This window comes from Rousettus aegyptiacus, unplaced genomic scaffold (assembly GCF_014176215.1).
Source record: "Rousettus aegyptiacus isolate mRouAeg1 unplaced genomic scaffold, mRouAeg1.p scaffold_m13_p_12, whole genome shotgun sequence".
Lineage (NCBI taxonomy): Eukaryota > Metazoa > Chordata > Mammalia > Chiroptera > Pteropodidae > Rousettus > Rousettus aegyptiacus.
The window spans coordinates 2392617-2460260 of NW_023416287.1; the positions used below are offsets into that span (position 1 = coordinate 2392617).

General features: G+C 54.1%; 5 protein-coding genes and 1 pseudogene across 9 annotated transcripts; 4 read left to right on the plus strand and 2 right to left on the minus strand.

Moving 5' to 3' along the window:
- Positions 1 to 6749: 6749 nt before the first annotated feature.
- On the plus strand, positions 6750 to 6866 carry LOC118610437 (annotated as a pseudogene).
- A 901-nt stretch (positions 6867 to 7767) lies between these two features.
- On the plus strand, positions 7768 to 16471 carry PRELID3B (PRELI domain containing 3B). 2 transcript variants are annotated; one of them, XM_016124943.2, is made up of 7 exons: positions 7768 to 7894; positions 11482 to 11650; positions 12554 to 12643; positions 13115 to 13185; positions 13310 to 13412; positions 14734 to 14883; positions 15935 to 16471. In XM_016124943.2, exons 1-6 carry the CDS (start codon positions 7863 to 7865, stop codon positions 14851 to 14853), a joined length of 585 nt encoding a protein of 194 aa, XP_015980429.2. In that variant the 5' UTR covers positions 7768 to 7862; the 3' UTR covers positions 14854 to 14883; positions 15935 to 16471. The 2 variants fall into 2 exon arrangements, with proteins under 2 accessions (XP_015980429.2, XP_015980428.2); XM_016124942.2 differs by having other exon boundaries at positions 14734 to 16471.
- Positions 16472 to 17416: 945 nt separating this feature from the next.
- On the plus strand, positions 17417 to 20955 carry ATP5F1E (ATP synthase F1 subunit epsilon). Its single transcript, XM_016124939.2, has 3 exons — positions 17417 to 17551; positions 19285 to 19411; positions 20807 to 20955. The coding sequence occupies exons 1-2, from the start codon at positions 17520 to 17522 to the stop codon at positions 19406 to 19408; spliced, it is 156 nt and encodes a 51-aa protein (XP_015980425.1). The 5' UTR covers positions 17417 to 17519; the 3' UTR covers positions 19409 to 19411; positions 20807 to 20955.
- Positions 20956 to 21075: 120 nt separating this feature from the next.
- On the minus strand, positions 21076 to 29281 carry TUBB1 (tubulin beta 1 class VI). Its single transcript, XM_016124938.2, has 4 exons — positions 28421 to 29281; positions 26152 to 26260; positions 25588 to 25698; positions 21076 to 25472 (listed from the first exon to the last, which is right to left on the minus strand). The coding sequence occupies exons 1-4, from the start codon at positions 28475 to 28477 to the stop codon at positions 24406 to 24408; spliced, it is 1344 nt and encodes a 447-aa protein (XP_015980424.2). The 5' UTR covers positions 28478 to 29281; the 3' UTR covers positions 21076 to 24405.
- Positions 29282 to 36429: 7148 nt separating this feature from the next.
- CTSZ (cathepsin Z) lies at positions 36430 to 44641 on the plus strand. The gene is made up of 6 exons (XM_016124935.2): positions 36430 to 36672; positions 37078 to 37241; positions 40784 to 40963; positions 42609 to 42759; positions 43065 to 43227; positions 44063 to 44641. Exons 1-6 carry the CDS (start codon positions 36530 to 36532, stop codon positions 44171 to 44173), a joined length of 912 nt encoding a protein of 303 aa, XP_015980421.2. The 5' UTR covers positions 36430 to 36529; the 3' UTR covers positions 44174 to 44641.
- Positions 44642 to 44701: 60 nt separating this feature from the next.
- Positions 44702 to 55232, minus strand: NELFCD (negative elongation factor complex member C/D). Of its 4 annotated transcripts, none has more exons than XM_016124932.2 (15): positions 55109 to 55232; positions 52296 to 52408; positions 51942 to 52051; positions 51085 to 51194; positions 49929 to 50036; positions 49285 to 49437; positions 48933 to 49063; positions 48206 to 48371; positions 47808 to 47942; positions 47232 to 47371; positions 46400 to 46514; positions 45854 to 45949; positions 45632 to 45772; positions 45205 to 45334; positions 44702 to 45117 (listed from the first exon to the last, which is right to left on the minus strand). In XM_016124932.2, exons 1-15 carry the CDS (start codon positions 55193 to 55195, stop codon positions 45083 to 45085), a joined length of 1770 nt encoding a protein of 589 aa, XP_015980418.1. In that variant the 5' UTR covers positions 55196 to 55232; the 3' UTR covers positions 44702 to 45082. The 4 variants fall into 4 exon arrangements, with proteins under 4 accessions (XP_015980418.1, XP_015980419.1, XP_015980420.1 ...); XM_016124933.2 differs by having other exon boundaries at positions 52296 to 52411; positions 55109 to 55229; XM_016124934.2 differs by lacking the exon at positions 55109 to 55232 and adding an exon at positions 52725 to 52748.
- Positions 55233 to 67644: the final 12412 nt, after the last annotated feature.

The window sequence follows — 67644 nt, forward strand, 5'->3', positions numbered from 1 at the left end:
CACCTGCTGGAGGTCCGGGAGCTGGGAAGAAAGGTCGGCGTGGGCCTCACACTCCATCTGATGTGGGAGCCGGCGAGCACTGGAACACCTGCGCCGTCATGTGATGCGACGCACAGTGCACGACAGGGGCGTCCCCTATCGGAGCCAGCGCTTCGCTCCGCGGTCCTCGCCCTGGAGAAAACGCCTCTTCCCTCTCCGCCCCGCTGCTTACGGCGCACGCATTGGTCCGACGTTTCGCCGATGAAAAATGGAAGGGCGAGAAGCGGGGCGGGTTCGGCGCGTGCGCGGGGCCGGCCGGTCCCCTTCCCACCCACCGCCCGGCGCCTGTCTGTCGGGGCCACGCACTGAGCGCCGCCTCACCCCGGACAAGCGCCTCGCACCCCTTCCCCGGCCTCGGGCGCGGCCCCTCCCGAAGGCCTGCCGGCGCGGCGCTGCGGCGGGCGGAGCTTGTGTCCACGCTGGGCCCCGCTTTCCGCCTGGGATGCCGAGACCCGGTGCCGTGTTCCTCTCACGAACGGGCTGAGCCGACCGGGAGGGGCGTCAGGGCCACGCGCGACGCGACGGACCCCGGGGGTCCGCCCGCGCGCTGCCGCGCCCCTGGTGCGCCCCGCAGCACCGCGCCAGCTTCCGTCCCGGGGCCTGAGTCTGAACGATGCGATAATGCACGTGTTTTATTAAAGGGCCGTGTCAGTCCTCACAAGATGACTCGTGGACAGCAAACAACTTTTACCCACCCTTCCATCCTTTCGTGCTGCTTTATAACACGTTTTCTTAAATGTACACAAAAAAGTCACACTCCTACAGAGCGGACCTCTTAGGAAGACCATAGTAAAGCAAAAAGCTGACTCCACGCCAAATTCTGCGAATAGATTCCGACGAACATTACCGCACGTTCGGAGCATCGTAACGCACGCACCTGCTCGCAGGGAGGAGGAGAGTAAGCCGGCAGGTCGCACTCTGTGATTTCGACAACCACGCCTGCCGGGGCCGGCCTGCCACCCAGATCCCAGGAGACCAGGCGAGCACGTGACACAAGTTTCACGCCGCTGCGGCACCGCCACCCCGCCCCCCGCCCCCCACGCCGAAATCAGCGACGAGAATAAGGCTGAGAAGCCATCTCCCGGCGTCCGTCCCGGCTGGGAACAGGAATGATAGCCTCTCCTCCTTTCTCTACACGACGTCACACTGGGAAGTGAGAGGATCTACGTGTTGAGCTCTGAGCTGCTTTGGAAAAAGATGAGATATTCATCAATCCCAGAACACTCCAGGGGGGTCACGATTGAATGGTGTGGGCCCCGGGGCGGGGGTGGAGGGGGTGGGGGGGGGTTTGAAAGAGGTGACGACGGTTTGTTCCTTTGAAACCGTAGTCAGCCGAGTCGCCTTCAGGAAGTGGAGTGCGAATACGGTTGTTCTCTCCTTCCGAGTCACACTGTTGGCTACTGAAATGTTATATCCGAAAGGTCAGCAGGATAGAGTCGAGCCAGAGGTGACCAACAGAAAGGAGCTGTCTGAATCCGTCCCAGGCCAGTACACGCTTGCATTCGCCACTCCCTGTGTCCAAGGTCCCCTGGGGATGGGCTACTTGGAAGGGGAGCCCCCTGTGTGCCTAGCCTGTTTCTGGATGGGTCCATTTGCCTACAGCTAAAAGGAGAAGTCCTCCAAGCTCCATAGACAGGAAGAACCAGGTCCTGTCCCCTTTTGTGAACCTAATGATGCCGTTCACGGATTGTCACCTCCTCTCCCTCGATGGCCTGAGAGGCGAGCAGTTGATTTGATGTGTCTGTCCGCAGCAGCTAACAAACGGCAGGTCACCCAGTCTGGGTGACTTCAGATAAGAAAAGTCCTTTACGAGGAAAGAGAAAAAATGAAAACGCGGCTCATGCGCGTGTTCCTGTGAGGGCCGCTGAGAGCCCTCCTCGGTCCCCGGACACTTGGCTGCGGGCCAGTGGAGCCTCTTTGCTCCTTTCCATCCCCTGGTGTGGTAATAGGGACCAGAGTACGTCAAATGTGACATAAGGGATCGCGAGATCTGTTCCTCTCAAGGCCCGTGGGCAGTGACGTCTCTATTACCCAGGCGAGAATTTCTGGCCGGGTCTCACACCTTTGTGCCTGAGAGTCTTTCATGGCAAAAGCTCTTAGCGTGGAAAAGAGCGAAGCTGATTCCTATAGGGACTGCCGGATTATAGGAAAACTGCTAATAAGATGTACTGAGTTAGCGCTGAGAAATTACCCTTAATTTCTCAGGATGAGGAATTACCGAAATAGTCAAAATCCTCCCAAGAAAAGAGATTCATTTTTTATGACAAGAATTCAGGGATAACTGGGTTAGATACTTATAGAAAGAGAAAATGGTGGCGGGAGCGAGGGATCACGTAGATAGAAAGTTCTAGACAGTTACTCGAAATCTTCAGTCGTTGGTGGGAACAAAATCAAATTTGACCTGAGATGCCTGTTAAATTAGAAGTCGTGTGAGAGTCCTGGAACGTGGTTGGGGGGGGTCCCCTCCCCAGAGACGAGCAGGTGGGCTCCAGGCTGTGGTCCAGGCAGGAGCCTCGGTGCCCCGCACCCCACTTCCTGCTCTCAGAACCAGTGAAGTCCCACAGGCGGGAGAGACCATGGGATGCTGACATCTCAGACTCGAGTTGTGCAGAGGCCACTTTCGCCTGGCTCCTTCGGTGGCCACGTGGACTCTGGCTGTCCATTTTGTAAGGGCCGTCCGGGGCACACGTGGAAAGGTGAGGGCATGCATGGACTTGCCAGCAGGGTCTCCTAGAAATGCCTCAAACGCCCCCTCCTTCCCTTCTGCCTGTGCCCTGGCTGCCTCTCACGCTCAGTACTTACTGCCTCTTCTTCCTAACTGATCTTCCTATGAAGCCCCAGCTCTTGGGCTGTAAGAAACTCTCATTTTTAGTATATACTTGGTGCCCAATAAGCCCAGTGAATTCACTTAAAACCAACACCAAAATTTCATAGTAAATAATGGAAAACAAAAACTGCAGCTGAAATTTTATCCTGAAAAAAGAAATAGAAAATGATGATAGTTTATTTATACACACATACACATATAAATACACATATGCATACATATTATGGCATATATTTTATACATTATGAGATACACACACACACACAACTTAGGTTAAAATCCTTATTATATCAAATCGAGTGCTAGTTTTTGCCATAATTTTCCCCACCAAGCTGTTAAACACACTACACAATATGTTTGAATCTCACAGCCAATCACAGCGATGGAGATCTTTGCAGAATGTTCAGGGACTTGGTCAGCCTCCCGTGGGCCTCCCCCAATGCCTAACCATTCCAATCCTTGCCTCGCGACATGCTTCTTCCTCCTCAATTTCCTCTTCTCAGTTGTGAACTGAGTTCTCCGTGAAGTCGTCTACCCATGGTTTCCTGGGTGATGGAGGAGGTCTTGAGGATCACCATCACCCTCCTCAAAACCTGAAAAACTCCTACACCTTTTCCAAGAGTTTCCGTTTCACTCTCCTACCATTTGGGGTGTATTTTTAGCCATGAACAACCAGTGAGAGACCCACCAGCAGACCCTTGGGCTCGACAAGTGGGTACCGAGTTTGTGTTTGGTTCTGTAGCGAAGATTTTTATGTTTTGATGATTCTGTGTGGCCACATGACAGCAATGACTCAAAAATGAAGCGTTATATGGGGAGATCCGCCCCCCCATGCCTCTAACATAAAGGTTGCTGCGGTCTGGATGTGCCCCTCAAAATTCAAATGCTGAAATCTCACTGCCCAGTGACAGAACTAGGAGGCGGGGCCTCTGGGAGGTGCTGACGTCATGGAAGAGGGGTCCTCACCGATGGGATCAGGGCCCCTTCTGCCCTGTGAGGACATGGCAAGAAGATGGCCACCTCACCAGGTTGGTGCCCTGATCTCAGACTTCCAGCCTCCAGAACTGTGAGAAATACCTTTCTGTTATTTATAAGCCACCCAGTCTGTGATATTTTATTATAGCAACCCAACAGACTAAAAGAGGAGCCATGACTTTGTACTTTCAATTGTCGTTGTGGACACACACACACACACACACACACACACACTACGATAATAAGGTCTACATAAAATGCCTACAGGAGCTCAGAGCAGAAACAAAGCGCTGAGCTGAGCTAGGGCAAAGCCAAGTCCGTGAGGCACCAGGCAGGGGGGTGGAAGGGATATTTGCTCAGTCTCAAGATGTAAGACTCTTCAGGGCAAATCGAGGGGCAGTAGTGCATTCTCAGCAGAGTACACCAGGCGCAAAGGTCAAGGGCGTGGAAGTGCGGCCTGCGGAGGAGCAGTGAGTAATGGACGTCGCTGAAGGGTTCAGCTGAACTGGGGAACGGGAAGGACCGAAGATCAAGGCCAGACTCTTAGCTCTGGCTTAGGGCTTCCACACTGTGACACCACTGATATTTGAAGTTGGGTACATCTTTGTTGGGGGCGGACTGCCTCTGTCCTGTGCACTGTAGGGTGCTTAGCAGCATCACTGGCCTCTACCCACTAAATGCCAGTGGCGCCCCGCTCCTAGAAGTGACAGTCAAGAAGGTCTCCAGACATTGCCCAACGTCCTCTGGAGGAAATCGCCCTGGTGTAACGAAAGCTCTGTAAGCTTAGGGATGGGTGATCAGAGGCTGTTTGTTGAATGAATAAATGAAGGGAATAAAGGAAAAAAGATTGGAAAGGAGAAAGGAGTCCAAAAGAAATACAGAGAGGATTAATGCAAATAAAAGACATTTTGAAGAGGAAGGGAAGAAAGTTGAAGAAGTTCACCATGAAGTCAGGGATAAAGGTCAAGAGTACCTTGGAGGGGACTCCTAAGAGAGACACACCCACTACAGGAGTCTAGGAAAGGTGGTAGAAACCTTATTGTTTTACTTTAATAGTTATGTATTTAGCGTATATATATATATATATATATATATATATATATAAATACTGATTTTTCTGTTGACAGTAGTTATAGTGTTTCATTTCGAGTTTATTTGTAAAAAAGCTAATATAAAAACGAAGTAATAATGGAACAGGTGGTATGAAAATAGGGCAAATTGTGACGATGACGCGTGAGTGACGGAGGTTTGGAAACAGAAGGAGCTGGGGCCGGCTGAAGTGGGAGCACGCGACTTCATCCGCGCCCCCCACCAGCGGGCTCTGCGCCCCACTAACGCGGGGCGCGCGGGCAGCGCCAATGCTCACCACCCAGGATTCCCATTCTGTTGATTTTAGAGAACGTTATCCTGTCCAGTTCAAGATTTCCGCATCGGTTTTGTTTTTTTGAAGTTGTGAAAATGACACGGCCCCTACCTCCCACCCGTACTACATCAGCCCATTTTACTACTGCGTCTGGAGTGCCGGGGGGTAGAGCATGGAAGGATGGAGATCTAAGACCCGACGATTTTCTCCCTGTGGCCCCAAGGTGGAAACAACAGCACCTTGGATTTGGAGAGCAAGACCTTTACTCGTGTCTTGTCTCATAGAGACTCATTTAGAAACACCCAAAGCAATCAACTGAATGGTTTTTAGATACCTAAGCATTGTATCACTGATGGTACCTCTCACAGAAACAGGAGTCATTACCAGGTCATTAATTTGAAATTAAGTAGGTGACTGGTTTTTATGGCACTCGCCCCAGGGATGACACGCAAGCCCCAGGTCCCTAGCTCTTCCCTGGGGGGTGAGGGTGGGGGCGGGAGGGAAAATGCAGATGCGATTCCTACCAGCAAGGACCTTCACGTCGGGCTGCGAAACCAAAACACAGTCAAGGAAAAGCCAGAAGATACTTGCAGTGAGGGTTTGGTGTTTAGAGCAGAGAGACCCACGACTGCCTGGCAGCCCCTTTGCATAAGATGGCGGGGCAGAGCGTCTTTCTGGAGCACAGGGAAGGGTTTGGTGCAGGGCCGAGATCGGGGCTGGTGTGCGAAGGAGTGGACCGGCAGCGCCGCCGGTTTCATGGAGGCACAGGCTGTTCTGTGCTGACGGTTCCCGAACCAGTGTTTTAACGCTCAGCACCATCAACTTGGCATCTTAATCAAGGCTGAGCACTCTCAGCAACCCTTAAAGCGTTACCTCTCCAAGAATTCACTCCAAGTACCGTAGGGTTTTTTTTTTTCAAGTCCTAGGTACCACAATTTGTACTTAGCAACTACCCAACCATATTATTTCCTTCCTGTCTAATGTAATTTTTGTTTTTCTATATAAGGGATTTTAGCTATTTTAAAAAAATTATCCTCCCTCCTAAATTAACCTGGCTATTTGTTTTTAACAATTAATGAGCTAAGAAAGAGAATGAAGCAGTGCTCTAGCTAGCTTCTAAACCACCGGCCATCATTTTAAATGTCAAATGTTCCTGTTCGGGGGTACAAGGTTGTGGATTCTGAGGGGAGCAGAGGAGGAAGGGCTTATTCTGAAGGCTGGGCCGAGCAGTTTGTCCCCCAAACAAGACTCATCTGTGGATGAAACCACCTGCCATTGCCTCCCGCCCCCTCGACTTCTCGGCAATTCATTCATTCATGCGAAAATAACTATTATGTAGGTACCTGAGAATCATTAAACAAGTCTAGCAAGAGCCTCACCTTCAGAGGATTCCAGTCTAGTGGAAGTTAACTGATAAACTAGATGATTTTAGTCATTTATTCCACAAATAACTATTTCATTGATCAATAAATAATCATTGAACCCTTACTCAGTGAGGTACCAAGAATCGTCATTAAGCAAGACAGGCAAGATCTTTCCCTTCAAGTCTACGGCCATGCCACCCTGAACCCGCCATCTCATCTGATCCTGGAAGCTAAGCAGGGTCGGGCCTGGTTAGTACTTGGACAGGAGACCATCTAGGAATACCAGGTGCTGTAGGCATTAAAAAACAACAACTTTGCCTTCAAGGGCTTACATTACAGTGGAGGTTAAACAAATAAACAAGATGATCTCTTAGACTTGCTAAGTGTGAGAAAAGTGCATCAAGATGTTGTCATGGGAGAACAGGAGTTAGAGGATCTGCTGAAGTGTGAAGGAAGGAAGGCCTCTTTGGGGGGTGCTGTCTGAGCCGAGACCCAGCCTACAAACCCAGAGCCATGAAGCTTTTCCATCTGTCGCTTCTAGCGCCCCTGCTTCCTAACTACACTCTTCGCGTGGGCGTTAATCATACTGTCTGATGTTAGTTTCTCCTTGTCTGTTTGTCTTCTCCCCACCCAGGGTCATAGCCATCCGGGAGGGCAGGTGGAGTAGGGCACAGTTGATTGGCTGACTTTGGAATTTTCCTGGCTGGGACCAGAGGTGGCTGGTTTGTTGGCCGGGTGACTTCAGAGCCCCTCCCCGCCCCCAACATGGGCTGAGATGGGAGGTGGGAGGAATTTTCTAATGGGGTACCATGAACATTTGCTCAAGTCGCGACGGTGTCCATGAAAGCGGGCGGACTGCACCTGTCACAGGTCTGCAACGCAAGGCGGGCAAGCGCCGGGCGGGACCGAACAGGCGAGGCCGATCCGGCCGGTGCGTCCAGGAACCCGCTGGACCCGTCCCAACTCTGCCCAGAGGTCAGCGCTGCCGCCGACGCCCGGGCGGGGGCGGGCCGCCGACCGCGTGCCGCGCCTGCGCAGCTCAGCGCCGGCCCCGGAACTGCGCCGGCGCGGTGCGCCCGGCGCTAAGGGGCGGGGCTTCGTTGCGCCGCGCGCAAGGCTGGCGCAAAACCCGGGCCGGGATAGGGCGGGGCAGTGCGTCGGGACGTCCCCCGCGTCGGGCCCGACGGCGCGTGCGCGCTGCGCAGCCGGCGGGGTGGCGAGGGGGCGGGGCGGGGGCAAGTGTGGCCTCTCTTCCTCGTTCCGCCGCCGGCACAGCGCGCAGGCCGCCGGCACCATGAAGATCTGGACCTCGGAGCACGTCTTTGAGTAAGTTTGGGGCGTGGGGCGGTGCGGCGGTGCGGCGGAGGGGCACGGGGAACCGCGGGGTCGGGGGGGCAGGCCGGGCCTGGAGTTGCAGCGAGGTCGAGGCGTCCCTCAGGAAGCTTCCAGGCGTCGGGCCTTGTGGGGGGAGCCGGGCCTGATCCCAAGGGGTTCTGTGGGGGGGCGCCCAAGCCGCCCTGCGCCCCAGGGATGGGGCCCCCAGCGGAGAGGGCTGCGACTTCCAGGGTCAGTCACCGCTCTGGAGGGCTGGGGTGGGGAAACAGAGCCGGGACACCTGCTGCCTGCCCCCAAGGGTGATGGGAGCGTCGCTGAGCTCGAGGTGCTTGACAGCGTTAGGCGTGGAGGGGCCAAGAGCATACGCATCCGGCCTTCTGAAACCAGTGGGACGGGGACCCGAAGATCCCAAGAGGAAGGCGTGGGCCTTCTCGAGAGTCTAATCGCCCCACCACCGTTTGGGTGGAGTTCCTTAACTCGGAATGTGACTTTGATGAGCTCAGGCTACCAGGAGAGGAAACTTTGTGGCAGCTCCTTGACGTGAGAAACAGCCTTGGAATTGGAGTCCAAGGTTCACTGAGATGCCAACAAGCTAAACTGTGTGACCTTGGGTTACCCAATTTCATTGGAGACATGGAAGGTGATGATATCGTCAGGGCTGCCAGTGTAAGATGTCTTGAGGCCATGTTCAGTAATATCTCTTGGTTATCGAGGAATTTTTGGTAGCAGAAATAGGCCTTACACCAGTTGGATGTCGGGAATTAAACTCCTTTCTGGTTCCATGATTCTATATACAAAAGAACCACACATAGAGGTAACAATCATTTTTGCCTAAATAGTTCGTCAGTTGTCCTAGCACTGTTTATAGACTAATTCTTCTTTTTCTCAGTGGTTCGAGATGCCATTTTTGTGCTAAACACTTATGACTTATATACAAACCTATTTCTGAGCTGTCCACTCTATTCCATTGATGTTGCTACTGGAGCCACACTGTTTTAACTTTCATAGCTTTTTAGCATACTTTAGTTTAACCATTTGATTTTTTTAAAACAGTGTTTCCGAGGGCAGTTTTAAAAGAAGTTGTAAATTAAAGACTCAGTGAAGCAGACACATCCAAGAGTCCGCTGGATCCTGGACTATGGAATGTTAGATCCTGGAGTGTAAATGTCAGCATCAGAGGGAAGATGTCTTTTCTTCCTAGTTTATTGTTGTTCTTGGGGAAAAGACCCTAAATGTTGTAGTCTTTCCGATATTCTTTAACCTGGCACATACTTTTCTGCTCCATTTCAGCTCCTGAGATCAGGAATGGCTTGTACCTTGCAGTCCTCTCCTGGGTCTGAATGCTTCGGCAGTTCTTGGCACCATCCCTCCTTAGAACTTTCTTCTTCCTGTCTTCCCTAACAAGCTGTTCCCTGGCTTGTCCCCTGGCCCCACTCTTTCCACTCGTGTTTCTTGAGCATTTCCCTCTGTTCTTCCCCTAAAGCATAAGTGTCCAGTGAGACTGTTGTTGGCCTTGTCTCGCATTTCATCCGTGATTCTTAATCTTTTTTTCTCGTTTTGTCACAGACCTCCCTGAGATTTGATGAAGGCTCCTGGGCCTTCCTCCCAGGAGACAGACATGCTGCACATGTCCTGGGAGAAGCCCTGGTCCCGACTGTCCCCCAGGAAATCAGAGCTTTCCCTTCAAGGCCCCAGCTAACATGTACACATTTATGGCACCCAGATCTGCACCTGGGGCTCCAGCCTCTTGAACTTCGAATCCTGACCATCAGGTCTGACCAGTTATCTCTACTCATGTGTCCCATGGGATCTTCAAACTCAGCACACCTGAAATTCAAGTCATTCTCTCCCTTTACAAATCTTAGACCATTTCCCTGCGCACCCATCCTAAGGGTGTTGTGTCTGACGCCAGCCTCTCAGCCATCTCCCTGTGTCCTACCCATCTTTGCTCTTCCAACACTTTCTTCCAAGGTCCGACACATAGTGGGCGTCCAGCTGAAGTCATTCCGTGATTCCATCCACAGACATGGACGCCCACTGTGTTCCAGGCACTGTTCTTGGGTTACATTATGGTAAATAAACCAAGACATCGTTGCTGCTTCAATGAAGTTAATTGTCTCTCACGTCGTTCTGTAGGTGAAATCGGGCGGTTTGGCACGCCACCACCAGGTTCTCCAGAATGCCCTTCGGTGCTGTCCTTCAGTGTCTTCCGGTGTGACGTCTTGTCACATAGTTGAAACCCTTAAAGTTAATTGCTGGAAGACTGTTCATTGTAATAGGCACCCTTTGTAACATTTGAGCCAGTTATGTTTCCTAAAGCAGTGTTCAAGCTAAGCTAAGTCAACATTGGTGTTTTCAAGTCGTCTCAGGAGGGAAGGACTAAATTGCAAATAATGCATCACCACCTTGCAGCCATGCAGTTAAGTGTTTTAGGTGATGCGTGACTAGATGGAGCAGGGAAAGGGTTCGTCCAGCTTCATTTTAGATAGTTGCCTTGGTAACAATCAGTGCTCGGCCCGTATCACTTCTATTTGTGGGGACTGCCCAGGTTTATAAAGTACCTCGGCTTCTATACCTGCTCTGATTGCCAAAGAAGACCGGAGATTAAAAACAGAATGAGGTGCATTTATATAATATTACAGCAAAAATGAAAATATTAAAAATCATGTTGCTGGTCGTCCACAGTTCAGGAAAACGAATGGTGTTGAGATTTTCCTTGTCGACAAGTAGTTGTCAGGCTCAGTTCTCTGAAAAGTTGGGTCACCTTTTGTGCTCTGTCGTTCAGAAGGGCTCTTTTGAAAGGATGTCTTTTGTGTGAGCATCTCATTTGAATCACCCAGGCATGTGTATTTCAGGAAGATGAAGGTCCTACAAGTCCCATAATACTGTTACCATTTCGATCCTAGAGGATAAGCAAGTACTTATTGTATTAGGAAAGCATATTAGAAAATAACATACTAGGATAGGAGCGTCTTAAAAATGTTATTGTATTGAGTGACCTTTTCAGAACAAAGCAGAATCCCTTCTTCGAGGAAAGCAGTGGGAAAAGATTGACTGGTGGGGCCGCTTATTGCCTTAACGTGAGGAAACACGTGTTTGGTATCACGGCATTTGACTCAGTGATGCTGTGGGTCTCTGCAGTCCCTGTAAGGGTTTCCAGGGCGCGTGGTTCGTCTGTCCCTTCTTTGCAGCTTCATGGACATGGGTCAGACAAAAGGATAAATGGTATAATAACGATTTTTGCTGCTGGTTTCTGTAGAGCATAATTTTTAAATAACATTTGTATGAATTCGGTTCTCAGAAACAGTGCGATGAAAGTGGGCACGGGTAAGTAGGAAAGATGGCCGAAGAAGCTGCTGCGAGGCTCTGTGGGCACCACACAGCCTGGGCGCAGGAAACAGGCCGAAGCCTGCTTGAGTTTAAAGTAATGACGAAGCCCCCAGATTTGTCTTTTGGCCAGTGTTTCGGAAAATAATTTTCCCTAAAGTTACATTTATAAAGAATAATTCGACAGGTTACAAAACTGGCTTCATTGACATGCATGTTTTTAAGCGTTTGGTTTGGGTTTCTGTTGCCAGGCACCCATGGGAAACCGTTACCACTGCTGCCATGCAGAAATACCCAAACCCCATGAACCCAAGCGTGGTTGGAGTTGACGTGCTGGACCGACACGTAGATCCTTCTGGAAAGCTGCACAGCCACAGACTTCTCAGCACAGAGTGGGGACTGCCTTCCATTGTCAAGTCTGTAAGTGTGTCTCCTTGGGAAATGTGACTGCTGGAGAAAAGTTTTCTGAGCCACATTATAATTTCAAATAGGTTGTGGGAGCCAATTCCGAATGTCATTTTTGCATCAGTTCAAATTGTATTATAATAAACTCGAGTTACAAGTGTATAATGAATTGGAAATATTATTACAGTCTTCATGAAGGCACCTGATAAGCCTTCTGAAGGGAGCTGTTTCCTACTTCGGCTTTTTCCGGTAGTGACATTCGGAGGGAACGGCCTGGCGGCGCTGGGGGCCGTGGTCAGTGGCGGCTCATGCACCGCGCGAGCAGCTGCCCTTGCGCTTGGCACTCACCACACTTGTCCCCGGCTCGGACTCTCCTCCCGGTTCACTTAAAAGCCAGGTCCGTTCAGTCGCGCTGCTCAGCAGGAGCGCGCCGGGCGCCCCTGCACAGACGCTGCAGTGGGCAGCGAGGACACAGAAGTGAGCGAGGTCAGGGCTTGGGGGCCCAGCACGCTCGCTGTGCTCCGTGCCGTGGCTGCCGTGCTGTCTGCAGGGTGCAGCCACGGCGCCTCCCCCGGGCTGCGCCAGGACGGCGCGGGCAGAGACTCGCACTCTCCTTGTTGCAGATGCCGCGTTTCCCCAGGGACCCCGCTCTCCGCGTCCCGGGCCCACTGCTCCACGGCACACAGGCCGTTCAGTGCCGCCTTGTGTCTCACACTCTCCCAGTGGGCCGGGGTGCTGTCTGGGTCTGGGAGGTCCCGGCATGACACCACCCCTGCGACTCACAGGGGCTCCCTTGCCGGCCTTCGTCCGATGCCTCGTGCTCTTTGAGAAGCAGATTTTTGGTTCAAGACATGAACACTTTTTACTTTCAAATAAATTATCGATACACTGATGACTGATTCTGGACGTCTTTCTTAGCTCATTGGCGCGGCCAGAACGAAAACATATGTGCAAGAACATTCTGTAGTTGACCCCGTAGAGAAAACGATGGAGCTGAAATCCACTAACGTAAGTTTTAGCTTTGTTCTTACTTTAAACGGTTCGGCCACGTTCGACCGAGTCGCTGCCTCTCGTAGCTGGCACGGAGGACAGCTTCACGGTCCCAGGGGAGGGGCGCAGGGGAGCAGCGCTGCGGGGGCCGGCGCCGACGGGTGGGGCGTCCCGGCCTGGCCAGCAGTTCCCAGTGTCGCCTCCCGGCTCTGGTAAGCTGCGTGGCATGTCCGAGGTGCTGCACTGACCGAAAGGACTGGGACTCTGCGAACGTCATTGCTTTGAAATGCTTTCGTCAAAGTTATTTCGTAATAAAAAGTAAGCAGTGAATAGAGAAATTTAGTTTTATTGACACAGCAATAAAAAAGTGCTTTATTTGTTGTTGTTTTGTATATTTTGCTAGCAAGACTTTATGAATTAGTTTGGAAATGCTTTTAGCCTTGGGTTTCCACAATGATTTGACTTTTTTTTTTTTTTTTGATTCTATAGATATCCTTTACAAATATGGTTTCAGTAGATGAGAGACTTATATACAAACCACATCCTCAGGATCCAGAAAGGTAAGTAAAAAATGTTTTAACAGACTTATTTTACAGGGTGTCTTAGGTTTTTTTTTTATCAAATATTTCTTTAAAGAGCGAAAGTGAGATCATTCTGAAACTGTGTGAATTTGTTTTGTTCCAGAACTGTTTTGACTCAAGAAGCCATAATCACCGTGAAAGGGGTCAGCCTTAGTAGCTATCTCGAAGGACTGATGGCAAGTACAATATCTTCAAATGCTAATAAAGTAAGTAAGGCTGCTCTCTGACGGCCTGGGTTTCGTTTCTTGAAAGAGCTTAGTACTGCCTGTGTGTGTCCCCAAGCGCCCCTCAGCCACAGTGCAGTGAGCGTCCACACAGGCTGTTACTTGCACAGGCTCTGAGGCCCAGCGCGCCTGGCTCTGCATCCAAGCTCTATCCCTTAACCAGCCTTTCGGCCTTGGGCAGTTAACTTTCTGCGCCTCAGTTTGCCCTCTGTGAAGTGGAGGTTAAATACCATCTTACAGGGTTAGAGGTGGAGAGTGAAGAGGATGACATAGGAAAAAGCGTGGCCCGGGGCCCGGCCCCTGGGGAGTGCTCAGTCGCGGGTGGCCAAGTGTGGTCGTTAAAAGCACTATTCTTGGCCTTTTCCATTGGCATCCCCGGCACCGCCAGATCAGTTTTAGACAGACAGCCTGATAGACAGACATGTCTGTGCTTTACACATAAAAAGAATGGGGTTTCTCGTACCACCGCCCCCAACTGACTTTTGTCCCGCTGAGACTGCATGATTTAAACGAAGTAAGTTAGAGAAAGAGGCGCTTAGTGCACTGCTTTCTAACACATTTGATTCACTCGTTCAGCGGTCAGAAGATAGTCACAGATGCTTTCCGTGTGCCAGGCAGAGTGCTAGGCTAGACGGGATGCCACGGGGAACAAAACAGATGAAGCCCTTGCCCTCAGGGAACCAACAGGAAGGTGACATTAATCACACAATGTGCCGTTAGGAAAGGAAAAGTACAGAAAGATGAGAGTGTTTAATGAGTGTTCCGTAAGTGGTGTTTCTGCTGAGTGCAGAGGGCCGTGCAGGACGCATTCGGGTAAAGGAGCTGCATGTGCAAAGGCCCTGAGACAGGAAGCATGGAATGCTTTTTATTTTCCTCAAGAACCTGCATAGAGTGCAAAGAGAGAACGGCTTAAGAAGTAGTCAGGGACCAGACCTATCAGGGCCGAGTACAGGATTTTGGTTTAAAATATGGACATAAGAAGAAGAAATGGGTTTGACCTCATCCCCAAAAAGGAGATCACGCTGATCACAAAATAAGCAAAATACCACTGTCGTTAAAGTGCAGATTCTTTTGAGAACGTCTTTTGCGTATAAAATAAAAATCAGTTTATAGATCTAGCCAGTTGCTCCAGGCGTTTGATATTTGGTAAGTAACGTCAAGAAGAAAAGGCGAGGACAAAAACGACCCATCCCGCTGGGGCTGGTCATCCTTACGGTGCTCCTGGTGCCTCCTGGCGTGCCGTTTATCTGATGCACGCCTTTGCTCTCACTCGGTAACGACAGCTGTATTGGATTTTTTTAAGGGCCGAGAAGCGATGGAATGGGTGATACATAAATTAAACGCTGAGATTGAAGAATTGGCAGCTTCGGCAAGAGGGAGCATGAGGACACCGATGGCGGCGGCGGCGCTGGTGGAGAAGTGATGGGCGTTTGCCTGCAACACCCAGAACCAGGTCTCTACCAGCCGGCAGGATATTTATTTGTTATTTAAAAAATACAGCTATATTTTAGGTAGAATTTTTTTTAATAAGCTGAAGAAAGGCTATGTGACTTTTGATCAAAACAAAGAGGGAGGTACAGAGTTTCTAAATAAAAGGGATCATCCAAAATAATTGGTATTGTTTGAGATGACTGATTTTGAGGGTTCCATTATTTGTGAACAATGCAGTTTTTGCAAAGTACTTGGAAATCGCTGTTAGCATGTTAAGTCGTCTTAAGGTAGAATTGTAAAGCTTTTCGTGCATTGGAACTCTACCTGGCTTTGGACCAACCGCAGAACAAAGCAGAGCCTCCTCTTAAATATACAGTTGCCCTGCTGCAGCAAACTTCAAGAGGGAACTCATTTAAAAGGAGAATTTATATAGTTTTGAAAGACATTAATTTGTATCAAATAACTTGCTCCGCTATAAACCATCATTAAAACAGTGTTTTAATCTGGTACTTAAATGACATTTTTGGAATAAAAATTATCACTAATATATAACACCAACAAAAATATGATTTTATTGTATTAAGAGCACTATCGATTTGCCAAAGTTTTGCAACTTCGTAAAGGTATTCCCTTCCTTGCATTTGTACTTTATGACTTAGTATGCTGTATCGTGGGCTGGTTATGTTAACTGAAAAAATAAAGTCATTACCAGAATTTTGCAGCACTCTAAACTTAAGAACAGCTGTTCACATCTTTTAGCATTTCACATTTGCCTAACTTATAAATTGCCATGTGTCAAAATCATGGTTCTGTAATTGCTAAAGCATGATATGTCAGGTTATTTGAATATAATTACTTTTTGAAGTAATTGTGACCACAAAACATCTTTTTTACATGAGGAGCTGTACATCATTTGAAATTACTCAAATGATGCCTTGATCTAAAGCATAAATCCCAGGTACTTAATGTTTTTAATAATAACGTGCCACGTGAGGGTGGGGGCGTGTGGAAGAAGCAAAGTAATAGGAAAAAGGCATTGACCTGAACTAACCACTACCTGAATTGCTTTGCAGCTTTTATCCATGGAAATCCTCCTTGGGGGTGCCAAAGAGCAGCTGCACTCTGAGAAACACTGGCAGGAAATGCGTTTTGTTTCATATTTTGTGGCAGTCGATTATCAACCAGTAAATATCTTTGATACTTGCAGTTGTTGCATATAGAGTATTTTTGTTAAGAGGTGATTAGCTCTTGCCTTTATTTTACAATACTTAATGTGATAAACTTCTAGTCAGATTTCCTATAAAGGAAACTAGATAGTACATGTACATAAACCACAAACAGTATAACAAATTATTTGAAAATTGTTTTTCAACTTAAAATATTGTTTTAGCTTAAGACATCTTAGGGCATTTGTAAAAGCAAGTTAAATTCAATGAGGTTTTTGATTATCTTTTGTAACCAGTTTCTACAATTGAAATATTTCAGCTAAACAAAACATTGCTAGATACTGATATTTAATAAAAAGTTGCCTTATATAATTTCTGTAAAGTATACTTGTTCTGAAAAAGATGTAATTAATGCCCTAATGATAAAGATTTCTAAACAAAGTTTATCCTGTTTGATTTTTTTTTTCTCTGATCTAATATAAAAGTCTCCAAATTTTATTCCAATGTAGTTAACTTGTTTTAAGTAGTTGGTAGTTTCTGGCTTTTCCTGGTACAGTAGCAGTGCCCAGCAAGCAAACGCAGTGATAGCTCTCAGCTGGAAGGTCGCTCACATAGACTCTTGGACTATGGAGCACGTTGTCCTATTTGATATTAAAAGTGGAAATTATACGAATTAAGAACCTTTCTTGTTAATAAAAACTCCCTTTTAACTGTAATGTTTTTCTTAATTATAACTTTTTTAAATGTGAAGAACAAAGTAGATTTATTTTCCTCGTTAAGTATTCACTCAGTCGCCACAGGCCGTAAGCTGGCTACGTGCAAGGATGCGCCTCTGAACCCGACACAGGGACGAGCGTTTGGGTATCACTGTGGGGCCCCCCCGAGCCTCCAGCCCTTGTTCCCACTGACTTTTATTCCCATGCCCCATCCAGCCCTTTACTCCGTCCTGGGACATCACGGGTTGCCCTGAAACCCCGGGAAATGTCGGGGGTAGTTGCACGTTAGGCTGGGTTCACTTTTTCACGAACTCGGCGGAGACCTCGGGTTCTTTGAATGTCGACATCGGGAAGCGGCCGCCTGGCCGTGACCCCGGCCGGGGTGCCCCCCGACGCCGGCCTCGGACGTGGCTCCGCGTCTCGCGCCCCCGAAGCCACGCGGTCCCGAGTTCCCGGCAGCTCCCCTCTGGCCCGGCCGCCCCGCCGGGCGGCTACGGAAGCCCGCCGAGCCCACGACCGGGACGCCCGCCGAGCCAATCGGCAGGCGCGGCCGGCCGGCGGACGCCGCGATTGGCTGCCGGTGCGGGGGGATTCCGCGGCAGAGCAGCAGGGGCTGCGCGGCGGGGCTGGGCGGGGCCGGAGGCGGCGGGATTGGCAGGTCCGGAGCCCCGCCCCTTCCGCTTCGCTGGGCTGACCTTCCGGCCGCTGGGTCGCGCGCCGAGCCGACATTGACGCGTCCTCGCGATTCGGCCCGACGAGCCCACTCTCGCGACATCATGGTGGCGTACTGGCGACAGGCCGGACTGAGGTAGGCCCGGGCCTCGGAAGGGGCGGGCGGCGGAGGCCCGGGTCGGAGGTCACGAGGGGCGCGGCGGGGGTCGGCCCGGGCGGTTGCGCCCCAAGATGGCCACCCTGCGGCCGCAGCTCCGGGTGCGGACGCGCCTCGTGTGCGCCGGGGGCCCGAGCACCTGCCCGCGCCCGGTGCGCAGAGGCCGGTGCGCAGACCGGGCCGCCGCCACGTCCGCGCCGGGCGGGTGCGACGCCTTCTCAAAGACGGCTCCTCCGTGCGCGCCCTTTGTCCTTCTGAATGACACCCGTTTCTGTTATGTAAAGCTTGGGAACTAGGATTGGGGGCATTGCTCTTGTCACAAGCACTGCCAGCATTTCTGGCCTTTTTGGCATCAAAGGGCCTTTTGTGATGGTACACACGTGTTGTTTTTGTTAATTAACTCCTGTTGCTCCCGGGTTTCCTTATCAGTAAAACGGGTGAAAGCCGGAGCCAGAGAGCCCCGCGCACGGGTGAGTGGTGACTCCTGGGAAGCTGACATGGAACCCATTTGAGGACGCACCTAAGGGGACACGTCATTCTAGAGTATCTGTGACACCTGATTTCTTCGCCTGTAGACCCAGCTGAATGTAGTACCTTGGCCCAGGTGACACACCTTATTCACTGGATAAAGTAGCACCTTCTAGTGGTGGCCGCTCTTGGGCACAGGCCTGTGAGACAGCTGAGCAACCCACATCTCCTGACTTGCGAGGTCAAGCAAAGTTTTGTAGTATTGGAAGGATGATTGTTCCAGTAACGGTCCCATTTGTTAAGCACCTACTATGTGAGGAACGTGGTGATTCATGCTTTTCACACTTTGTCTCTCTTCCTCCCACCCACCAGTGGGCCAAGTATAATTATCCTTCTATTTTATTATATTGTTTCTCTGGGTGAATAAACTAGCTGAAAAGATTGAACAGCCTGAAGGTCACCCAATTAGTAAGAGTGGAAGCAGGCATTGGAACGCCTACCTCTTGGCCAAAAAAAAAGAAACCCAAATCTGAAACATGACAAAATAGACAGCAGCACCCTTCCCCCACCCCTTCCTGTTTTCAAAAAGTGTAAAAAGTGAGCTGCCATCTTCTGGAAAATAAGATGTTGATGGGAGTCCATCTACCAAGCAGGAAGCAGGCTGTTAGTTATTTTGCTAAAAGTAATGATGTTCTCTGAGGACTTTTCAATTTAATTTGGAAACCTTGATTGGAAGTATTTTTAATGGCAGATTTATGAAACGGAATCCAGTGTTCTCAGGAAAACCTTTAAATAATTAATCAGAGGAGGAACTTTTAATTCAAAATAGTTTTTTTCTATTTTAATTATATATACTTATAAGAATGATATAAGAAAAAATTGCAAGTAGAGCAGTGGGGGAAATCACTCATGTTACAGACTTCATTAACATTTTGGTCTATTTTTTTTCTTGTACTATGAGATTTTTTTAAATAGCTATGCATATTTTATTTTAAAGTAATATGTATTGAAGAGGAGAAACAGTACAAAGTAGAAAAGCTGAAGATCACATTAAGATTTTGGTACATTTCTTTGTAGTCTTTTTCTTTGTACAGAATTTTTTTTTTTTTTGTATTAGTCATTTTCAAATCCAGTTTTATAATAATGTACAATCAAACCAAAAAGTATAGGAAGAAAAACAGCCACACAACCACTCTGGCCTGGATCATTGATAATTAACTTTACGTTGTCTCATTTTCTCCCAGCTACATCCGATACTCCCAGATCTGCGCAAAGGCAGTGCGGGACGCACTGAAGACGGAGTTCAAAGCCAACGCCGAGAAGACTGCCGGGAGCAGCGTCAAAATCGTGAAAGTGAAAAAGGAGTGATCTGTAAGTTCTCGTTTGTTTAGAAGAGTTGTATCATAAATTTTTAGTTTTTTTTTTTTAATCAAAGTAAATTTAGTTTAGCATTTTAGCCATCGTTTGGTCAATCAGTAGATGCGGAAGTTAGTGGGATGATCATTTAAAGCATGCAGGCTTAAGAAGGCCCACGGCATAACACAAGGACGCTGTTTTGGGCTCTGACAAGCAGAAGTAATTGGCACATTGATTTTCAGCTCATTTAGCAAAGCTTAGGTAGAGAGCCATCTTATTTTAATTAAACCTGTTTCATTTGCACAAAATCAAATAATTTGGAGGATACGCTCCCCACTTTGGTAATTGCTGTTGGAGTTACAAACAGTTCAGGAGAAATTACAGTTCCTTGTGTTTTTACGTCCCCCACATCTGCGGATGTCCTCACAGATCACTTCCTGAATGTGAGGGCTGCCAGGACATCAAGGGTCCTGCAGCTCTGTCGGTCAGCAGACTTGCCGACCCTTCAGCCGATGTGGCTCATTTCACTTCTGCAGGTGGTGGCAACGTAAAATTACATTCTATACAGTAAAAGACAGTTTTGCACCATTGACAAGTTCAGACGTTCATGCACCAGACTACTGAAGGGATCTGATCTCCAGACCACTTTCTTGAAGTTGTCATTTCCAAGATAAGGAAGGCTAATTACCAGAGATGTTTTTCCGGCTTAATTTTCTTGTTTTGCTTTTTAAAAAGCTTCAGGCCCACAGTAGCGGGAAAATGTGAGAAATACGAATCCTTTGGCAGCTCGTGGTCGTGAGCAGTCTTTCTTCCTGGAACTGTCTCCCCTAAGTACTTTTCACTTCATTTTGAATTAGTAAATGTTTTACTACGAGTCTAGAGATGCGGTGTTTCGAATGTAGCCCTCTTTCTAGGGCCTCTCTATCTAATCTCATAATTCTGCGTAATGATTTTCTGGTGGGTTGTTTTGTTGTTAACAGTGAACTTGAGAAAATCATTTCGCCTCCCTCTGTGGCATAGTCAAGCCAGACTCCTCATCCAGCTCCCCTGACCTCATGATATGCTTGGGGTCAGGAAGCAGCATCAACTCCCAGAAACAGAACATTGCCCCCTCCACGTGTCCCGCAGGGGACACGGCCACTGCACCTCAGCACGGGCGGGGTGGGGAGGGTCTTCTCGAGGCGGCGTGGTCGGTTTACTGCTCGGCGGTTTCACTTAGCAGGGAGGTCAGCGCCGCCTCGGCCGCAAAGCAGCGCCCTGCAGCCCAGAGCCCGGCTCGGCAGCAGCCAGGGAGCCGGAGCTGCGGCTGCAGTGCGCAGTTCGTTCTCACAGGGCGGTTTCTCTCGTCGTGTTGGGATTTTAAGAAAACACGAAGGGCTAGCAACTTTTGCATTTTTTTTTTCCTCCCAGACCCCAACTACAGCTTGAAATGCTGCGTGTCCAAGGTGAAGATGTGTGGGCACGTGTTACGGCAGATGGAAAACGACCTCACTTCAAGGAGGGGGAAACACGTGTCTCGTTCATAGATTGACCATGCCAATAAATTGAAGTATGGTTCACGCGTGCCGTTGGACTTCTTCCTTTCCTCTGTGGGAACTGTCTGCACAGGCGCGGGATTCTGACCATCTGAACCGAGGTTACAGGTGGGGGCTGGGGGGACAGGTTTAATATCTAGGGACCAGAGGGATCCAGAAAACAGTTTGCAAGTGTCTCCAAGTAGGAAGTTCTCTGTTCGTGGCATTAACTGACAAACTAGGCTGTGTCATCGAAGCACTCTCGTTGTCCCTTCTCTTCGGACTGCAGAAGCCGTGTCAGTGGTCAGTGGGTTGTCGCCCCCCTGCCCCACCCCTAGGTGTAGGTGGCATGGCCTCCACATAGTGCTGCTTGGCCAGGAGCCAAAGTGAAAACAACTAAAATTCTAGGTTAGAAGAAAAAAGACTAAATTGCATTTATTTTTTATCAAGCACTTAAAACCTTTAGAGAAGAACTATTAATGTTTGTATTTAAGCACAAAAAGCATTTCACATTGTTTTATAAGTGAATCTCTGTCCTGGAAGCGTTTCTCTAAATAGGCAACCGGGCAAAGCTGTTCAGTAACTGGCTTTTCGAGTTAGTTGGCCGAGCCAAAGTTAAAATCGAAGGTTCTTGACTGCGATCTCAGACCCCATAACCACTACAGTTAGATGGTGTCTGCAGGGCGATTCGTTTATTCATTAAATATTTATGGATGAAGAACTGTTGCAAGTGTTTGGTTTTTATCTTTCTTTAAAACTTGGAAGCGCTTGACCAAGTAAAACTCCATCGCAGAGTTAACTGCTCGACTTAACTGTTGGAGAGTGGAGAAAAAAGATGGAACAGGAACTTTTAAAACACTGTTGAGCTCGTGTACACGACCAGCTCTCGTCGGGGCCCCCCCGGCAATGCCCAGGAGGAGCCCAGGAAAATGCCTGTTCTTGGCCTCTGGACGGGACTTCCTGACCTTTCTCGGTTTTGTTTCGTTTTCAGCGAGGGCATGCGAGGAGCAGCCAGTGAGGCGGGAGCCAGGTGCTGGGCACTGGCCAGCAGCTGCTGAGCGGCCCGAGTCCTTCGCCTCGGGCTTTTGTCCTGTTTTGAAGTCAGACACCTGAGTTGTCTGTCAGGACTCCCTTCCCAAGGGGCGGGTACTAAGAAGCATCTTTCATACAGACAGGAGTAAATGAGTCACACGGCTGTCAGGCCTTTTTGATTCCAGATGAATAAAGTAAGTGATAGGCAAAGGGCTAAATCATTTCCAGCCAAGTAATTAGAGCTAAGTCACTTATTAGGCGGATGTGATAATTAGAGGTGAGACTCAGTGACATGGCAAGGATTAAAGTAACTGAATAAAAGGCGAGTGTGCTGTCCGCTGAGGTTCTTTAGGGCTCTTCTGCAATCGAAAAATCCTGAACGGATAACCGATGAAACAGACTTTCTGCATCCCGCCTGCCGGGTAGCGGGCAGAACTGTCCAGACCGCCAGGGGACGCGCTCACATCTGCTTGCGGGCGGCTCACTAGCTGGGTGACCGCTGAGGGCGTCATCAGTCCCTGGGTCATGCCACATTCTCGGGTATGAAGTGAAGGGCTCCGGCAAGCTCTCAAATCCTGACTCTGTGTGGGTCTCTGAGAGGCCAGTGTCTCCGTAGCAACCATACTGCTAAAGGAAAGGCTCTTCAGAATCGGGACAGATTTTTTTTGGTTTCTAGTGGGGTTTTTTTTTCTTTTTAATCTGTTTCTACCCTACAAAAGAGTAGGCTGGTGAGATACATTTTGAAATATTTTTAACTACTCAATCAGTCTGGGTGGTTAGACTCCAAGAAAAGGAATTTATTTAGTCTGAAATAAAGCAATTTAACCATTTAAAATTAAAATTTTTTGTTCTTTAATAATTACTATTGAGCAAACAAAAAAAAGCTTTACAGCAATATAAATCGGCAGTTTTTTAATTGAGATTTCTGTCCTTCCTTGCATTCTTTGTCTTTTTAGGTTTGAGAAGGGAAGTGCTGGAGAAAGCGCGTGTGTAAATTCTTATATAACCACAGGTCGTAAGTCTTTTTAGCATCTAAGGAAGTTAGGAACTTCAAACTAAGAGTATATAGGTACAGTTTCTTATTAAATCTTTTTTTTTAGTGATCTTGAACAGGTAAAAAACGTTTAAAACTTTTATTTTGTAAAAAGAAGACTTGCCACGATAGCGATAAGACTTAATTTTCTATTAGTGCATATTTTAGTTATTTCCTCATGATGCATTTGTGAAGAGAGCAGAGTTTCTCAGAATGAGCTACTGTCATCCATCCCCCTGCTGCCTTACCATTCTTGTAGCTGACAAAAGCCGAGCGGGAGATGAGGACCCCAGTGGCTGCAAGTAAATATTTCCTGCGCCGAGGGTCAGAGCATCTTCCCATCGCGGGCTACCCATGAATCAAGTAGCATACAGCTCAGTGCTAATTCTAGAAGGCCATTAAAACCCTCATGGTGCTGGGAGGGACCGTGGTGCTGGATGTCCAAAATAGGTAAACTGTAATTAAGAAGTTATGGATGATTTGATCACACTCTTGTGTATTTGCTCCTGTTGTAATGTGAGCAGATTAAAATCGTGTAGCGGTTAAAGCTGTGTCATCGTGCAAACATTATGGCAACTTCTGCAAATTAATTCGATCTGTAGAAGTTCCCTAATGAGGTGATGTCCTCTAACCGGGAAGGACGCTGCTTGCTGCTCGTATTGGAACGGTTGCTGAGCGTGGCTGCGCCCTTTCCGAAGCAGCAGCGTCTCCGAAGCTGATCACTGGAAGTGAAAAGGGCATTTCAAAATGACCTTGTCGAGGACTATGGAAGGCGACTGATGAACTCCCAGAGTCTGGCACTAATAAGAAACAAAGCGAACAGACATGGGTGTTAGAGGCTAGCCATTCAGAAATAAAGGTGAGGACTGCAGTTCCTGAGTCGTGCTTGTCACAGTTTGGGTCTGTCGTGTGGTGGGCATTTTGTCCCTTTTCCCTCCGGGCTCACACGCTGGCTTGTGCGCGGGGCCCACACAGTCCGCTCCCCGCCCACCGGTTACACCTGGCTTCCGGAGGCCGGCGGGGGCGAGGGGGCGGGGCGCTGGGCGCAGAGCCTCAGCCCCGGGGCACCACGCAAGGAGTGCGGGGTGCTGGTCCCCGGTACCGCTAAATGGCTTCAAGTCAGCGTCAGCTGCAGGGGCCCCGCACAGGCACGTGTCGCCCTGTCGCGGGGCCCTGCCGTGCCGGTGCTTTCCAAGGAATTCGGTTTGCTATCAAAAGGCTTCGTAGAGCGTGCTGAGGACCAAACTACTCGTGTTAGAAAGTGCCAGCAAAAAACCCTAACGCCCATCATTACGTGCCCGGCCCCCTCCCCGCAGTCCTGTGTCAAAGCTGGTACCTGTGGCCTTGTGGGTGTCCACCGGCTGTGCTGAGCAGGGCGGGAGACGCGGGCGGAGGAAGGGGGCGCCCGCACCGCGCGGCTCCCCGCCCGGCTACCGCTCCCTATTCTCCACGGCCGCCCCCGCGCCCTCCTGCGCCCCGAGGCCCGCCCTGGCGTCTTCAAACTGCTGGTACTCGGACACCAGGTCCTGGACGTCGGCCTCGGCCTCCACGAACTCGTGCTCGTCCATGCCCTCGCCCGTGTACCAGTGCACGAAGGCCTTGCGCCGGAACATGGCCGCGAACTGCTCGGACATGCGCCTGAACAGCTCCTGGATGGCCGTGTTGTTGCCCAGGAAGGTGGCGGCCATGCTCATGCCCGGCGGCGGGATGTCGCACACGGCCACCTTCACGTTGTTGGGGATCCAGTCCACGAAGCGGCTGCTGCTCCTGGTCTGCACGGCCAGCAGCTGCTTGTCCACCTCCTCGGTGGACATGCGGCCGCGGAAGATGCAGGCGGCCGTGAGGTAGCGGCCGCGCCGCGGGTCGCACGCGGCCATGGCGTTGCGCGCGTCGAACATCTGCTGCGTGAGCTCGGCCACCGAGAGCGCGCGGTACTGCTGGCTGCCGCGGCTGGCGAGCGGCGCGAAGCCCGGCGTGAAGAAGTGCAGGCGCGGGAAGGGCACCATGTTCACCGCCAGCTTGCGCAGGTCGGCGTTCAGCTGGCCCGGGAAGCGCAGCGACGTGGTCACGCCGCTCATGGTCAGGGACACCAGGTGGTTGAGGTCGCCGTAGGTGGGCGCGGCCAGCCGCAGCGTGCGGAAGCAGATGTCGTAGAGCGCCTCGTTGTCGATGCAGAAGCAGGCGTCAGCGGCGCGCAGCAGCTGGTGCGCGGCCAGCACGGCGTTGTAGGGCTCCACCACCGCGTCCGACACCTTGGGCGACGGCATGACGCTGAAGGCGTTCAGGATGCGGTCCGGGAACTCCTCGCGGACCTTGTTGAGCAGCAGCGTGCCCATGCCCGAGCCCGTGCCGCCGCCCAGCGAGTGCGCGAGCTGGAAGCCCTGCAGGCAGTCGCAGGCCTCCGCCTCCTTCCGGACCACGTCGAGCACCGCGTCCACCAGCTCCGCGCCCTCCGTGTAGTGGCCCTTGGCCCAGTTGTTGCCCGCGCCAGAGTTACCTGTGGCAGAAGCGGCTCCGGTCACCTTCTCAGAGCGGGGGCAGGGGCGGGAGGGCAGCGCGCCACCGGGAGGCATCCCCATCTCGTCCCGGAACAGCCTTCCAGAAAAACCTACCGTGGATGAAACTGTCGGGTTGGAAGAGGGCGCCCAGCCTGCTCGACCGGATGCTGTCCATGGTCCCCGGCTCCAGGTCCACGAGGACCGCGCGCGGCACGAACTTCCTACCTGCGAGGAGGAACGGGACGGAGTCAGCGCTGCTCTCCTAGAAGGTAACGTTTCCTCCAGTAGAGCCTTGTGATACTGGGTCCAAACAAATAAAAGCTCAGCATTCTAGAAGTTGCCTTTGGCAGAAGGATTTGAAGCCATATCCTAAGCCCCGACAACAGTCACACAAATCTATAAAATATACCTTAACATTTTTTTTTCTATCATTGTTTTGTTTCACTGCCAATAACAGATTTTCCTTCTCTTGGAAATAATTTTGGCTTTTGTTTTAAAACCAAAAAGGGGGGTCGGTGCCTAACCTGCTCATGCTGAGACATGTACCCCACTTAGTGACCTCCCGGCCAGTCCCTGCCCTCGTCCCCCGGGATTCTGCTGCTCCGCCTGGGCATTGCTCACACGGCGCCATGTGGCCCCCAGGGATGACACCCCTGCGCCCGGAGCCCCACGCCCTACCGTGGGCCTCGTTGTAGTACACGCCGATCCTCTCCAGCTGCAGGGCACAGTCCCCAACGTAGCTGCCCACTGGGTCGATCCCATGCTCCTCGCCAATCACCTCCCAGAACTGCAAGCAAAGGGGTGGGAGTCAGTGGGGAGGGACCCCGAAAAGGCCGGTTAGCTCTGGCGAGTTAGCAGGTGAAGCAAAAGGACAAATGAGCCAGGCCGCGTCCCTGGGTCCCCCTGACTGACCTTCCCGAGACACCCCTTTTGGTCCTTTGCATAAAAGCCATCTCTGTGACACCAGTTCACGGTGCCTCTGCTGAACACACGTATGAAGACTGCGTTCTATGCCCCCCCGATCCCCTTAAAGGAAACGGCAACACAGACCGTTCGGTTAGGTTTTGCCCCTGCCGCGTCCCGGCCCCCGTGTGTGCGTCCGCTGTCGCTTTAGATTTTCCCACCAGACGGTGCGTCTCTGGCTTCACCTGAGAGCGCTTCACGCTAGTCAAGTACAGACCCCGTGATGTGAGCACAGACACAAGCCCTCTGACCCCACGGTCGCCTCCCTGCACTTTGGAGGTTGCTCTCCATGCCGTCTTCCCAAGGCCCATCGCTGTGGCCTCTGCCCACGATTCAGGCGGCGCGTGTCTTCACCGATTAGGGAGGCACGCCGTTCGAACCGTGCGCAGCTCGCTCTCATGACTGCGTGGAACGGGTCACTTCCGACCGCACAGACAGTGTCTACTAACATAGCTACGAGCCAGGCTCCTGGCGTGGAAACAGTAACCGAGGCGGCGTCTTGCCACTGCCCTGGAGAAGCACTGAGTGCAGGGCCAGGACGTCCCCGGGGCTGTTTTCCCCGCCAGACCTCGGAAATGACGCCTCTGGCCATGCTCTCCTCGGCAAGTCCAGTTCACAATAAAGCGCCAGGCTGTGGAAGAATAAAGTCGTTCTGTGGCACCACGAATTAAATGTGACTTGAACTTCTTACGGCCCCCAAATCATAAGTAGTCGCCGGGGCTCTAACCAGCAGGCCACACGGTTCTGGCGTAAGAGCTAAGACCCTGTCGAGACCCGCACTCCCTCGCGGTCCTCTCTCCGCGTTCTCTTCCAGCTGCAGAGCCTCGACTTCTCTGCGAGTGTCAGTGCTGAACGCCTCGTCTCTGGCGTGGGAGGGGGACGGCTGCTCTTCAGGCAGTAACATTCTCTGCCCCTGGTTTGGAAGCACCTGCATTCAAAGACTTCACTTTTCGTAGAGTCGCGTTATTCACAATAGCCAAAAGTTGGACACCACCCGAGTGTCCATTCACGAATGAACAGATAAATAAAACGTGATATATCCGTACAAAGGAATATTATTCTGCCAGAGAAAAGGAAGGCTCTTCTGACCTCGGCTACCACAGAGATGAACCTTGAAAACGTTATGCTAAGTGGAATAAGCCAGGTACAAAGGACAAGTACTGTGTGATCCCACTTGCAGGTGGTCCCTAGAGGAGTCGAGATCGTAGAGACAGAGAGTAGCGGTGGGTGTCATGGCTGGGGGAGGGGAATGGGAGTTAGTATTTCATGAGGAAAGAGTTTCAGCTTTGCAAGATACACTGAACGATACATGTAAAAATGGTTAAGATGGTAAACTTTATGCTGTGTGTTTTATCATAACTTAAAAAACTTTTGAAGACAGTTTTAATATCGTTCAGACTTGTAAAAGTAGTCTCAAAATAGCGATGAGAACTATCAGGTAGCCGTTACACTCTGCACTTGGTTATCTTAAAGGGAGGCTGGGGCCCTTGAGCCCTGCCATCTGGGGGTCGAAAGCTCATTCATATTCCAGAAGGTGTATTTTAATTCTTTCTGCTGCTGTACCGAAACTTTTAGGTTTACCTTTTTACTTTTCTATTGCATATTAAGTGGAAGCATAGCTGATCTTTTTAAACTTTATAACAAACTACGAGAGGGAAAGATATCATCGTGATTTAGTGTAAGAAGTTTCCCAACAAGCACTGGAAAACTGTTTTGAGACAAATTATTATTTTTAGATAGGAAAAGTTCATTGCTTAACGTAATAAAAGTAAAAATGGTCAACGTGTATTATGCACATGTATTGTGCACATGGACGAAATTAACACGAATTAAATGAACCTTTAAGCCTTTACTGTGCCCTGTGTCTCTCTGATTAAAGGCATTGTTTAAATAAATCAAGCATTTAGCAAGTGCATGCAGTGTGCTAGGCCCATGGCACCAATGGCCGTGGTACAGCCAGCACCAGTAACCCGATTGTCCTTACCTTCGACCCGATCTGGTTTCCACACTGGCCAATCTGAATGTGCACAATTTCACGCATCCTTGCTTGGCGCCCAAGTATACGGTCTCCCCGGGACCCTCAGCCTCTGCAACAGCCGCCCTTCAGTGGTGTGAGCCCAGCACGTCTCTGGTCACCGCAGTGAAGGGGACCAGCTGACCCTCCCAGTGCGACCTCAAGGGTGTGTCCAGCCCGGAGGCCCAGTCCTCCCCCTTCTCTGCTCTCTGCCTATCATCCTGGTGATGGGGGTTTTTTTCCTCTCCCAACAAAGAAGATGCCCCGTCATTTCCTCCAGTTCAAGGCCCAAAGCCGCCTTTGCGCATGGTGCCTAGAGGTCCCCACCGGCTGTGGGCCTGCCGCGGGGGGCCCTGGGCTCCCAGCTGGTGGGGTGCGGGGTGTCACAGCTGACCGGAACCACCCCCAGTGAGCTTCCCTGTCCGAGCCACTGGCGTCATTAGAAGTCCTGTTGTCCAAACCCGTCACTTGACAGATGAGGCAGGATATCCCAGAACGTGATGAGTCTCCACCACAGTCACACGACTAGCAGGACACCTCCCCACCCTCGCCTAAGGGCCTGTCTTCAGCCCCGTCTCCCAAGGAGTGGCCCGAAAGCCACTGGTGGCACCGGGTGACTTTAGGGGGATGTGGGCGGACAGTTTTTATGTTACATACCTTAACATTGATAGAAAAAAATAACTCGTTAATAGTAAACTGGTAAGATAAAGTTTCCTTTCCAAACTTGGCCAAAGTGGTGAAGGCGACAAGTGATTCTCAGGAGTTTGAGAAACCAAGAGAGAAATCTAAGCTCGGAGGATCACCACCGAGGCCTGTGCCAACCTGGCCTCAGACACCTTCCCCGCCCCCTCTCCAAACGGGGCCTCACAGGGCTGGGGCCAGGAGCAACCTGGACGCGGGAGCCGCCGCCCGCCGGAGCTCAGGGCCACGCGCGTGCCCGGCCCGCGCCTCGCGCATGCTCACTGCGCCCTCCCCGCGGTGCCCGCTCTGCCCAGCCGCCCTGCCGCTGTCCCACGCAGCCCGCCCTCGGCGCCTTTCCTGGTCCCGCGCCCTGCCGTCCCCTTCACTCTGCCCCGTTGTCTGGGGGCGTAGTGCTTGCCATTGGTTTCTTTTCACAGACCGTGGGTTCTCCGAGAGCCAGAAGGACCCCCGGCCGCACTTCCTGAAGGCGTCCTGCCCGCAGCCCGCCCCGCCAGCGGCACAGGGCCCCGGAGGTGCGGGCGCCGGGCAGGCTGAGTCACCTCTCAGTCCCGGAGGCTCGGCCCGCGGGCACCGCGCCTGCAAGCATCTGCTTCCCGCGGCCTCCCCTGCGTCCGCCAGGCACCCCAAGGTGGGCCCCGATCACTGAACGGCGGCCAGCAGGGACCTGCCATATGCCGGCGTGCACAGGGAGCTGGGATTCCGGGCCGGAGACAGGTGCGGGCAGCCCCGGAGGTCCCTGAGCTGTCCGTGGGGCGAGCTGGCTCAGGAAGAAACCATCATCCCCGGGATGTGGATCTGAAGGCAGGACGGAGCTGGTCTCAGCCCCAGGGTCCCCGGACGGGCCCCTGACCGGACGGTGGCGAGGGCTGCGGGGTCTGTCTGCCCCCACCCAGGGCCCTCCTGGCCTCAGGCCTCCAGGCCGGGGGGGGGGGGGGGGGGGGGGGGGGGGGGGGGCCTGAGACACAAGGTCAGCCACACAGGCAGGAAAGTCGGTAATGAAGGACTTTCAGGGTGCAGCGGGGGACAGCCTCTACTGACTCCCAGAGGAGCTCACCCGCACAGCACAGCGACCGAGCCGGGCGCCGGAAGAGAAAGCCCGAGGTGGGGAGGGCGTGTCCCGCGGGCACCGGCACCAAGCCGGCTCCTGTCCAACGCCGTCCAGCGACCTCATGGGCCGGTGACCCTGGGTGGGTCCTGGACCAGGGACGTTGCTGGGACCACTGCGCGCGTCTGAATGCAGGCCGTGTGGGCTGGGCGACGTCTTCGCATCCATGTTCTAGCTCCTGAATGTGCTGGGGCAGGGGCTCTGAGGACAGAAACCCCGTTTTGAGGAGGCACAGCGATGCCTTCGGGGTGGAGAGCCCCCGGGCAGCAGCTCGCTCACAACGATGACGAGGGCTGGGGAGAGAGGCGGGCGTGGCACGTGCGCCCACGGCGCGTCTTCCCGCCCTCGGCGCCGCGGCGCCTGCAGCACCTAGAGAAGTGACCGCGTGCTCCTCAGAGGCTCCCGGTCCAAACCCTGCCACCCCTGCCAGTGAAGACAAGAAAGCTTAGTGCAAGGGGAAGGAGTTCGCAAGTGCCCCGCAGCATTTCTCACAAATTAAAAAACACACACAGAACAAACCTGTCGGCTTCCAGAGGCCTCACCCCAGCCTTTTCCCCTTGGCCCCTTCCCTCTTCCCTCTGTCCCCTCCCTCACGCCTGTCCACCCATCCGGCTCCCACGCAGCCGGGGCCCTCAGTGTCCCCCGCTCCCCCCCCCCGCAGTGCCTGTGGTATTCCTGATCCGTTCCCAGCGGGGGGCCAGAGGACCCCCCTCCGGTGGCTCCTGCACTTCGGTTTGCAATTAGCACTCAGGCTGTGTTTGCTAATGGCTCACAGGCATGCCTTATCTCCCCGCCAGCCCTGCCGGCTCACCTCCATGCCTGCCGGGGCCTCGGGACATGTTTGTCGAGCGCACACCGACAGCTGGGCCGGTTTGAGCAGCCATGCTCAGAACAGCGCTTTTTTTAAAGCCAATAATGTATTTATTCATGAGTACATCCTCGTGGGGGCAGCGGGGGGAAGTGCCCGAGGGCTTTTTCCTCCTGAGAGGTGGTCTCGGCTGAAAGCATAAAGCGTTCCTGGAGACCGGGCGCAGCCGGAGTGGCCGCACGAGGGGGGCTGCGTGTGGGCCTCTGCGGGGGCCACGAGGGGCCTTTCCGGCCTCCCGCGTCCGCTCTCTGCTGAGGGAGCAGGGCCAGCGAGGGGGCCCCCACTACCCCGCCCGGGGGCACATTCCTCGCGCCCTCTCAGTTTGCTCTGGGGGGGAGGCCGGCCTTCCGGATGGGCGCTTGAAAGGTGTTTTGTTGACGGGGCAGTTGGTGAAGGGGGTAGGGGGAGGAGCCCTGTTTGCTCTGACTCCGGCGCTGCTGCTTGTGTGTTCGCTCCATCTCGGCAGCGAGCTGCGCCCTGGCCGCTGCCGGGGCCGAGGGCAGATGCGGAGGGCAGAGGGCAGAGGGCCGAGGGCAGAGGGCAGAGGGCAGATGCCGGGGCCGAGGGCAGATGCTGGGCATGAGCCCGTCTCCCAGCTCCTGCTTCACGCTGAATTTTCTCAGCCGTAACGCAGGGTGACGGCCACAGCTCTGCTGGGAGCACTGAGCACCCCTTCGCAGGCAGAGTTCGTCGGGTCGGCCTCTCAGGATGGAAAGCCGTAGCTCGCGGCCTCGACAGCGCCGTTCCTTCCTAGGGGTTAAGCGCCTACGACGCGTCAGGCTCGAGCTAGTCACGGTACAGAGGGCCACCGTCGGCACTTAAGACCTGCAGGTCTGCAAAGCAGTGCCCTCTACCCCCGGCCCTTCGTCGTGACTTATGAGGGTAGCTGTCCCCCCAGGAGAGAGCCGTCCTCTGATGCCCATTTAGTAAAAGCCACTGCCCTTCTCAGACGGAGCGTCATGGTCCCCTGGACCAGCCGGTATTACCCGGGGCCTGTCCTCTCGCCAGGCTGAACGTGACTCCCGGCCCTGAGCTACAGCCAGTGATTAAAAGTGGCGTCTGTGAGGCCTGACAGCCTCCCCTCCCGCCCACCCCTCACCCCCGAAGGGCTGCGGGACGCGGGAAAGGCGGCTTGGCTCTGCCCCTGCCTGCCTGGAGCGTCCCGCACATCGCCCCGAGGGCAGAGGGCAGAAGCGAACTGCCCCCGAGCATGCGTGGTAGGCGAGGGCCGGCCGCCTGCAGACACCGAGGCGGTCAAGCACGACCGGCCGGCCGCTCGCTGGGCCCCGCTGCCTCCGGTGGTGTGCCGCCTCTGTCCGCGAGACAAGGTGGTGGTGGCAAGGCCTTTCCTGGACGACACTTGGGTCTATTATGGGAACAGAACTAAGACGATAAGAAAAACCCAGTGTCATCCAGAAACCCCCAATCGGCTGCTTCCAGACTTCCCCCAGAGATGTCCCCCAGCGGTCGGACGGAGCCCTCCCCCCACCCCCATTGGACAAATGAACTGCAATTAGGAGGAAAGCAGAGCACTCAAGGAATCCGTCGATTTCATCCGCCCCTAAAGTTCCGCTCCGAGCGCATCGGAGCTCCTTGGATAACTCAGAGAAGATTGTTGAATTACAGTGTTTGCTTGTGATTCAGAAGCAGAAATTTCTCCAAATGTCTTAGCAGGAAAATGACATCTGAGGGACCATGACGAGTGACTCAGCGGGTGTGGGCAGATCATCGGATGAACCGAGATCCAGTCTCCCGCCTTCTGCTTCGATGCGTGCGCTCTTACTGCACAGGAAAGTTCTGGGAAGAGGAATAAGTCATCGCAAGAGACGAGGAACTAGGAGACCGTTGCTGTTCCTCCTGAGGCCAGGCCGCCGAGACGGCCTGAGGGCCGCCCGGGACCACGCCGGCCTCCTGGGGCTGCGCTCCACCACCTCGCAGCCCCGAGCCGGGCGCTGGAAATGTCATCTCCGTGGGCGCATCGAGAATCAGAGCCCTGGCCTGTGGCTTCCCCGGCCGGCACGAGGAAGCGCGCACGCACCCGCGCCGCCCCCGAGCTGCCGGCGCGACGGGGATCCGGGCAGCGGCACCTCCTCAGCCGTGCCCACCCCAACCCCCAGGTGCGCGGCGCCTGATAAGCCGCGTTCTGGGGCGGAAACAGAGATAAGCATGCCATGGCCCAGAGCCGACATCAAACAAAAATATACACTTCTTCAAGCCCAGTGTTTGTCCAAGAAATCTCGGTCGTACGACTCTCAGAAATGCATTCACTTATCCGGCAAATATTGGCTAAGTGCTCTTCGGGGGACTCGCAGGAGGGGCCCGGGGGGAGCAGGGAACACGAGCCCTGCACGCCAGGAACACGGGCACCCGACGGCGCCTGCCCCCTTCCCACCGGCCTTCGCCAAGGTCTCTGCCGGCTCGTCTGGCCGCCGCAGAGCTGGGATGGTTCTCCCCATTTTGTAGAGAGAACCAGTGGCTCGGGGAGGAAGGCGGCGGCCCTCGCCACGGGATCGCACGGCAGAGCCGCGGCCGGCCACGGACGTCCGCGCCCCACGCCTGGCCGTGCGGTTCCAGGCGTCGGGAGGCGGGCTAGCCAGACGGCCTCCCGTCCCGGGCCCTGCCCGCCCCGCCGGCCAGATCGATGCCCCGCCGGCCAGATCGACGGCCCACGTGTCCGCTGTCCCTGATCCATCACCCCCAGCTCCCCCGTCCACAACCGCAGTAGCCCCTAACTGGCCGCCTCTCTTCATCCTCCCCGTGGCCACCAGAGGCGTCTTAGAAAACATCAGTCAGACCTGACCTGCCGCCCTTCAGGACGCTCGCTGCAACCGGGGTAAAACCCACAGCCACCTGCGGTTCAGAGGGCTGATGGGAGCACACCAGTGAGGGAAGAGGGGAGGAGGCTTGGGGAGACTGAGGCAGGCCTGCCCCAGCGGGGCGAGAAGGAGGGGCGGCTGGGGACAAGGCAGCGGAGCCCTGCACCCCGACGACCGGCCGGCCACGGCTGGCGGCTCGCGGGGCTGTGCTCCCTGCAGCCTGCAGGTCAGCGAGGTGTGTTTAAGGCCCCCGCGAGCTCTCCAGGGACCTCGCCTCGCCGCTCCCTTTGCCGGCAAATAAAACTCGGCCCTGTCCTTCAGCTGGGGCGTGAGCCGGCCCTGGCCCGACCGCAGTGTGCGTGTTCTTGGGGGTGGGGAATCGACCGTGTTTTCAGGCATGAGAAAGTTTGGACCACGTGTGTGCCCGGAGACTTTATGGAGTGACCGGTTTCCAACCTGCCCCCCACAAGCTAAGCGCAGGTCTCACGACCTCTCTGGAGCCTCAGTCTCCCCACCTGTGAAATGGGGCAATGGCCTCTGAGTCCCCCACCTCTCAGGGCTGGAGGCGAGGTTTCCAGACTGGAGACGACTCTCGAACGTCATCGTGTCTGGGGAGCCGGTAGGACTCGGTTACGTCCGGGAAGAAACACCCAGGGCCCAAGGCCAGCTTCCGGGCAGGGGGCCATGTCGTGGTTGCAGGGGGCCTCCGAGCCTGAAGGAGCTGCGCCCCAGACTGGACACGGGGCTCGCAGAGCTCAGGAGAGAGCCGCTAGAGCCGAGGTCAGGCCAGCTGCCTCCCCACTCCCAGCCAGACCATGAGACCTGAGTCACCCGCCACGAACGCCCTCATGGGCACAAAGGGACACGGCGCCCCCGTCTGCAACATGCCAGGGGCCACCACTCGGGCGCGCTTGCTCTGCAGAGAGGCGGGCGGCCGTGCGGGGCTTCGGTGCCAGGCCTATGCGCGCGCCCTTCGGGGGGCTCCTGAGGCCGGACGCCCCCGCCGGTGCGAGCGCTCGGCGTCCGGGCTCCGGCCGCGCCCCCTTCTGAGAGCGGCCAGCCAGGCAGACCGGAGCCGGGTTCGGACGGGGAGGGAAGGCCCCAGGTCTGCTGCTCGGCCTCCCACACGTGACCTGTCACAGGCCTGAAGAGGTAGAGTACGTCACGACCACACTCGTCTCTTGCCTTGAAAGTTGTGGTTTCAAACGCAGGACTCTCGACCCTGGGACGCCCCCGCCACCCCCACCCCCCACCCCATCCTCCGGAGCATCACCTCCTGAGTTCGAGTTGCTTCTGTGCCTGAAAAACCCCACGCGCCGCAGCTTGCCACCTCTGGATGCCCTGTCCCTACCAGCCTGAAATGCCACCCTCACTTCCTCCGCCGAACCCGCACTCCGCAGGCTTGAGTGACCTTCCACCCGTCCGACCTCTGCGTGAGGCCCGGGCTGGAGGCCGTTCGATCAGGCAGGCCCGTGACGGAACGAGCCCGTGGGGCCTCGTGCAGCTCAGCGTCACGCCGAGCGCAGGTCACCGCCTAACAGCCGACAGCCACTGCCCGGTGCTAGGGGTCACCGAGAACTGAATTTCCAAGAGGAAAGGCACATCGAAGGTCAGGGCCCGTGACTGCGCTGGGCCCGGGTGACAGCTCTGCAGGAAGGAGGGTGAGGGCGAGCACCTCCAGGCGGGTGAAGCGACGGCCTCCGCCCAGGAGGCCCCGCTCGGCCCGCCGGGCGCCGCCCCGTGTAGCCGGCCTGCTGGGCTCCCACGGCCCCGCAGGGTTCCAGGGGTGGCCACGGAAATGGCTGGAAGTCAAGGAGGCAGCCATTCTAGCTTCTGATTGGGGCGGGGAGGGCGCAGGCTGAGGGAGGGGCCGGGGGTCTCGCTTCTGCTTTTGGTTCCCTATTTGAGAGTTTCCTTAGAAAGAAACCTTTTTCAGCACCCTTGGGAGGCGGAGCGCAGCGGCCGCTGTGCCGAGTGATCTCGCCCCTCGGGGCCCTGCCTTCCTCCTCTGGGCAAAGGAACACGTCTACAGACAGGAAGTGGGGTTTGAAAGCCAGGCCAGGGTCTGGCCCTGCGGGCACAGCGGCTCCCTTCAGGACCCGGGGAGATGTCCGCCGGTTCCCTTGGAGGCCGGGGCCCAGGCAGGCTGTGGGGCCAGGCAGCACCACGCGGGCGCTGAGGATCCCCGAACCGAAGGCCAGTCCGGCCCTGCAGTCCGCACCCCTGGCCCCAGGCCCTTCAAAATCTGACCACGATGTGCTCAGTCAAGCCGGCAAGCCACGTGGCTCCTGGCGGGTCAGCTCTCGGTCCTGCGGGCCTGGGCGCGACCCGGCTCAGGGCCCGCCCCTTGCCCGGGGGCGGAGGCGGCCGGCCGGCCGGGGCAGGCTCTGCCCGGTGGCCGGGGCGGGGCCCGGGTCAGTGGGGGCAGGAGCGGGCGCCCCGCCCCGGGGGAGTGTCCGGGCGCCCGCCGCCACCTTAAGCGCCGGGCGGGGCGGGGGCCAGAGCTTCGGGACTGGCGGGGCGCGGCCGGAGGGGCCCCCAGCGCGCGATCCGGAGCGGGATTCGAAGCGGGACCCGGCGCGGGAGCCATGGCGTCGTCCAGGCCGGCGGGGCCGCCGCTGCTGCTGCTCGTGCTGCTGGCCGGCGCGGCGCGGGCCGGCCTCCACTTCCGCCCCGGCCCGGGCTGCTACCGCGCCCCGCGCGCCGACCGCCTGGCCAGCATGGGGCGCAGGTGCGCGGGCGCGGGGGGCTAAGCGTGTGCGCCCACCGTTTGGGGGCCCCGCCGCCTCCTTGGGGTGTCAGGAGCCAAGGCGCCCTGCATCCCTCGACCTTTAGGGTCAAATCCAGCCCCTTCGTTCGGGGGGTCACTTTTCTCTTTCGCATCTAGGGTTGTCCTGGCGCTTGCCGGCTTCGTGGAGCCCCGCTCCCCGGCATGGGGAGCATAGCTTGGGGAGCAGTCTGGCTGCTGCATTTGGGGGTGCCCTGCCTCCACCCCACCCTGAGAGGGCGGGGTCTCCTGGCGTGAGATGGGCTCACTCCCACGCCCCCTCGTGTGGGGAAGGAGGGGGCCCCGGGGGCCCCGTGTGTGCCGGGCCCGGGAGCGCCCGTGATGGTTGTGGCTGGTGATCTCTTGCAGGACCTACCCCCGGCCCCATGAGTACCTGTCGCCGTCGGACCTGCCCGAGAGCTGGGACTGGCGCAATGTGAACGGCGTCAACTACGCCAGCGTCACCAGGAACCAGCACATCCCCCAGTACTGCGGCTCCTGCTGGGCGCACGGCAGTACCAGCGCCATGGCGGGTAGGCGGGGTCCACGGGCCTCCAGCCCGGGGGCCAGGAAGCCCTGCGCCGGTTGGTCCCCGTCAGCCCGGGGTCCCCAGGCCCTTGCGAGTCCGCACCAGGGTCCGGCCTGGGAAAGGGGGTGTCGGAGCCTCAGACCCGGGGACCCTCGCTGGGGAGGAAGGCCGAAGTGGCGCAGACTGGGTCGCGTCTCGGCTGGCAGGGCGGGCCTGTCTGGGGCCAGTGGGTGGCAGGCAGCACTGTCACGGGAGCCCGGTGACAAGTGGCTTCCAGGTGCCTTCTTCCTGCCAAAGTGTGCGACCCCAGCCGCTGGGATTGAACCAGGAATTCGAGCTCACCAAACCTGCCTTCGCTGATAGGGGGCGGAAGTAAAGCCGCTTTGCGGCAGGGCAGCATTTTGGGGGGTTGTCCGGCCTGGGCTTCAAGCATCGAGCCAGGCCGGCCTGATCCTCACCTGCACCCTCTGCCCAGTAAGGAAGGCGGGGCACCGAGGGCAGGCGGCGGGGCCCAGCCCGGGAGACCGCACGCCAGCCTCGGGCTTCTGTTCAGCCCTAGGCCCGCCTGGCAGTGGGGTGGGGGGACCACCACCTCCAGGGATGGCTGCAGGCACACTGGAAGTCCCCTGGAGACGGGACTTTCCCCCCGGGAAGCTGGCCCCAGAAGGCTGGGGCACTGCCACCCCCCTGACTCGGGGAGCTCGCTGGGCAGGCCTGCCGTTGCAGCGGCATCTGGAGGCCTCTCCCTCGTGGCCCTGCCCCATCTCTTTTCGGGGACTGATGAGGAGACTCCAGGGGCTGGAATGTGCACCTGAACCTTCCAGAAGGTGGAGGAAGGGAGCGGGAAGGCCAAGGCCCCTTTCGAAGGTGCAGGGAGCCACGAGGCCTGGAGATGGACAGGGCCGGGCTCGACCACTGGAGCCACTGGGACACGAGGGGCCAGGCAGGCAGACAGGGTGTGGACCGCCAAGAGGCCGAAGGTCAGCGCAGAGGCAGCGGTGGTGACCGGGGTGGTGACAAGGCCGAGGAAGTGAAAGCGGCCTGAGGGGGGCGGGGCCGGGGCAGCTGAGAGGCCCTGCCCCAGGAAGTCTGCGAGGGCGTAGGGCAGGAGTCAGGCGCCAAGATTTGCATTGAGGAAGTCTGCCGGGCGGGGAGGGTGGCCGCGGTGGGCCCGCGCCGGTCCCTTTGCAGACGGGTCGGCGGTGCCAGGGCTCTGGAGCGCAGATTCGGGCAGGTGTCCCTACCCTGGGCGCACGGCCGCTTCCCCCTCTATCTCCTCAAACCTGAGCACTTTCTCCAGCAGGAAGGCCCTCCTTCCTCCCTCACTGAGGATACAGAAGCCCCCGGGAGGGGACTTGCACGGGGCCTGGCCCAGCTGCCGGCCGTAGTTCGCCTTAGCTCCTGTCATCAGCCCTTTGCGAGGCCCCTCCTCCTGTCCTCGTGCCTCCACCCGCCTCCAGCCCCCACCCTCTTCTGGGCTCCCCAAGGGGAGCCCGCACACCCCGCATCCTCTCCTCCATTTTTGAACCCATGCCACGGGCATCGTTCTTGCCAAGGTCACGGGCAAGGGGCCGCCACGCAGCCAGCCCCAGGCCTCTCCCTCCCTTGCTCAATCACATCTCCTCACGCTTTCCTCACCCTTCAGCACGCACCCCGATCTCCCGCCCCCTCACGGCTCCTCATCCGACGTCGCTAATGAACGTCGGGTTCCCCTTCGCCTGAACCCCAGCTTTACACCCAGCTGCCCGCCCTCTCTCAGTTGAACACTTGACCCCTCAGATCTGGACAGCTCGTCCTTCCCACCGACACCCTCACACCTGTCGACGTAAGAAACATCCAGACTCAAGAGAGAATTTTTTTATCTAAGAGTTTATTTGAGCCAAATGTGAAGACAGTTCCGGGAGGCAAGTCTCGAATGCTCTGGAGAATGACAGTTTGCAGTGGGGATTGATGGGAGGGCAGTCAGATGACCCCGGGGAGGGGGACGGCCAGGCGGGGATCGGGTTACAGGACGGCGACAAGGTCGGGTCTCGTGAGGGTGGTTTCTCTCGCGGGGTCAGGACGAGCGGCATTTCAGAGGCGCATCCGCCCGGATGCGATGCCCAAGGACAGAGCACAGGGCTGGCTTCGGGCAAAGATAAACCTTTTAGGTGCCGGGAGCGTGACCAGCCGCCATCACCTGCCCGGTTAGGAATTTACGATCAGATCGCCCTGTGAGGTTGCTTTCCGTAGAACCCCGTTTTCATCCACACCCCCAAACCCCATTCCTCTCCAGCCCTTCCCTGGCTCGTTCACGGAAAACGTCACACTTCCAGCCGCTCGGGCTAAAGAGCCCAGAGTCACACCTGATCTCTCCATTTCATACCGCTGCATACCCCTCACATGATCCCGTGACAAATCTTGCCAGTCTGCCTTCAGAATGCCTCGTAAACTCCTCCGCTTCTCACCACCTCCACCACGACACCTGGCCTGAGCCCCGCCCCGCACCTGGCCTTGCCCCGCAGCTGCCGGACTGGCCTCCCTGCCGCCCCCTCGCCTCTCTGCCACCGGTCACTAACAGCTAGACTGAGCCTGTTCAAACCCAGGTCAGATCACGTTTCTGTTCTGCTTGAAACCCTCTGAGATTTCATGCAGATAAAACGCAAAACCCTTCCTTGACCCGCCAGAGCCCACGTAAGCTGCTGCCTGCTTGGTGCTGAGCCCCAGTGTGCGTGCCAAGGGCTGGAGCACAGGATTTACCTTCTCAGGCCAGACACCTGCTCTCCCAGGCCCTCTCCCATGGGCGCCGCCCCAGCGAGCTCGTCGGCCGCCCTCTATACGACGCTCTCCCAGTTCTTGTTTTCCTCGAAGCACCACACGCCTCGTGCGTCCACACTGACGCTTGTTTATTGTCTCGTCTACCCTCGCCCTACACACACGGACCTCATGAGGCGAGAGGGGAGGAGGGGGTCGCCCGGAGCGGGCTGCAGGGGGCTGGCTGCTCCCTGTAATCAGGGACAGCATGGCCGAGGCTGCGGTGACTCTGACCTGGAGGGCACAGCGCGAGATGAGGCCGAGATCACCTAGGGACGGCGAGAAGTGAGCTTATGGGGAGTGAGGGTGGGATGGCGGCCGAGCCCGGGTCGTGTGAGACTCTTTATGCACGGAGAGGGGAGCGGGCCAGGCGGCCCCCGGTGCGCGTGGGGGCCGCCTCCAGCTGTCTGTGGCCTCTGGCTGGCTGCTCAGAGCCCTCCCTCTGCGACCGCCAGTGCCCGTGGGGTTGGTCCACGCCAGGCTCCCCATGGGGTCTCGTTGGCCTTCCGGCTGGTTGACGGGCGGCCCTGGCTGCACTTGCTCGCGGAGGTGCCCGCCGGGGTCTTTGTTCCTGCCTCTTCCAGCTCTTTAGCAGGCACTCACGGGGCCGCCGTAGCCTGGCAGGACGGGACGGGACGGCCCTGCCCGCCTGGCACTTGCAGGCGGGTGGCGCGGCACACGCGCCAGGGCCCGGGAAGGGCGGGCCCGTGGGCGAGCAGCGGCGGGCGTGCTGACCGGGGCGCTGCCTTGCAGACCGGATCAACATCAAGAGGAAGGGGGCGTGGCCGTCCACGCTGCTGTCCGTGCAGCACGTGATCGACTGCGGCGAGGCCGGCTCCTGCGAGGGGGGCAACGACCTGGAGGTGTGGGAGTACGCCAGCCGGCACGGCATCCCCGACGAGACCTGCAACAACTACCAGGCCAAGGACCAGGGTAGGCCCCGCCCCGCCCCCGCCGCCCGGGGGGAAGTGTGGCCGAGCCCGGGCTAACCCGAGCCTCTCGCACGGCGGTCGGGGCTCCAGGGGAGGTGTGGACCCTGTGGGTCTGGGGGGAGCAGGAAGCGGAGCCCGCAGTCCTTGTTGAGAAAGCCAGAAGGGAGGCCTGGGAGGGGTGTCTCCAGCCCTGTGTGGCCATGGTTTGGGGTTCCGACATGGAGGCACAGGTGACCGTTGTCCGGGGGAGAGTAAGTTTTCCAGGAGCTGGGGGTGGGGGAGGCGGGTGGGCTGCTCCCTGAGCTGGAAGCAAGGAGGCCCGGGGGCAGAAGGTGGCATTGGCCTGGCTCCCGCCCCGCACCCCCGGGCCGCGTGCATTCAGGTGTTCTGGAGCCAGGGGGCTGCTGATGGATCAGCACACCCAAGTTGGCCTGGAACCCCTGGAGTTGGCACGTTCCTTTCAGGCTGTTCCCCTAGGAGCAAAGGAAAGAAAATGTCCAACCCCAAACCCATAATTGGCAGATTTAAGTCACCTGTCTGTCGGAGCTCCTGTAGCTGGAGCAGAGAGCTGGGATGATTGCGAGCCTGGACGGGGCTGAGGGGGGAGCCCAGGTGCTCCCACCATCTGTAAAAGGGTTAGCCCAGCCCCCTGTGCCCTCTGGAGCCCACAGCATCCTCCAGGCACCATCCCGGCCCGGCCCTCAGCTTGCCTCCCGGGCCCTATCGCCTAGCCAGAAAGAACCCCCCCAGACTGGTTGGGTGAGTCCTGTTGAAGTGGCACACGCAGCGAGGGTCAGAACCCGAGAGAGGGACAGAGGACAGATGCAGGGATGAGGGAGTGACCGCCAGGGAGCAGGCATCGGGTGGTCCCGGAGCTGGTGTCCTCCGGCCTGGGCCGGGCCCTCTCACCGCCGTGACGGGGCAGCTGGAACTCCGCAGGGTCCTGTTTGCAATAAATAGTCTGGTCTTTGTATTAGCAAATGTGGCCACAGATCCGGCACGTTCCAGTACCGGGCACTGGGCGTTTGTTGGCCAAGGAACACATCAAAGCAACAATTTAATCCTCAAGGAGCCCGGTGTCCTGAGGGGCGGGGGTGGGATTTGGACAGATAGGGAACCGTAACGGCCAGGTGGGCAGCAGGAAGCCGCGCTCAGGCAGGTGGAGGGCGTGCTGGAGCGCAGCTGGCGCGGCGGGCGGGGTCTCACAGAACTAAGCGCGGCATTTTGTTCTGCTTCAGCCTAATTCTTGATACCACCTCAAACCAAAGTAATTAGGAAATGATATTTTTTCCCCAAACGATTGGCCTGTTCACTAGCCAGCAATAGAACCTTCTTATTAAGAGCTGATAACTTAATTACACCGTTTCCAGCTGTAGGTTATTGTGAAGGGGCTTTCCTCCAGGCCCCTACAGGAGGAAAGGTTCTCTTCCGAGTGCCTACTATGCGCAGTTACCGCCCACTGTGCGCAGTTACCTTGCCCTGTCTCTGCCCGGCCCGCCGCGGCAGCGGGAGAAGGCGTGATCAGCTGCTGGCAAGATGGTTTCCGCCGCTAGCCCAGTGAGCCGAGTGGGGAGTGGGTCTGGGTGTGCCCTGCTCGCAGGCTAACGACAGTCGCCTCCTGCTGCCTTTCCATGCCACACCCCCAGAGTGCGACAAGTTTAACCAGTGCGGGACGTGCACCGAGTTCAAGGAGTGCACTGCCATCCAGAACTACACCCTCTGGAAGGTGGGCGACTACGGCAGCCTGTCGGGGCGGGAGAAGATGAAGGCGGAGATCTACGCCAACGGCCCCATCAGGTGAGGGCCTCGCCGCGGCTGCCTGGGCCACTGTCCTCTCCCCACCGCCCCCCGTCCCCTCTGGCCAACTTCACTCTGTGGGCTCAAGACGCAGCTGCCCGTAAACTGGCCAGTGGGTCCCTCGGGGTGGTTGCGGGTGGAGGACGCACCCCCAGAGCTGCTGCAGGGCTGTGGACACGCGGGGACTGGCCGCCAAGGGAGGAACGACGCAGGGTTAGGCAGGGTCACCTGGCGTGCGTGCTCGGACTGGGGTTCACGCAGCCGGTTCCCCTGAAAGCGCCCATTCCACGCCCGCTCGCCCACAGCTGCGGGATCATGGCAACGGAGAAGATGGTCGGCTACACGGGCGGCGTCTACGCGGAATACCAGGAGAAGGCCTACATCAACCACATCGTTTCCGTGGCCGGCTGGGGTGTCAGCGAGGGCACCGAGTACTGGATTGTCCGCAATTCGTGGGGTGAACCGTGGGTAAGCCGTTCCCGCTGCTCTCGCCGGGGGCCCTGCCGGCTTCGCAGCTGGGGGCCGTGGCCCAGAACGGAGCACGCGTGACCTCGGACCAGGTCCTCGTGTCGTGTGTGGTTGTCGCTGTCCTGTGTCGTGGTGTTTAGCGGCCTCCCGGGCCCCGACCCACTGGATGCCAACAGTTCCTTCCCTGTCCCCTAGTTGTGGCACCCAAAAACGTCTCCAGACATTGCCCGCTGCCCCCTGGGTAGGAATCGCACCGCTGGGGAAGTGCTGTTCGGTGGCGTTTATAGTTTATTCCCCTACAGCCCTCTCGTTCTTTTTCCTGTCATAGTTTCAGCTTTGCTAAGTAAGACTGTGGAATTTTTAAAAAAATACTCGTGAGTTGGGTCAGAAATCCAGGGGAGGTCAACTGACTGCCAACTTTGAGACCTGGTATGAACCATTAACAGTGTGAGACATAAAACTCGCTATGATGAAATGGGGGGAAGTGACTAACGTAGACGTGATGGAATGTCAGTGTTTTTTAAGTGACTGCAAACGGAGAGAGGACCCGAGCTCAGGCGTCCGGCCGCAGCCCCCATTTGGGTTCTGTTAACTAACTGGCCGCCCATGCAGAGCTAGCACCTCCTGTCAAACATTAACCTAGTTAAACGTTCACAAGGCATTTCCAGCAGGGCCCGGGGAGGGGAGGAGTGAGCGGCTGGCTTGGAGCTGCACGTGCCCAAGCGAGGGGCTCAGAGAGGGGGGCTCAGAGAGGGGGGCCCAGAGATGGGGCGGCACGCAGGGAGAACGGGGAGGCTGCAGGGCGCGTGGCGAGCTAACGCGCTCCCTCTCCCAGGGCGAGCGAGGCTGGATGCGGCTTGTGACCAGCACCTACAAAGGCGGGAAGGGTGCCGATTACAACCTCGCGATCGAGGAGTCCTGTGCGTTTGGGGACCCCATCGTCTAGGAAAGCAGTTTAAGACACGACACCACAAGCCATCAGAGGGGATCATGTCGTCGCGGACACGGGGTTGGCACTGCCACGGCTTGAAGGAACTGGGGGCTGACAGTCTGATCAGATTGGCATCTGCTGACTGCTAAGGGCACTGCGCACCTGGACCGTGCAGAAGGCTGCGGTCCTGGCTGACCACTCCCCACAGAGTGGAACGCGGGGTGATGTGTGCAGCTGGCACGGGACGGTGCCCCTGCCTGGTGACCGCAGGGACCATCTTCCTGTGGAGGAAGTGATCCGCCAGACAAGGAGTTACGTGACCTCCGCTTTCTTCGGTGGAGCCTGGCACCTCCTGTGTGGCGGTGTGCTCTGTGACGCAGCAGTCATCACCGGTCCTTCTGTCGCCTTGGGATCAGTGGGGTGGGAGGGGAGACGCGATTTCAGATCGCCCAAGTGGTAAATAAAACTCGACTTCGCACAAGAGCTGAGCCTGAGTGTGCCTGTTTCCACGCGAGAACACCAGCACCAGGATCTACACCTTCCGACCCATTAGAAAGGCTTTTATCTGTTCTTGGAAAATTAAAACAGTTACAATAAAATATCAACTGATCAGGTACTCGTGAGAAAACGTAAGCTGACCCTGAAAGTCGTTCGTTTAGGTGCCTCGACACCCATGGTGCTGACAGCTGGCCGCGCCCGCAGAGGCATGTGAGCCGCCCTGCGTCCTCGTGTCCGGGGACGCGGGCTGTGGACAGGGCCCGCAGAAGCCGGGGGCGCTGTGCCGACGGCGGCAGCTTCCGGGAGAGCGGTCATCCACCTCTAACCCGGGGGGCGCATTTCCAAGATGCTGGCTGAGCAGTTTCTGAAGAGTTTTTCCACAACTGGTCCAGAATGTTCCGCTCCAGCCCTGGGCGGTGCTCTGAATTAGTTCACCAGGATGAAGTTAGACTTGCAGTGAGCTGCAGCAAAAGCAGAAGTCACAGGGTTAGAAACGGGATAAAAACGTCACACTTAAAACTGTAGCAAAGGGACACCCAGTCGCCCACCTATGAACTCCGTCACGGGGTCGTGCTCGCCTTCCGTCTTGATGGTGCCTGCGATGCTGTCGTTCTCCAGGATGGGGAGGAAAAGCTGCACAAAGTCAGAGGTGTACGGAGGAGCTACGACGTCCAGCACCTGCGGGGGGAGCAGGGGAAGCGGGGGTCACTCCTCTCCGCAGCCCATGGGCCGCCCTCCCCTCCCTGCTTCTTGCTTCCTGGTGACACAGTGGTCCCCAGGTTAAGACACCCGGTGGTGGCCTAGGTAAAACACAGCGCTGCCTGCATGCAGGGGGTGCTGGGACAATCACTGTCACCGGCACGATTATCGGAAAGCACAGTTCCCAGAGTTAGGTACAGTACCAACTAAATTAAGCCAGAACGGGCCCCACTAGTGTAAACAGTGTGAAAGGTAAACGAACGGTGGGTTGCTGACCTCAGTCACAAAATAGCGAATGAGCGAAATGTCAGTGTCCAGCTTCTCCAGACACTTCCGGATGTAACTGACCACAGGAAGTACATAACCTCGACTCAGCAGGTGCACCATCCTGTCCAGCAGGGTCTTCTTCAACTCAAGCTGCAAGAGTAGGGGCAGAGAGGTCTGCTAGAACGGGCCCTCCCCAGGCAGCACGACAGACCCCGAGGGCCACCTACTCACCTGCTCCATCACGTCCAGCTGGGAATGCTCAGTCTCAAAGAGCTTAACGAGCAGCTGTAGGACCTGGGGGTGCAGGAGCTGGTGGCAGGTGCTGATCTACAAACAGGCCAAAGGGAGCCTTGCTGAGCGCTGTGCCTGGGTGTCTGGGCGCACCATCAGCACACGATCACCGTCACCGTCATGGCCGCCAGCTTCTGGGCCATCCCCCAACCTCTCAGGGCACTTGATAAAAACCGAGATGTCTACAGTCAACGGCACTGGTTCCTTAGCAGGAAAACCTTGCTGAGGGTGGAAAGAGTTAGCTTGAGGAGAACCTGAGCTCCCTGAACAGAGCGCTGGCGACACCGGCGTGCGCAGTGTGGCGGGCCCTCCAGCGCCGCGGCTCCGTGCGGCCTTGTGCTCCTACGCTGACGGGCGGCTGCGAGGCCGCAGGGACGTAACTCCTCCCGCAGTGGTGCCCTCTCTGCACACCGCCCCAGCCGCAGAGCCTATCGCTACCTGTGAGGGAGGCTTCCCACGTGTTGGAAACGGCCCCGAGGCCCCTACCTCGTCCAGCAGCGCCAGGTGCACCGGGGTGTGGTCGGTCTGCAGCTGGAAGTACCTCGGTTCTGACACGGTCCAATCCACCCACTTCAGCACCCCCATCGCCACCACGGGAAACCTGCAGTTAAGTAAGGCAGATGGCTTCACTTTAAACAATGTTTTTAAAAAACCGAACACCAAAACAAACGTGTGAAGAACAAATGCAGTCTGACCCATCGATCCACCCTTCCACGTGCCCCGCCAGGGAGGCGCTCACTGGTGCCAACAGCCAGATGAGCCCCGCGTCCTCCCAGCGTGCACTGCGAGAACCGCCCTCAGTTCCCGGCTTGCTCTGAACCACTGCCCTGGCTTAAGAGGAAAAGGCCATTCAGGCGAAACGCTCCGCGAGCCCGGTGGACTGGCCTGAAGTTTCCTATTATCTAGGAAACCCTTTGCGTGTCCCTAGTACAATTACCAGGGGAGAGTCAAACGCCCAAGAGAATGCCCAATTTGTAAGCTCTCCCCAGTGGCTTCTCATTTACAGAACTGGCGAAACCGCAAATCATTCTATGTAAACAATCCTTTGTTGGCCTGACTTTTACTATAAATAGACCCTTCCCTTCCAATCAATTTTTCTAATTTTGGTTGGTCTTTCTTTTTCTTAGTCTGATCTGTGAAGAGACTTCTGCCAAGTAACACCTAAAAACTATGCTGCTACAACAGTTTAAAGTTCTCTAAATACGTTCAAAAAAAGAAAAGAGTATTTCTGAAGGTTTTTCCCGAGCTTTTAACATGAACACGCACGCCGCGTCCTCCCAGAAGGACGAGGCTCAGGAGCGAGCGCCGCTCCGCTCACCTGATGCACTGGTAGAGGGTGCTCAGCTCCGCCACCAGCTCTGAGGCCCCTTTGTTCTCGTTGCAACACAAGTTGTGAACAGTTTCCACAGCTTTCGACGTGGACTTCAGCTCATCTTTGTTGATGCTCACACGCTTGTTCTGCGCACGCGCGCGCGCGCACACACATACACACACACACACACATCGGTGAGGTCGGGGTCACCTGGTGCTGTTGGCTTCTCTCTGCAAACCCCCTCCCTGTCTCGAAGGTCAGCAGTCAAGTAAACGGCCACGTTCCGCACTCGCACAGGACACAGAAGCAGAAAGCCAAGCAGAAGGCATCTGCGGCTCAGGGGGCTCGGTCTTGTTCTTTTAGTCACACACACTTCCAGGGACTAAGAGGAAGTACTGGATGCTGTGTACACGTCCCCGAGACACCGAGCACTCTGACTGTTTTCTGGGCAACACTAACAAGACATTTCTGATAGGAGATGGGCTCGTGATTTCTTGCAGCCGAAATTCCCAAATAACGCCAAAGGGAGGAGGGGGCGACTCGTCCCCCACGGGGTGCGGGAACCCACAGAGCCGACGGTACCTTCTTCCAGGTCTCCACCACGCTCGCGGCGTACGCCAGGATGTGGATGTACTTGTGCTTGTGGTCCTGGTTGATCCGGGCCCCGGGTTTGAAGAGTGACTGCATGAACAGGTCCAGGAAGGCGGGCCCCCGGATCTGAGGAGACACACAGCCCGCCGGATAGGAAGGCAGCAGGGAGGCCCTCACACGAGGGGCTGAGGGAGCGCCACCCACACCCGCCCCTGCCCTGACGTGTGCAGGCCCCGTGGGTGACGGGCAAGGGCCCAGAAGAGGACAGAAACGTTTCAGTGAGAATCTGCCCTGACTTTAGAGAATTAAGAGAAACGACTTTCTAAAATAACCCTTCCAGTTGACACTGGGGACGCGCCATCTTACTATTTAAATGAAAAGCAACCTACGAGTTCAACAGGAGGTGGGTCCATGCTGGTAAACATCTTGAACAGGACTGTGATGTCGGCTGGGTTCAAGGCCCCTTTGGACAACATAGCCCCAAGGGCCTGACAGGCCCTGGGGTAGGAGGCAGCTGTGCCCAACGCTAGCGTGATCTGGCTGGCATCGTGGCCTCTTGATGAAAAACAAACCACACATCCCATAGTTGGCAAAGCGGGATATAACGTTAGTAACCCCTCCCTTCCTCCTTCCTTCCTTCCTTTTTTCCACATTTAATGCTTTGCATTGTTGGGATCCCTTTGTTTTTTCAGATGTCTGTCACTCAATGGTACAGTGACTGGCCCATGAAAACAACATTGGAGCTAAGTGGGAAAGAAGGGTTCGAATACGGCTCACAGACCAAGACTGCGTTAGTTAAAAACAAGGACGGCAGCAGCTGATTCTGTTCTAAGAGACGAACACAGCACAGCAGCTGGACCACTAGCTCGAGACTGCTGCGCTCCGCCAGGTGAGCCCAGTACGTGAGACCGCGCGTGCGCCACTCCCGCGAGTGGGGCGGTCACCGCACACTGAACACACACGCCTCAGGGCGATGCTCGAGTGCTCTCCGTGCGTTCACTTAGAACCACCGGGCTGCGGGCGGCCTCCCTAACTGTCAAGAGGACCCAGTCTGCACACGGAGGCGGGTGCTGGGGCACACAGCGAGGGCGGGGGGAGCGCGGCGCGGCCTCTCACTTCTCCTGGGCGAAGCGCTGCACCTCCTGGGCGATCCTGCGCACGGCGGAGCCGCCCTGTTCCTCCTGGGCCAGCACGGACATCATGGCCTGGGCGAACAGGTACGTGTGCTCGCCGTGGCACACCATCTTCTGAAAAAGTGCAGGGGCAGTCTGGGGTTCAGGATGGCACAATGACAATGCAGAGAAGGGAGTCGGACGTGAGCAGCTCTCCCCCCCCACACACACACACACAGCTCTGGTCTGGGAAGGAGCCATGCGACCGGCGCACTCTCTGAAGGCAAGGGGTGTCTCCTGTTTGCAAATGCCTGACCCCAAATCCCCTCCTAACCCGAGACAGATGAAGAACTTACGGCAAACTCAGGCAGATTTTTTTCAAGGTTTTCTTCTCCTCCATCCAAAATTGTAGCGAGGGAGGTACGAAGTACTCTGGAAAACACTTCCAACTGCTGGCAGGCCGTGGACACGCTGGTTATCTCTCCTTGGTACCCCGCGTCGGAAATGAGCTACGGCATAAAAATAAGCAGCCCAACAAAGTGTCAACAGTAGGGGCCACACGTTTCGTTGAAAGCGGCCTTGTTGTCAGTGTTTGTAGTGAGAAGTGACAAGCAAGCACTGGTCTCAGGTCTCGAACCTTTACTCCAACCCCTGCCTCGCCCCTAACCAGGTGTGTGGCCCGGGCTGAGCACCCCGGCTCGGTGTCTGCATGTGCAAGGTGAAGGAGACGGACCAGGCGTCCTCAAAGGCTCCTCTCGGGGCACAGCAGCCTCTAAAAATACATTCCTGCCAAATCCTAAACCACTATCCATGTTGATGCAGAAACAGATACAAATGCCGTGCTTTTCTCTCTCAATGTTAAGACTGACTAAAGTGCAACGACAAAGGCCTTTACCAAAAAAAGTAAATATGATCTTTCAGAAGAAAAACGCCACCCCACCCAACCCCGAGTCACCCTTGCTCGTACACACTTGCGCCTCGCCCGACTTGGCACCCCTACCTTAACGGTGAAGTTAAGCATCAGACAGTCTGGATGGGCTTCGGCCAGTTTGTAAAAGAGATCTCTCCACGTGGTGTGCGCGATCATTTGTTCAAGCCACGCCGGGGTCTGCCGACAAACAAGCAGAGGGCGAGGTGAGGGGCCCGGCTGGAGCTTCGGTGAAGATTCTGTTGTATAAACGGTCACAGGACGCTCCAGCGCAAACAGTGCCACCGTCGTAAGCATCCCAGAGCTGGCGATGCCACACAGGCAGCTGGGTGGCAGAGCTGGAGCCCTGAGCACCTGCTCACAGCTTCTGGAAGATCCGACGCCACACAAAGGCATGCCGAAAGGCGCCTGCTGGAGACACTGAGAGTCTCGTCCGGCGGAGCCGTGTCACACGCACAACTAAGTCACGCTAAATCAGCTGCGTGCGCTGGGCACGCGGAGAAAAAAGGCAGCGGACACGGCACGGCGGGCTCTGCCCAGCGCCACGCGGAGAGGCCGTGACCACGTGCCTCAGCTCTCATCCTACATGGCTGACGGACCCCAGGCCACCCTTGGACTCCGCCATCCATTCGCACCAAGGCCGGGCCCCCCACAGGCTGCCCCAGCTACTGGATGAGGGAAGCCAGGCCTGTAAGGCAGACCAGTTCCTAGGGGACGCGGGCTCCGGGGACAGGCAACTGTGGCTTGAAGACTCTGCGCTGACGCTGCTGAAACTCTCTGAAAACCACACTATGGTCTAAGACCTGCTGCCCAGCTGTCCTCCCTTCCCTCTCGTCTTCAGGGTCAGACCCGCATCGGTGCCCCCAGCCCCCTCCGGCCCCCACCCCCCCTCCCTCCCAGGGCTGTCCTCCGGAACCTCCTGCACGCCTAGTCCTGTCCTGGCATTGGCTTTCCGGAGGACCTGGATGAATACACCACACGACTCCAAGAGCCTGCGCCCCAGTCGGCGTGACAGGGGACCGTGGAGCCGCCGTCCTTTCCCCGAGCTCGGCGCCTGGGTGCCCCTCCGCGTGCACGAGCTCGCCACGCCGAGCACGCAATCTGACCCACACCCTGACTCAGTCCCCAGCTCCATGGTACTGCCGTCACAGGCCGCACCCCAGTGCACACACGAAATCAGCAAAAGACCCCAGCGACTGGTGTTAAAAGAAGAGAGAAGATTCCTCACCTCTCCTTCCTCAGTAAAAATGGAATCCGCTTTGCGGGGGTCAAAATGTTTGATCAATAAACTCTTCAAGTGATTTTCCACAGTTTCCTGAACTTGCAGTGGTTCAACGCCTGAAAGGAATGGCACTGTCTCAACTCGTCTGACTTCAGGAAAAGCAGACCGGCCAAAAGGCTGCGTGTGAATCGGCCAGCCCGGGACCGACCATTTAGAGTTTTGGACTCATAAAAATTAACATTAACCATAGTCGATGGTGAGAATCAACAAGCAGCACAGAGCAGAACACTCGAGGACGCTCTACCTCGGCCCCACGGAGCCGACCACTGAGGACCTCGCTCGGGGCAAGGGCGAACTGCGAAAGGGACAGGTGGGAGGACGGAAAGACACGCCCTGCAGAGGGGCGCGGACGCCCGCCAAGAGGCACACTTGTACCTAATCACCGCGACAGCGGCGAGTGCGCCGGTTTCCGGACAGCACTTAACCAGTGATGTCATCTCGGCCCGCTCTGTGATTTACAGTAAGGCCCTGCTTTGATCATATTAGCCGAAAGCTATAATCAGACCCAGTCGTAAATTGTCCATCATTTGCTGCCTGCTATAACAGACCTCTTAAAAATGACACACTGAACACACACTCTGTAATCCTATAATGCTGCAGCACGGCAGGGAAACAGCTCAATGAGAATCACATTAGCAGCCTGTCTGTAAACCTCAGTTATTGAATCAAAGATAAAAACGGAGCAGACAGAGATGGGTAAGAAGTTCAGTTCTTCCTTCCTTCCAATTTATCAGCATTGTAATGATCAAAACGTGTTCGTTTTTGAAGGTGGGGTGGGGGGACAGGGGCCACCCACACAGCACCTGTCTGAATGAGCCACTCGGCCAGCAGGTTGACGGTCTGGGCCACCGCAGTGTAGTTCTCTGACAAGAGCTGGATAACATTCTCAGGAGAGCCTCCCGCCTGGAAATACCTAGAAAAAAGGACACAGCAGCCGTTACACGAAAATGAATGCAGACAGGCGTGGGGACAGGTGACAACAGGGAGGAACGGAGGACGCCAGGTCACGAAGGTTTTTAGCGTGCGGAGGGGCCCCTGGAAGGCTCCCGTCCCAGCACCCCATCGTCCTCACTTGCACGGCTCATCTCCTGGGTCTGTTACAAAACTTTCCCCGTCACGCCCACCCTCCTCCCAACGCAGAGGACCGCCTCGCACACCTCTTCAGTGTGTTGAAGATGGACGGCTCCATGATGTAGTCCCGGGTGGAAAACTTGTGCAGGCATTCCTGCTGGACCTCCGCGTCGTCCTCTCCCTCCCCGTAGTCTTCCTCCTGCTGTCGGTAAGAGCCGTGAGCCACGCGGTTTTTCATGAACATGTATATCCTAGGATCTCACCTTAAATCTCTGTCACACTGTCCCTTTGAGAAGAACGCCGCATACATTATTCCACTCGACTTTCCTGAGGATCTCATGAAGTGGGCCGGACAAGTCATGAGTGGCTAGGACAAGGAATCGGGATCCAGAACCACACCGAGGGGGTTTGTTTCGCGACTCCACCCTGGTGAACTTGTGTCCAGAGGTCATTTGAGTTCCCTCGTCTCTCTGGGTACCCGTTTCCTCCCTATTAAAGATAATCACGGTACCCACCCTCATCTGGCTGTTGTGAGGGTTCCATGGGGTCACTTCCGGCAGAGCCGAGCACAGCGCCTGGCATCGAGACTGCCACGGCTGGAGCTACTGCTGTGTTCACTGTCACCGTTTCACTCACATGTGCCCTCTACCGCCTTCCGGCACAGTCGGAAGCAGCGGTTCCTGAAGGCACAGCCATCACTCCGCTGTTGGAAAGTAAAGATCACCGACTCGCTTCGCATCAGGCCTGCCTAGATTCCCAGTGCCACATGGGAGCACCCTCGAGCGCGTTACTGACTCTAAGGACGAGGCAGGACGAGGATGCGATGACTGTGGACTGTGTGACCCGCGGTCCATCCAGCTTTAACACTATCACCCTAAGTAACAAGCAGAACCTTTACTGCGCACTGAGCACTGTGTTTAGGGAGCCTAAGAAGGTATAAGACAAGATATGTCTTTTTCCACCAAAGGAGTTCACAAGCGAGGAGACCAAGCCCCATACAGCTGACTCTAACGTAATGGGGTAACAGGAATCAGCCGACTCTGGCTCTCCTCTTGTTTCTGTAAATAATCTTTTACTGGATTATTAGCTTTTTAAAAACCTAACATCCATGGCTGCCTTCCCTTAACAGCAGAGCTCAGTTGGGACAGAGGCCCGTAGCACCTGAAGTATTCAGCTGGCCCTTTACAGAAAAGTGTCCAGACCCACATGCCGAGAGCCAGCGCGCTGGTGAAGCTGGACTCCTTCGCTGTGGAGACTGGGGCGTCTTCTCTCAGCCCACGTTTTTGTGGGGAGCCTTGAACAGGCCGGACGTCACCCCGAGACTCCTCCTTACATCTGTATTCTTGGGCTCCTACCCTGGACCGTCCTCCCCTCTCCTACGTCTTCTCCGGGGCCATGCCACCCCCCTGCTCATAAACCAACCCCTCTCCCCGTGATCGCCCGCCCCTCCTTTCCATGCAGACGCCCCACCAGCGTTCCAGGCTCACTAGATCCGAAACTGGCCCCCTTTCCCTCTAAATAGATCTCCCCACAAGCCATATTTCAGTAAGATCCCATCAAGTACCTGTTACCACAAACCTAAAATTCATCCTCAATTTCTCCTCCCTCACTCCGCCCCCCACGTCCTGTCACTCCTGTCACGAGAGCCCTCTGTTCCCTCTCCCATCCGTCTATCGGTGAGGCCCTTCCTCCCATCTTCACCTGCACGGGTCCTAGAGTCGTGCATGCTCACAGCAGCGACATCCCCTAATGGCACAGCCTCGTTCCTTCCTCTCAGTCATCCGTCACACAGGCCACGATGACCTTCGTGAGCCGCAAAACGGATGCCTCTCTCTCGCTTCAAGGTTCCTACCTCCCTCGGAAAGACATCCAAACCCTGCATGACCTTAACCTTCCACCCGTTCACCCGGTGGGTCCCCTCTGTGCCACTCCCACCGGCGACCTGCAGCCACACTGCACCGCGTCTCCACGGCTCTCGGCTTCCGCCATGTGGACCTCACGCCAGCAGCCTCCCAGCACAGCTTTCTGCCTTCCACAGTGCACCTGACATGGCTTCGAGTGACCAGAATTTGGGTCACAAAACTTGGCCTATCACTATCTTTCAAATTCCAGCTCATGTCACCCCTCTGTCACCTTTCTTGATATGCTTTCCCTCCTCCGAGCAGTCGGAATGAACCTGAAAAGGACATCTGGTCCACCCTTGTCATCACTGAAGGCCTATCAGGGTCAGGGGGCTAAGCCAGGGTCTCTGGACGCAGGGGTCCCCACCCTCCTGACAGTGGGGCGTAGACCTGGCTTTGCCACCAACTGCATAAGCTGCGGCTCGGAACTGCAGGGTCCAGTTTACAAAAGGAGAAGAGTGGACTAGATGGCCTCTAACATGCCCTAGTTCTAACACCCTGTGACTCCAAAGCGCAATGTGACGAGTACTATGACTTTTGAAAAGATGCGTCCACCGCCAGCCCACTGCCAAGCTAAGTTTCTCTCATCTGGACCACCTGTGTGATGAGCGGTTTGACAGAGTGGCAATGGAGACAAAGGACCTGGGGACTACTTGCAAGTAACTGTGCCTGGCCCGACGTCAGGGGTCAGCGGGTCACCACGTGTCATGAGCCCGCCGCTGGGGAAACTGAGGCCCCAGGGACAGCAGCGGCGCCGTGCCCGCCCCGCAGGGCTGCGGCCCGGCCCCCACCCCTACTAGTTTGCGAGTGCGGAAACGGAGGCCGGGAGGCCGCGTGCGTGACCCTCAGCGGGCAGCGGCGTGAGGGGCGGGCCCACCGGCCGGGGAATGGCGGCGGAGGGGGGCGCGCTGTGCTTGAACCACACGGTGACCGCAGGGCCGGCGCGGCGGGGGCGGAGGCCAACAGTCCTCTTTGGGGCCGCCCTTTGCCCCCCTCACCTGGCCGCCGTCCGCCTCGTCGCCCCACTCGGCCGCGCTCGCGAAGTAGTCTTCGTCCATGATGGCGCCCGGCGCGGCCCCAGCCATCCTCTCCCGCGAGCGAGCGCGCGAGCACGGCGCATGCGCACGGCGGGGCCGGGCGCGCGCGCGCAGCCCCGCGGCCTTCTGCGGCCGCGCGCTTCGGCCCAGGCGGGGGGCGTGGCCTAGGCAAGGGGCGGGGCGGGATGGCTGCCACTTGCTGGTTGCCCCAGGCTTCCAGACCTGGCGGGAGCCAGGCGGGGGCGGGGCCTACGGAAGAGGCGGGGCCTGCGGAAGGGGCGGGGCAGGAGGGCCGCTGCTTGCTGGTTGCTCCAGGCGTCCCGGCCTGGCGGGAGCCAGGCGGGGGGGCGGGGCCTGGACGAGGGGGCGGGCTTCCCCACGGGCGTCGATCCCAGTGCCTAGGGCTGTGCGGAGCTGGGCTCGGTGCGGGCTGAGGGAATGTCCTGAGTTGACCCAGGAGCACAGCCTGCTTGGGTCCTTGGAGTTTTAGCTCTGCTTAGAAGTTTTGAACTAGACTCACCCTTGGTCTGGGTTCGGGTCCCAGCTCCACCCCTTCTTCAGCAATGGTCCGTGCTGAGAGCATCGGTTTCCTTATGCGACAGCTGGGCACATAACAGGGCCCACTTATCAGGCTCAGTATTTAGGGCCCATGACAATGTCTTAATTCTTTTTAAAATCGGAAGAACAACGACTATTATAACAATGAATCCAGCCTGGGTTATACATATGTAACTAGTATAAAGAACTAAGTGTAATGTAACCTAACTTTTAATATGTCTTTATGGAAGAAGGGCCCGCGAAGGCGAAAGTGCCTGAGGCCCACAAAAGTCGTAATGAATCCCTGGAAAAGAGGCCCTGCCTCGTGGGGCAGCTGCCAAGGGCAACCGAGATGATGCGTTCACAGCCCACAGCCCGATCCGAAGCAAGAGGCAGTAGGTCCAGTGAGCGCGAAGATCATAAACTATTCTGCGCAGAGACGTTAACACCATCTGATATGGATGCCTGGAGGCAATGCCCACGTCGGTAAGGAAAGAGCGTTAGAGACAAGAACTCGAGATACTGATAATAGCGAGGACATATGAAAGGCCCGCCGGGCAGGCCCGGGGCTCTCGTCCATCCCTTCTTCCCTTTGTTGGACTACTGTTTATGGAGTGCCCTTCCCTGCTGGCTCTGTGCTACTCCCGGAGCCGATTGGTGGACAAATTGGACATGGTCCTTGTCCTAAGGGAGCCTCCATTCTACTGAGGGAGACGAATGGGGGGGAATAAATTAACGACAGAGAGCGGCAAGTTCCGTGATAACAGGAGGGACCGACTTTGGGGATCGGAGAAGGCTTCTGTGAGAAACTTATGTTGCAGCTGAGAGTCATGTGACAAAGGGAGCCACACAAGCCAAGGCGAAGGAGAGCACACTGTAGGAGAGCCGGGCTGCGCGCCCTGTGTCCTTGGAACACGGTGGCCACCGAGGCTGGCCCCTGGCAGGCCAGATGAAGTGGGCGAGGCGGGCAGGGCCAGATCTCGCGGGGAGTCAGTTTGTTAACTGAGGGCTATTGAGAAGGATTCAGTACAATAATGTATGGAGAGCACTGAGCACGGAGCTTGCACACAGTAGGTGCTCAGCATCAGTCATTCTGACGAGGAAGAAACATTCGAGGGTTTCTTTGGTTTGCGTACTTTGAGGGAATGACAGGGTCATATCTGGGTGTTTGAAGCCGTGTCCCATAGCCAAGGCAGGGACCTTACGGACGGAAGCTTGGAGGTGGGAATGTAAGTTAAAAGGACTAGAGTTAAGGGGGGGCCGAGAAAGGGCCAGGGTGGCTGCCGTGAGCTGGAGGGTCAGTCTGAGGACATGGCAGCCTCGGGGGTACCAAGGAGCAGTCCCAGGAGACGCTGCTGAGACTTGTAGCTGATGTGCTGGGGAATGTCGCGGCAGAGCCAGGAGCCTAGGCGGAGGGCAGGTCCGTGCAGGGGACCGCGAGGAGTTTGCGGAGCCCCGACCAGGACGCGCTGCATTGGCGGGGCCCTTCGAACGCCCGTGCAGAGACGCCTCGCGGGCGGCTGGAGGTGTGAGTGTTCGGCGCTGCATCCAGTGAATCGGCTTCCGGCTTCTGTTCACAAAATTAAAAGTATTAAGTTAATGAGTGCCCCTGCTGACGGCTTGTTTCAGGGTTCATTTTCATGTGCGTTCTGAAACGTTTGGAAGAATGGATGGCTGTTAAACTCCTGCTCCCCCTCTGCTTGGATTTCTTTTTTTTAAACAGTGTCTAAATTGAAAGCAGGCAGATTAATATGTGCAGAACTAATCGCTTGTATAGAAGCTGAGATTATTTTGCTCACCTCCCCCTCAACCAAAAGGTTACTCATTAAATGGATTAACAAACAACCTCTAATGAAAGCATTACATTTGGTCTATAAGTCACAATGATTTAGAATAATTGGATCTACAGGTCTTGTCTCCTGAGATACCGTTGACTCGTTGTGTTTGAAATGCCTTATCTAACATGTCCAAATGAGCTTGCGTTACTTAAAATACATATTCTAAAGTCATTTAAGATATTTTCCTGTTGAAGAAAAATTCTGGTGGAAAATTTCCATGGAAATGAGGAGTTAGTTTCACTTAATCCATAGTCGAGAAATATTTACTGAGTGCCTTCTTGGTGTTATGCGTGGAGATATAGCCGGAAACCATAGACACATCTGTTTAGTGCTAATGGGAAAAAAAAAAAGACAGACAGGAAAAAAAAAAAAAACCCGCCATCTCCAATCACAGGGAGAGAGGAGAGGCGAGGGGCTCGAGGTCAAGCAGTACCTTTCTAGGAAAATGACATTTAAGCTGAGACTTCAGGCTTGCACCTGGCGTCCAGGGGAGCTACGGGACAGCCGAGGATGCACGGGACAGCCCCCGCGATGACGAATTACCCAGCCCCACATTCCATCAGTGCCAAGGTGGCAAAACCCTGTTGTCAACCACGGTTTCTCTCCCTTGGGATGTGTGTCTCAGTTTGTCACCACACGTTCATGGCATGCCGCTTTGATCGGTGTCTGTCCCGGTGCGACTGTGAGCTTCATGAGAGCTGCGGCGGTGGCTCTCGTTCACGCGGGGTCCTCCGCACCCGGAACAACCCTACTCTCCTTCACTGGCCCAGGTACCACATGCTGGGCAGTGTGTTTCCCTCTCTTTTTGGTTAAGAACATCCTGATTTTCCTGTGGGCAAAAACTTCGGCATTGCATTTGGTCTCGGTGGGTGCATCTGTCACCGTACTGTGAGCATACGACCCACGGTAGACTAATTAGACCTGCTTCTGTTTTTGAAAATAAAGTCGGAAATTTTCGTAAGGAAACGCGGAGTGAATACTGGAGGACAGCAGTGCTCGTCCATGCGCGTCTTGTCTGTGGTTGCTGTCACACACGACAGCAGAGCTGGGCAGTTGCGACAGAGACTGTATGCCCCGCAAAGCTGAAAATATTTACAATCTGGTCATTTACAGAAAACATTTGCCAACCCCTGACCTAAAGCCATAGTTCACGAATTCTCACTGCCGAGATCCTCGGAACGGCCCTGGACTTTCCTGAGGCCAGCTCGTTCACTTTTCCTTCAATTCTGTCACCTTCACAGTAATATTCCAGTAACTCCCTTTGGTTCAGCCAGAATAGGTTTCAAGTGTCACCTACAGAGCCTAAAGTAATGGAGCCACCCGACAGATGTGTGTTAAGTAGCTTAACATCACACGAGGTCGAATGGTGGCCACCCAAAAGAAATGTCCACGCCCTGATGGCCGCCATCTGTGACTGTGACCTTCTTTGGGAAAAGGGTCTTTGCAGATTCAACTAGACTAAGGGTCTCAAAATGAAAGCATCTTGTTTCGCCTGGGTGGGCCCTAAATCCAATAACAACTGTCCGTATAAGAGATACGGAGGAGCAGGCTGTGTGAAGACAGAGGCGGGATCGAAGCGAATCTTCGGCAGACACAGCCAAGGAGAAGGCCGGTGAGAAGAGAAGAGGAAAAGGGAAGAAAAAGCATTCTCCTAGAGCCTTCGAAGGAAACACGGGACTGCCGACACCTCGATTTTGGACTTCGGGCCTCCAGAATTGTGAGAGGATAAATGTATCTTGTTTTAAGTCTCCAATTTGTGATAATTTGTTACAGAAGTCATAGGAAACTAATATAGCTAATTCCTAATGCTCTTCGGATGCCCGGTCTCCTGCAGTGTTTACGGGACTTTTCGTGGTCTTTTTTTTTTTTTTTTTAATCACTGTCTTTCGTTTTCAAATAGAGTTATTTTCTGGGTTCAGATATTTCCCACATAGCTCCTGTCTTCACTCATGCACAGACTCCCCCAATATCAATATAACCTGCTAAACTGGTAATTTATTAAAACCGATGATTCTCTGTGGACACGTCTTTATCACCCAAGGCCCACGGTTTACGTTACAAGTCTCTTGGTGTTGTATATTCTCTAGGTTTGGACAAATTCATAAATTACATATCCACCTTCACAGCATCATACGCGGTAGTTTCTCTGCCCTAAAAATGATCTGTGCTCCACGACTCATTTACCCGCTTCCCCAACCCCTAGCAACCTTTTTTTTTTTTTTTTGCATGCAGATGTTAATCGTTCCTGCACCACTTGTTAAACACGCTCTCTTTTCTCCATCGTATTCCCTTCGACCCTTTGTCAAAGTTCAGTCGCCTGTGCACGTGGGGGTCTACCCCCGAGCCGTCCGTTCTGCCCCCCCGTCCTATGCGTCTGTTCTTTAGTCAATACCATACCGTCGTGACTACCGTAGCTTTACAGTAAGTCCTGAAGGCCGGAAACGTCATCTCTCCAACTTGTTCTTCAGTTTTGAGCTGGCTATATTGTTTTTTTCTCTTTCTCTCTTCTTATACACATTAGAACCAGTTTGTCAATATCCACAAAAATAAATTACTGGGATTTGACTGGGATGGAAAGATTCAAATCGATCAATCAAGTTGGAAAGAATACTCAGTCTTCCTATCCATAAACATGGACTATCTCCCCATTTATTTAGTTCTTCGATTTTGATTATCAGTGTTTTATAGTTTTCTTCATATACGTTTTGTACATATTTTATTCGTTTTATACCTTTTTTTTGGTGCTAATGTAAATAGTGTTGTGTTTTTAATTTCAAAATCCTCACATTCATTGCTAGTGTATAGGAAAGCAATTGACTTTTGTAGATTAACCGCGTATTCTGCAACCTTGCTATAATCGCTTTTTAGTTCCAGGAGTTTTTCGTTGATCCTTTTGAATTTTCTACATAGACAATCACATCATCTGCAAACAAGGCCAGTTTTGTTTCCTGTCTCAATCTGTATACCTTTTTACCTTTTTTTCTTGGCTTACTACCTAGCTAGGACTTTCAGAATGATGTCGAAAAACAATGGTAAGAGGTGACATCCTTCCCTCGCACCTGTTCTTACTGCGAAAGCTTCAAATTTCTCACCACGAAATACGATGTTAGCTGTAGGGTTTTTGTAGATATTCTTTATCAAATTGAGGAAGTTACCTTCTATTCCTAGTTTGCTGAAACTAAAGTTTTTTTTTTTTTTTTTTATCATGAATGGGTATTAGATTTTGTCAGATCTTTCTTTCCTGCATCTCTTGATACGATCGTGTGATGTTTCTTTTTTAGCCCGTTGATGTGAGGAATTCCATGAATTGATTTTTGAATGTTGAACCGGATTTGCATACTTGGAATAAATCTCACTTAGTCATGGTGTATAATTCTTTTTATACATTGTTAGATTTGATGCTGATATTTCGTTGCTTTTTGCAAATATGTTCATGAGAGATATAGGTCTATACTTATAATATCTTTGGGTTGGGTATTAGGGTAGTACTGGCCTCAGAGAATGAGTTAGAAAGTATTCTTTTTGTTTCTATCCTCTGAAAGAGATAATACAGAATTGGTATAGTGTCTCCCTTAAAGGTTTAGAAGAATTCACCAGTGAACCCATTGGTACTTGCTTTCTGTTTTGGAAGGTTATTAATTATTGATTCAATTTCTTTAATAGATATAGGCCCATTCAGGTTCTCTATTTCTTCTCGGGAACTTGGCAGACTGTATCTTTCAAGATATTGATCCATTTAATTTAGGTTACAATAAATCTGTGGGCATAGAGTTGTTCATAGTATTCCTTTATTATACTTTTTTCTTTATTATACTTTTAATATCCATGATATGTATAGTGACATCCTCTCTTTCTTTCCTAATATTATTCATGTGTCTTCTCTTTTCTTTCCTAGTTAGCCTGGCGAAAGTCTTACCAATTTCGTTGAACGTCCCAAGAATCGACTTTTGGTTTTATTGGTTTTCTCTAGTGATTTCCTATTTTCAATTTCATGGATTGCTGCTCTCGTTTTTATTATATTTCATCTTACTTTGGATTTAATTTGCTCTTCTTTTTCCAGTTCCTATAGTTGAAGCTTAGATGACTGATCTTAGATCTTTCTTCTCTTCAAATACATGTATCCGATGCTACAAATCTTCCTCTAAACTCTGCTTTTACCGCACCCCATAAATTTTGAAACGTCGTATTTTCATTCAGTTCAAAATATTTTAAAATTTCTTTTGAGCTTTTTCCTTCGATCCATGTGTTGTTTAGGAGTATGTTGTTGACTCTCCACACAGTTGGGGATTTTCCAGCTATCTTTCTGTTAATAATTTCTATTTTAATTTCATTGCGGTCTGAGAGAAGGCATTGGACGCGACTTATTTTTTCAAGTCTGTTTCATGGCCAAGAATGTGACTCGTTTTGTAGGCTGGTGGATTTTCTTTCTTCTCGATCCATTAAATATTTCATCCCACTCTCCTTGCTTGCACGGTTTCTGAGAAGTCGGTACAGTCCTTATCTTTGCTCCTCTGTAGGTAAAGTGGTTTCATTCCCCTGGCTTCTTTCCAAAAAAAGTTGTTTTTTTTTTTTCATACGTTTGATCTGCCTAGGTGTATTTTTTTGGCACTTACCCTGTTTGATTTTGTCTGAGTTTCCAGGACTTAGGATTTGTCGTCTCACGTTAATTCTTTCTTGAGGAATCGGGGAAGTTCTTTCTTGTTGTTGTTTCAAATATTTCTTCAGTCGCCCTTCCTTCCGGCATCCTCATGACGGACGTGTTCCACCCTCTGTAGTTGTCTCGCTGTGTGAAGATTCTGTTCGGGTTTTCTTTTCCCGCCAAGTGTATTCTTTCTCTTCGCTTTTCGGTTTCTATTGTCACATCCCCGAGTTCAGAGTCTGTCCTCAGCCATGCCCGGTGTCCAGGCCGACCTCGGAGCTGTCGCGGGTTTGTTGCAGAGCACTGCCATGAAGCGAGCCGGGCCGTGAAGCGAGTCATATGCTTTTGCTGGTGGAGGGTCTGGCCTTCAACGTGTGAAAAACACATCTGTGAAACACAGTAAAACAAGATACGCCTGTTCTAATGAGCCCGTCGAAGGTAGTCTTCCCTTCTGTTGTAGGAGGTGTTTCTTTTTCTCTCCGGCATTTCCTTTTTATTCCTTTTTAGCGTTTCTATCCCTCTGCTTACATTATGCTTGTGTTTTTGCATGCTGTCTACTTTTCCTGTTAAAGCCCTGACCATATTAATTATAATTCTCAAAAACTCCTAGTCTGTTAACTCCAACCTCTCTGCCACCTCTGAGCCTGGTTCTGATGTTTGCTTTGTCCCTTTAAATTGTACTTTTTGCCTTTTAGCATGCCTTTCACTTTTTTGTCGGAAGGTGGACTTGATGTCCTGGGTAGGAGGACCCACAGCACACACGCAGTGCTGGGTCGGGGTGAGGCAGGGGCCGAGCTGCGGTCCCCGGCCTTGGTCTCAGCCTTCCAGTGAGCCCGAGCCTGTGGGCAGTGAATGTTCCCGGAGTTTCTGTCCCCCCCACCCCCGCTCAGGTGGGGCAGGTCGGCCGGGGCGCAGCTGCAGCTGGCGGTGGAGGTTTCCCTCGCCCCAAGTAGGTGATGGCGATCGAGGTCTGGTAGCCCAGGCTCTGGCAGCGTGGGCCCCCTGCAGGTGGGCCTCCTTAGCGGCCTGACACTCCTGGGTATTTAATAGCAGTTGCTGCCTCTCCCCCTGCCTGGAAGCCAGACCACCTGAGAAAGCTCCCGGAGGCACAGCCCAAAAGCCAGGCGGCTCTCCCTTCGCCGGTCCCCCTGGAGTTTTCGACGCTCAGCACTGTCTACACCGAGCCGCCAGCGATGCGTGGCCTGGAGTTTGGGTTTCCGCGTTGGTTCGGGACGACTTTTCTCCTTGCGGCGACCGCCCAGTGAGCTGGGATTCCATCGGCCTGCGTCTCTGCAACCTGGGGGCAGCAGTTCGCCCTGGGGCCTAAGAGTAGTTAATTTTTCAGTTTGCTCAGTCTTTTCCCCTTGGGATGGAGCAGTGACTGACTTCTCAGCCCCTTTCATGACAGACCGGAAACTGAGGACCCACTTCTTCTCACCATGATTTTGGCCCTTACATGTAAACTTTAGAATCAGCTTGTATACTTCTACAAAAACCTTCCTAGGACTTTAACTGGTATTTTACCAAACTCATAGTTCGATTTTGGGGGAATTTCCATCTTCATCATATTGAGTCTTCCAACCCACGAACTCAAAATCTCTCTGCATTTCCTTAGGCCTCAATTTTGATTCCTTTCGTACCTGTTTGGCATTTTTCAGCATGCAGGTCTTCACATATTTTGCCTGATTTTAGCCTGCGCATTTCATGATTTTTAGTGCCCTTGTCGCTTTAAAATTTTTCGTTTTGGAATTGTTCACTGCTAGCGTATTAAAATTTAATTGACTGAATTCACCTTGTATACTGTGACCTTGCTCAATGCATTTATTAGTTCCAGAAGCTTTTGAAAGTAGAATCTTTTGTATTTTCTACATAGACAATCGCGTCATCCATGAATCAAGATTTTTATTGTTTATCACCAAACCATACAACTTTTGTGTCTTGTTTTTATACTGGCGAGGCTCCGGTATAATAGAGGCGGCGACGGAGGACATCCTTGCATTTTTTTCTTCTGCAACATGAGTGTTTAATGTTACATTTTTTTAAAAAAATGATACATTTACATTTTGCAAATAAACTTTTATCTGGTGCTAGAATGTATTTTTTTATCTTGTTTTGTTCTTGATTTTAGAAGAAAGCCTTCAGTTTTTCACAGTTAAACATGAGGTTAGTTGTCGTTTTGTTAATTGCCTTTGGGTGCAGGAAGTTTCTTCTATTCCTAGTTTGTAGAAAGTCTTTATTATAAATTAATGTTGAATTTTGTCACACGCTTTTAAAATCTTATTTATTTGCTTGTGTCAAGGTGTTCATACGCAATTTCTTCTTTGCTCTATCGAATTGTATCAATTGATTCTTGAATATTGAACCAAGGTTGCATTCCCAGGGTAATCTCCACCTCGTCGTGATATATTATTTTTTTTATGTATTGTCGGAGTCATTTGCTAATATTTTATTATTTTTGTATCTATGTTCTTGAGGGATAATGTTCTGAAGGTCAATTTTTCTTGTAATATTTATTTTAGGTTTCTATATTGGATAGTAGCCTCAAAAATGAGTTAGGAAGCAATTTCTTCTATTCTATGTTCTGGAAGATTTTGTGACAATCTGTATTATTTCTTCCTCCAATTTTTGGTGAAATTCACCCCTGAAGCCACTAGGCCTGGACTTTTGGATTATTTATTTATTTATTTATTTATTTATTTATTTATTTATTTTGACTACAAATGCAATTTTTTTATTATATGCTAGGAATAGCTAGATCACCTATTTTCTCATTAGTGAGCTGAGGAAGTTTATGTATTTCAAAGAATTCATTCATTTCACCTAATTCATCGAATTTAAAGTTATAATGTTTAAAATATTACTTTATCCTTTTAATGTCTATGGTATAAGATCTTTCACTTTTTCTTACATCGGTGATCTGTATCTTCTGGGTTTTTTTTTTTTATCCCCTTAATCAGGCTAGAGGTTTATAAATTTTATTGATGTCTCTGAGGAACCACTTTCTGGTTTAATTGACTTTCTCTATAAGTTTTCTGTGTTCAATCTCATCGATTTCTGCTTTTATCTTTATTATTTGCTTCTTTCTGCTTATTTTGGGGTTAAGTTACTCTTCTTTTTCTCATTTCTTGAGGTGGTAGCTCAGATCACTGATTTGATACTTGTCTTCTTCCTAGTGAGAGTATTTAATGCAATCTTTTTTTCTCTCTCTCTAAGAGTGCTTTAGCTTCAACCTACAACTTTTAGTAGGCTGTGTGTTCATTGTCATTTAATTCAAAATATCTTTAATGGCCCTTCTGACTTTCACTTGACCCATGGGTTATTTAGAAGTGTGTTAGTTAATTCCTAAATATTCGAAGCTATTTCAGATAGCTTTTGTTCTTGGTTTCCAATTTTAATTCCTTTGTGGTAAGAAAACACACTTCAGACATTCCAATTCTTTTAGATCTGTTGAGGTTTGCTTTCTTTCCCAGAACGTGGTCTCACTTGGGGAATGTTCCGGAATGTTCCACGTGTACTTGAAAAGCTGTGCCTTCTGCTCTTGTCGTATGGAGTAGTCTGTGAATGCCACTCAGGTTTTCCTCATTTGAAATCCATTTCAGTTGGGTTTTCTGCATCTTTTTCCCTTAAAATGTTCCTACGATAAGGAATTAAATTGGCCTGGATGATTTCCCCAATCCTGTGGACACAGGGGCAAGGTCCTCCGATTGTCACCCCCTTCAGCATCATGCGACTGGATTTGGTGATGACTGCTCCCCTGAGGCTTGGGGGTGCTGGCCAGGCAAAACCAGGAAGTGCCACTGCTGCCCAGCCCTTGGCTTTTGCGTGTGCGCACGCGCACAGATCCATGCTCACAATCCCAATATGTCCAGGGTTAAAAAATCCCCCCACATGCGTCCCCTAAATAACTCCAAAATCTGACTTCTTTTCCAAATGAAGATAATGCAAAGTCACATCCACTTAAAACCCGGCTCCGAGCTCAGGCTCCCTGGGCGAGATACTCGCGGCTCTTGATCGCGGCCGAGTTTCTCCCCCTGCCTCGGTAACCGATGTTCTAGGTGACGCGTGACCACCCTCCACCCCTCCCAGGACACCTCGGCGCGGGAACGCCGCAGAAATCCGCACGGCAGCTGCTCTTCCGTGCCGTCCTGAGCTGCCCCGACCAGTGAGCTGGCGTGCGAGGCGTTCCGAGGGACCAGTTTCCGTCCCGGGGCGAGCGAGGACTTGGGGGAAGGGCTGTGACGGGCTGGGAGAAAACGGGAGCGTGTTCGCTCCACCAGAAGGGGACGCCGGCTTGTGGGCACGGTCGCTGCTGGTTTCTCCAGCCTGGAGAGAGTGGGGGGAACCAGCTACTTAGGCGGGGGCTAACTCATCGCCAGGGGGGCCGTCCGCGCTGCGGGCTCGGCGAGGACGTCTCGGGATCGCCGAGCAGGCCCCTCGCGTTATGCCACGGTGACGAGGAGTTTCTGGATAGTCTGCTTCCGGTTGCCGCCTGCCATGGTGACGCTTACTGCATTCCTCAGTCGGACTGTGACTGGGTCCTGCCCAGGGCTGACAAGGGCCATCCCAAGTGTGTACGCCCGAGGACGCGCTTGTCACCGGGGCGTCTGATCGCAATGACCTGCGCTCCACGTATCTCTGGATCCACGTGTCCTCACCGCGAATGGCAGTGGTGGCGATGACCGTGTTCATGTGATGGTCCCAACCCTTCGCATTCCCTTGGAGTAAGTATCCAACAGACCAAAGACGTGGGTCTCTCCAGTCCCCTGGGGCACATTTCTTTTCGAGGAGTGAGAGGAAGAAGACGTAGCATTTGCCTTGGTGCTGATAAAACCTCGAGGCTACCTGACATCTACCGCACACCAGAGATTCTGGTCGGCGAATCAGAGAAAAGGCCTCGACTTTTCTTCTGTCTTGACGTTGTTGATTTTCTTAAGTTGTGCCTATTGTCACTAGACGCAGACTTATTTTATAGAAAAAAAAAAATGGGCCAGACATCTGTCACTTGTATTCCAGAGAACCCTAGATCACTAATTAACTACAGCTAAAGATCTCTGGGCAGTACACCACTTTGTGAAATTCAATAAATACGCCCGCCCTGACGCCTCTGATAATAACCGGGTCCACTTTGCTTCCAGAAGGTAACAGCAGACACCTGGACCAGGGGGCCACTGGCTCTTCCCATCCCCACTGTGACCAACCGGGGGGGCCCATCGCAGCCCGGCCAGCAGCATTCTCGGACTGGGAGAACGGTCGACGAAAGCTCATTTTAAAAGACCGGCATCTTCCTCACCAACCTGCTGCTCAAGGTGAAGGTTAATGTCACTCTTCCAGGCCTAACTGGGCACCTGGGGTGGCAGGGGTGGGGGAGGGGCCCGGGGGAGCGGGAAGCCCAGGCTCGTCCCAGTTCAGCATTCCTGTCTCCTGAAGTCTTGGGATTCCTTCCTCTGTCTTCTGCCAAAGTGTTTTTCTGGCCTTTTCATGTC

Coding starts and splice junctions, on each gene's coding strand:
- TUBB1 (XM_016124938.2), bottom strand. CDS start 28,477: ATGCGTGAAATTGTGCACATTCAGATTGGCCAGTGTGGAAACCAGATC. Junction 26,261..28,420: donor GAAACCAGATCGGGTCGAAG/GTAAGGACAATC, acceptor CTTTGCTTGCAG/TTCTGGGAGGTGATTGGCGA. Junction 25,699..26,151: donor GTACTACAACGAGGCCCACG/GTAGGGCGTGGG, acceptor TCCTCCTCGCAG/GTAGGAAGTTCGTGCCGCGC.
- CTSZ (XM_016124935.2), top strand. CDS start 36,530: ATGGCGTCGTCCAGGCCGGCGGGGCCGCCGCTGCTGCTGCTCGTGCTG. Junction 36,673..37,077: donor CTGGCCAGCATGGGGCGCAG/GTGCGCGGGCGC, acceptor GATCTCTTGCAG/GACCTACCCCCGGCCCCATG. Junction 42,760..43,064: donor TACGCCAACGGCCCCATCAG/GTGAGGGCCTCG, acceptor GCTCGCCCACAG/CTGCGGGATCATGGCAACGG.
- NELFCD (XM_016124933.2), bottom strand. CDS start 55,195: ATGGCTGGGGCCGCGCCGGGCGCCATCATGGACGAAGACTACTTCGCG. Junction 52,412..55,108: donor ACGAGGCGGACGGCGGCCAG/GTGAGGGGGGCA, acceptor TCTTACCGACAG/CAGGAGGAAGACTACGGGGA. Junction 47,943..48,205: donor ACCCACCTCCTGTTGAACTC/GTAGGTTGCTTT, acceptor GTGTCTCCTCAG/ATCCGGGGGCCCGCCTTCCT.
- PRELID3B (XM_016124942.2), top strand. CDS start 7,863: ATGAAGATCTGGACCTCGGAGCACGTCTTTGA. Junction 11,651..12,553: donor TGCCTTCCATTGTCAAGTCT/GTAAGTGTGTCT, acceptor CGTCTTTCTTAG/CTCATTGGCGCGGCCAGAAC. Junction 13,186..13,309: donor CATCCTCAGGATCCAGAAAG/GTAAGTAAAAAA, acceptor GTTTTGTTCCAG/AACTGTTTTGACTCAAGAAG.
- ATP5F1E (XM_016124939.2), top strand. CDS start 17,520: ATGGTGGCGTACTGGCGACAGGCCGGACTGAG. Junction 17,552..19,284: donor TGGCGACAGGCCGGACTGAG/GTAGGCCCGGGC, acceptor ATTTTCTCCCAG/CTACATCCGATACTCCCAGA.